Source organism: Haliotis rubra, unplaced genomic scaffold (genome assembly GCF_003918875.1).
Source record: "Haliotis rubra isolate DU_JTF1 unplaced genomic scaffold, ASM391887v1 Scf276, whole genome shotgun sequence".
NCBI lineage: Eukaryota > Metazoa > Mollusca > Gastropoda > Lepetellida > Haliotidae > Haliotis > Haliotis rubra.
The window spans coordinates 207,656-279,744 of NW_025766847.1; the positions used below are offsets into that span (position 1 = coordinate 207,656).

Consider the following 72,089-nt stretch of genomic DNA (forward strand, 5'->3'; position numbering starts at 1 on the left):
GCGGCGTTAAACAACAAACAAACAAACAAAACTAAACATTTGTTCTGCACTCTATTTTGCCCTTTCACTCCCCCAAAGCATGTATATTTCGATAAACAAACCTGACATACGACAATGATAAATAGACGGGGAATATCCTGCAACTGACTTTCCGAGTTTTATGTAATGTCGGAATCGTACAATAGACATATTGTTTAATTGTGAAAATATTTTGGTCGTATTTATATTGACTTATTTGTGTACTAAGTCAGTTTTCTCCCTGTTAGTCATTTCATTAACGTTTGCTACAATTGTTGAACAGACAAAGTGGGGAAAACATACCAGAAACAATAGCATGACCCCACCTATAATCCCACACCCACACCCACACCCACACCCACGCCCACGCCCACGCCCACAACCACAGCCACACCCACACCCACACCCACGCCCACGCCCACGCCCACAACCACAGCCACACCCACACCCACACCCACACCCACACCCACACACCCACACCCACACCCACACCCACGCCCACCCCCACCCACACCCACAGCCACACCAACACCCTAACACCCACACACGAACCCACCCCAACACATGTGACCTTTGTTGACTAACGTATGTCGCAGAGTCACACCAGATATTATGGACAAGAGTTAGTGATCGGACATCCACAAAAATCGGGCATCAACAAAAATGTTTCCAATTGAGTCTAACAACATTTCAAAATCATAGATAGATAGATTATCTTTATTTCCTCCAAAAAATATGAAGATTGTTTCATGTTACAACAAAGTGTCAAGTTGAATATACAATGACTCAGTAGACAGTTAATTGTGCAGATATTTTAGAATGACAGACTGACATAAACTCAAGCCACTAATAACATAACTTCCGCCCATTCTGTTATATTTAAGTTACCAAGTGTTTGTACAAGATCCACCAAGTAAATCAGCAATTATTACATCGTCATCATTTTCCCAAAAGTCAACAAAATCAGATATTGATATAATATCACAAAATCCTTTCAAACATTTCATTTCTCAAATCATTAAGATGTGTACGGGACATAATAACATGTTTAACAATATCAGAAGCTACTATTCCACATATACACTCTCTGGATTCAATCTTTTTACAGCCAATGTGAATAATATGAGAGAGTTTGTAAAATTTAGGCTAATCAAGGCTAGTTCCCACAGTCTACTTGGATTAAAGGCTCTCGGATAAGAACAATATCTTGAGGAGATCCTCTCTCACTGCTATCTGATGACACAACAGACTCTCGTAAGCATCACAGATTCTGGATTTAACAATATCATTTCATTTTTGCTTTTAGTACATATAACCCCCTGTTGTGATGTATGTATTAACAGCGTCAAACAAGCCATACTTGTTTACGAGCTTAACCATGTACAGGATAGGTGACGAGGGATTTACCAATGGTAGTCATACATCTGGATTCAAATAGACGATGAAGAAGTAATCCACTAGAAATCCTTCTAATCTAGAAGAGAAAGTTGTGTGGAATGACATACACGAACAAACCCCAACACATGTGACCTTTGTTGACTAACGTATGTTGCAGAGTCACACCAGATATTATTGACAAGAGTTAGTGATCGGGCATCCACAATAATCGGGCATCAACAACATGTTTCAACAATTGAGTCTAACAACATTTCAAAATCTTATGATTAGCATATTCAAAATGGTTACAAAAAATAAACATGTTAACCTTCTACTTATGAATAATACTTTAACTACGAGGGTTATTTTTACCCTGTTCCCTTAAATACACATTTCGTTCATTACCTTTTTATTCGTGCTTCCTATTTCACTTTCTGGATATTATATCACATACACTGCCATGGCGCCGTGGTTAACAGAGGTGTTTTAGTCTGATCCATGTACTGTTATCTGGCGGTGTTAAAGGGAACTAACACTGGCATTTTACTTAACCAGGCGCCTCTTTCAGTTGAGATGGGCGGAACAGTCTAACTAGAATTGAAATGACGTATAATGAACTCAAGTAACTTTCTCTTATCCCAGGTTAATTGATATTTCTAATTTATAATAATATTTTGCACATTATCACATTTACTAATTTTGTTGTAATTAGATTGTGCATGTCCAGTGATAATAATGGAGGTAAACCAACAGTGTTTCACATAGCATGTCCAGCGTCTCACAGCTCCTGTCCAGTGATAATGGAGGTAAACCAACAGTGTTTCACATAGCATGTCCAGCGTCTCACAGCTCCTGTCCAGTGATAATAATGGAGGCAAACCAACAGTGTTTCACATAGCATGTCCAGCGTCTCACAGCTCCTGTCCAGTGATAATAATGGAGGTAAACCAACAGTGTTTCACATAGCATGTCCAGCGTCTCACAGCTCCTGTCCAGTGATAATAATGGAGGCAAACCAACAGTGTTTCACATAGCATGTCCAGCGTCTCACAGCTCCTGTCCAGTGATAATAATGGAGGCAAACCAACAGTGTTTCACATAGCATGTCCAGCGTCTCACAGCTCCTGTCCAGTGATAATAATGGAGGCAAACCAACAGTGTTTCACATAGCATGTCCAGCGTCTCACAGCTCCTGTCCAGTGATAATAATGGAGGCAAACCAACAGTGTTTCACATAGCATGTCCAGCGTCTCACAGCTCCTGTCCAGTGATAATAATGGAGGTAAACCAACAGTGTTTCACATAGCATGTCCAGCGTCTCACAGCTCCTGTCCAGTGATAATAATGGAGGTAAACCAACAGTGTTTCACATAGCATGTCCAGCGTCTCACAGCTCCTGTCCAGTGATAATAATGGAGGTAAACCAACAGTGTTTCACATAGCATGTCCAGCGTCTCACAGCTCCTGTCCTGTCCAGTGATAAATAATGGATGTCAAACCAACAGTGTTTCACATAGCATCAGCGTCTCACAGCTCCTGTCCAGTGATAATAATGGAGGCAAACCAACAGTGTTTCACATAGCATGTCCAGCGTCTCACAGCTCCTGTCCAGTGATAATGGAATAAACCAACAGTGTTTCACATAGCATGTCCAGCGTCTCACAGCTCCTGTCCAGTGATAATAATGGATGTAAAAACCAACAGCGTTTCACATAGCATGTCCAGCGTCTCACAGCTCCTGTCCAGTGATAATAATGGAGGCAAACCAACAGTGTTTCACATAGCATGTCCAGCGTCTCACAGCTCCTGTCCAGTGATAATAATGGAGGGTAAACCAACAGTGTTTCACATAGCATGTCCAGCGTCTCACAGCTCCTGTCCAGTGATAATAATGGAGGCAAACCAACAGTGTTTCACATAGCATGTCCAGCGTCTCACAGCTCCTGTCCAGTGATAATAATGGAGGTAAACCAACAGTGTTTCACATAGCATGTCCAGCGTCTCACAGCTCCTGTCCAGTGATAATAATGGAGGTAAACCAACAGTGTTTCACATAGCATGTCCAGCGTCTCACAGCTCCTGTCCAGTGATAATAATGGAGGTAAACCAACAGTGTTTCACATAGCATGTCCAGCGTCTCACAGCTCCTGTCCAGTGATAATAATGGAGGCAAACCAACAGTGTTTCACATAGCATGTCCAGCGTCTCACAGCTCCTGTCCAGTGATAATAATGGAGGTAAACCAACAGTGTTTCACATAGCATGTCCAGCGTCTCACAGCTCCTGTCCAGTGATAATAATGGAGGCAAACCAACAGTGTTTCACATAGCATGTCCAGCGTCTCACAGCTCCTGTCCAGTGATAATAATGGAGGTAAACCAACAGTGTTTCACATAGCATGTCCAGCGTCTCACAGCTCCTGTCCAGTGATAATAATGGAGGTAAACCAACAGTGTTTCACATAGCATGTCCAGCGTCTCACAGCTCCTGTCCAGTGATAATAATGGAGGTAAACCAACAGTGTTTCACATAGCATGTCCAGCGTCTCACAGCTCCTGTCCAGTGATAATAATGGAGGCAAACCAACAGTGTTTCACATAGCATGTCCAGCGTTCTCACAGCTCCTGTCCAGTGATAATAATGGAGGTAAACCAACAGTGTTTCACATAGCATGTCCAGCGTCTCACAGCTCCTGTCCAGTGATAATAATGGAGGTAAACCAACAGTGTTTCACATAGCATGTCCAGCGTCTCACAGCTCCTGTCCAGTGATAATAATGGAGGTAAACCAACAGTGTTTCACATAGCATGTCCAGCGTCTCACAGCTCCTGTCCAGTGATAATAATGGAGGCAAACCAACAGTGTTTCACATAGCATGTCCAGCGTCTCACAGCTCCTGTCCAGTGATAATAATGGAGGTAAACCAACAGTGTTTCACATAGCATGTCCAGCGTCTCACAGCTCCTGTCCAGTGATAATAATGGAGGTAAACCAACAGTGTTTCACATAGCATGTCCAGCGTCTCACAGCTCCTGTCCAGTGATAATAATGGAGGTAAACCAACAGTGTTTCACATAGCATGTCCAGCGTCTCACAGCTCCTGTCCAGTGATAATAATGGAGGTAAACCAACAGTGTTTCACATAGCATGTCCAGCGTCTCACAGCTCCTGTCCAGTGATAATAATGGAGGTAAACCAACAGTGTTTCACATAGCATGTCCAGCGTCTCACAGCTCCTGTCCAGTGATAATAATGGAGGTAAACCAACAGTGTTTCACATAGCATGTCCAGCGTCTCACAGCTCCTGTCCAGTGATAGATAATGGAGGTAAACCAACAGTGTTTCACATAGCATGTCCAGCGTCTCACAGCTCCTGTCCAGTGATAATAATGGAGGTAAACCAACAGTGTTTCACATAGCATGTCCAGCATCTCACAGCTCCTGTCCAGTATTTACACGTAACTGTTCTATACGCATCATTAAACTGAGGGCATTCAGCTAATTCTGACGAAACATGTCAACGGGTCTTTGACCAAATTCGTTCATATAAAGCCACTCGTTACCAACACCTTGGAAAAGCCACACCAAATGCCCATGTTATATAACCAGGATTGTCTAGATTTAACAAGATGTTGTAGGAATTCTTCGGTAGACGCTGTACATGCATTCTCAGTATTTTGAATAAATAGTTTATGCATCGAAGGTGAGAGTTTATGTAAAGTCTTTCACATTCCCCATACACCATATAGCTTGGTGTTGTAATGTAAACATTAAGCAACTTCTTACATGCCAATAAGTATATTTTTAATCGGTTCCAAAGTCTGAAAACCCCTCATTTCTGCACCATACAAAACATTGGTTGAATCGTTTAAAAAGTTTAAAAAACATCTTGGGCGATGTTGGTACTAATGGGTAGAGGGATGAAAATGTATAGACGAGAGTTTCTTTTGCTTTTGCTGATAAGGCAACAGCAGTTTCACCCAGATATAATGTATAATTTAAAAAGTACTTTGCATTGAAATGCCATTATAATACCACTTTTTGCAATTATCGAGTTGTCCACCCCTTCTATATACAACAATATTTAACTTATCATCCTTGCTTGAGTCAAAGGTTTTCTTTAAGTCCGATGATAAATGCTACATATAATTTACGTTTTATTCTCATTAAGTATTTCTTGCCAATTGCATACGATGTAAAGTATAATCAGCAGTAGAATAGCCTATCCTGAAGCCAGCTTGTGTTTCAGGAATATAGCCTCTAATATTTGCCCACATGATTAGTCGTTTGTTGAGGACTTAAGTGAACAATTTATCAATACTACTTAACAAAAATATGCCTCTATAATTATCTGGGTTATTGATGTCACCATTCTTATGTAATGGTACTATCATAGACTGCGCCCAGGTTCTTGGACAAATTCCATTGATACAAAAACAGTAAAGTGCGGTCTTTGGAAGTTATCATCATCTCTACTAACATCTTGTCCAGACCAGGTGATTTTCCGGTTTTTAAGAAACTATGACATCGAGAATTTCGGTTTCTGTTATTATTGAACCAAGGACATGGTGGCGCACAAGCTCATTCATAGATCGGGGTCAAAGTCGAATTTTGCATTGTGCAATAACACTACCAATACAGGGTAAAAGCAACTCTGATGCGCAGACGTGCCTACATCCTTGGACATATGCTGTTGATGAATCGAGCAATGTCTTCTTCACTCATATTGTTGCATTAATCAGCAAGAGCAGCACCATGTACATTGACAGTGGAACACGGATTTTGACGTACACCTCCGTCATTAATATCCCAGGCGCGTACACTAGAGTGGTGGTGGGGGTGTAAAGGGGTATGACGACCATTGGCATTATTGATAGGTGAAGCGTCACCGTTCATGTCACCTCAAGTGATCAAACGACGTTGTCCCGACAGCAGTGGCCTTTGACAATATGGATTGCAGTTTGGCAAGTCATTGAGACACCATCCCAAAACATTATCGATTCACCCACTATAAATCGATCACATGCTCTACGAAGTTGAGGTACATACAATCTCATCTCCCAAATCGACTCATGGTCTTGGAAGTCGAGTGTGAACGTTGATTCGTCGGAAAACAGTACTTAAGTCCAACGCCAATTACCCCACAGCTGACAATTCCTACATCACTGATGCCCCTGATTCAAATGACGTGAGTTACTTTGTGGGATGACTTTTGGAGGGCACATGCAAATGCAATCTGTGCAAACAATTTGGCACCGTCTGGGCATGTACTTCTACATCAGTTACAACATTTCTGACTTTCAGTTTGCCATGATTTCTTGATGCCATCGTTGTGGCTAATCTGTCGTGAGCAGGAGCCATTACCCTTGGGCCACAGGAGCAGGGTCGATCATCAACGCTGTGTGTCTGTTGGTATAGACCCACAATCTGCTGATGTCAGATTTGAGACACAAGCAGCAATCGGGCAACACCATCCTGCTTGTACTGAAGCATACGTTGCCCTGTAACGTACACCTGTTGGTATAGACCCACAATCTGCTGATGTCAGATTTGAGACACAAGCAGCAATAGGGCAACACCATCCTGCTTGTGCAGAAGCATATGTTGCCCTCTGAGGTACACCTGTGGTATCAGTGTGAAGCTGGAGACTTCACCCTTTAACATGAAATATAAGTTCAAAACGCTTTCTTGATGCATTTATTCACAAAAACTTCTTCAGCAAAAGATGATTATCACAATAACAAAGAGTAATCAGCATATAAACTTGCTGTTTCTCCATGAGTATGGTGACATTATACTACATTAACAGTTCCTCATTATAAGACCACACACTGACACACGCCACTATTTCGTGATTCATTGGTGTAATGCTTTAACCAGTTTCTAAAATAAGGAAGTTGATCAATCTTATTAATTTTGAAAAATCTTTAAATAAATGTTCAAAACAAATACAAAACCAAATAAAAGCTGTATTTAATTAAAATCAATTAAAATCACAATGATGATCCATAAAAGTTTACTTAGAATATTAGCATATACAGATAACATGTAGTCTCCATCTTCTGTAGACGCTAAGATTTACATCCGAACCAGAAGTCACACTGAAACTTGAGCAGCTTGTTGCTGAGCATGAGCCACAGCAGTAATACAATAGACCGGAGTGTAAACACTTAAGAAGATATATTCAAAGAATGACAAAAACATTATTTTAATTATATGTGAAAATTGTTTCCAAGGAAAAAAGGTGGGCAGCATATATACATACACAATAAGCAAACGGCATTAAGACAGAAAAGAATATAAAAAATGCGTTCTTTTCTAAGTCTAGTTCTACAAGTCCAGACATATACAACAGATAACAATATAACATTTCTTATAAACAATAGCTATGAACAATTGTCAATGACTCATACATGTGAAGGATGCATCCATATATACTGACAGAAACAAATAAGGGAGCACATGAAAGTACAAGTATTCCTTTATTTAGTCCCAGATTTTTACCTACACTGCAATACAACACAAGCATAGAAACCCGAACAGGACATAGGAACACTTGTAATATCATGTGTTCCCTTATCAGTTTTCTTCAGTATATTAGAAAAGGATGTATAAGAACCAGGACGTTCCTGTGTGATCTTTATCCAACACAATACATGTAAAGCAGTGTAGTTTATACCCTTGTTATAACTGTCTTCTAATGTACCTTCAGCTGCTTCTATATCAGTTCTGTTAAAGAGGAGACAAAAGAAACATACCATATACACAGAAGCAAAAACATTAAGGGTCATGAACTTTTCGGAGATATGTTTATGAATGAGAGTCCCTTCACTACAACAAATAAGGGAGAGGCACTTTATTGGATGACAACCTCTTTATTACATATGATGCAATATATGTATTTAAGAACTTCTTTAATGACAACAAAGAGATCTCTCACTATGAAAACATGTGTAAACATATTGAACTTGAACTTGTTTTGTCCAGCATCCCTCCCCTTATCTGTACTGGTTCAGCAAATATCAGCATATGTTAAAACACAGCTTAAAACTATAACACTATCACCATGTAAATACATAATGAGAAAGATATGTCCAGTAGCAATATGATCACAAAATAGTTGATGGAATGTAAGGAAGTACTGCATACGTAGAAGTAAATATACAAATTTAACAAGGAAGAGTTTCAAACACTAGTCATCAATAAGAAATTAATCAATAATATATCACATACATAAAAGAACTCATATTGAATTCCTGATTAGGGGTGAAACAGTATACCATGGTATTAGTATTTTGCCTTCGGTTCGGTATACCATCATGCAATCCAAAAATTCGGTATTTTCGGTTTTCTTATTATCTTTTTGTTATCCATGTTAAACCTTTTCTAAAATGTCTAGAAATCAAATGATTTTGTCAAGATCTATGCATTTCTTTCCTAGATGATAATTTACTGTATTATGATCATATCTCATATACCAAACAGAAACGAACCGTACTAAAGGTCTTGTACTGCAATATGTACCGTACCGTTTCACCCCTATTCTTGATATTTGATATTCCTGCCGAAACAGGTTATGTTTGAAATTGGTTCCACCACAATGTTAATGTAATCATATTTTCATGTATAGATAGGACTAAAATGGAACTCCACCTTTCTACAGATTGAAAGATGACTGTGCCCATGTCAGAGCTGAACCAGAGTGGAATGTACAAGAAACTTGGAATGGGACACAGAACAGTAAAACAGGTCCATGTAAATGTCTGACATGGAAAGAGACACTGAGCATGAAAAACTGATGGAATTAGAGCTACAGTGAAAAGTGTGAACATACAATCTCATCATGGTACATTCTACAGTTCACTTTCACTAACAGTATAAACGAAGAGGAAACTATGTAATTGCTGTATGATTCAGGCCCCTGCATATTTAACTCAGCTTAATTCAGCAAGCAGTCCTGACAAGAGAATTCAAGAAATGGTGACAGCAGCTGATTTCACATAACATTGGTTCATCTGTGCCATGAGCCATTCATGAGTGAGTGAGTGTGAGAGTTGGATTTAATTCTGTTTTCAACAGTATTCCAGATACAGGTCGTAAATTAAACCATGTCAGCTTAGAATGAGAGTAACACACAAAGGGATTATTAGAACCTAGAATCATATACTGGTGTTGTCTAAGAGAAGCACCTCTGGGTGGCCCCATCTACTAAGTTATATAAACTAAGAGTCAGGTATTGAAATGATTCATCTATGATTGGTTCACAGAGTATATGCAAGAAACACAAAAGGTTTGTTTGCAACTAAATATAAATCTCAGTTTTGGATATGAAAGAATGCACCATTAGACTATTGCTAGAAGATGTATATATCTCTTTCCGCTTTGGTAATGCCATACAATCAGTCTTAAACAAACATGAATATGAATACATGACACGTTTTTATGGATAACAACTTCTTTTTATTCTTTACATGAGGTTTCAGATCTAATTTTTCCTCTGTCATCAGGTAAATGGCGTTTAAGAGCAAATTCTTGCTGCTTCAGCAGATGAATGAAGGAGATTCACCTGATGGAGCATGAATTAGCTCTGAAACATCGTGCAGAGAATAAAAATAAGTTGTAATCCATAAAAACGTGTCATGTATTCATGTTCGTTCAATTTCTAAATGCCTTTACAAAGAATCATCCATGTTTTAGAACTAATTACTTATAGATTGCCTCAGTGATACTGCTTCAGTCAGAGGAAGAGATTACCAGCACAGTATTGCAGACAACAAGAAAGAAATCAACCAAAACAATATAAATTATATCACCTTACCACTGTAACAATCCAAGATTTTGCCATTAATCATGAGACACAATTCAATAGACATATTAGACATAGAGTACTTACTTCACTTAATTACCAATGGCATAAGCAATAAATGGAGAGGTTCTACATTTGGATCCTACTTGTATTCTCATGGAGAAAAAATGCCCATAGCGGCTTCACTGTGGAGCGAAGATTGACAAGGAGCATGTGATCACTTGGCAATGACAGGATGGCCTAAAACAGAATATAGTCACAAACCAGGAAGTGTCACGTACACCCCATGATGCTTATCGCACACACAAACACCTACTTGGATAACAGGAAGGAAACACAAATACGACATATCAAGTATGGCTACATTTACACTGATGAAGGCCTAACACAAACAAGGACAATATTCCCTCCAGAGCAGACAGTGTAATTAAGGACACAATGTATCAGTGTACACCATTTTACAAGATAAAGTATACACCATTTTACATTTAAATGTTCTTTTTTTTCTGTAGAAAAGAATGCTTATTCTTCATGGGAAAAAAGTATCTGGAGTGATATAGCAACTAAAAGTATAAATTATATAACACAATTATTTACCCATATCTGTTAAGTGTTAAGAACATGAAATCTGATCTCTTTGCCTACAACAAATAGCAGCACTGGTCAGTGCCATCAGCATCTGCTTTATCAGCTGTAGAAGTAGAGGTTTATTGCTGGATTCTCCTCAGCCTGCTTAGAACACCGTCACATACACGCTCAAGATTACAAGCATGCTCGCCAGCACATACATACTCAGTTTTCTGCATTATGATCATATACACACACACCATTACATACACACTCACCATCACATACACACACACCATTACATACATACTCACCATCACATACACACACACCATTACATACACACTCACCGTCACATACACACACACCATTACATACACACTCACCGTCACATACACACACACCATTACATACACACTCACCGTCACATACACACTCACCATCACATACACACACACCATTACATACACACTTACCATCACATACACACACCATTACATACACACTCACCGTCACATACACACACACCATTACATACACACTCACCATCACATACACACACACCATTACATACACACTCACCATCACATACACACACACCATTACATACACACTCACCATCACATACACACCTCATGCACATGCAACATGCAAACTTACACATGTATACTCCCATACGCACAGCTACAGCAGTTTAGAGTATACAGTCCCTTGGCACACGATTACTATGTAGCACTCTGTTTAAACATGATAGCACTACATCATAACTATGTTGATCTGATATACTGCGGTGATCTGGTATACCATGTTACATAACATATTTAGCTACATAAACATGTTTATATAGAGTCAAAAGGACATTACTAGCAATAAAGTCATGGCGTACCTTAGAATATGATACAGTCTAATTAACTATTACATTACATTATCCTAACAATATCATATCAGCATAAAATACAAGTGATATACGAGTATACCATAACAATGTTATACCAGTATACTAAAACAATTATATAACCAGTGCTATACCAGCATATCATAGCAGTGATGTACCAGTATACCAAAACAGTTATATTATAGTATACCATGACAGTTTTATACCAGCATACCATAACAGTTTTATACCAGCATACCATAAGTTTTATACCAGCATACCATAACAGTGTTATACCAGCATATCATAGCAGTGACGTACCAGTATACCCAAACAGTGTTATACCAGTATACCCAAACAGTTATATAATAGTATATCATAACAGTGTTATACCAGCGTACCATAACAGTGTTATACCAGCATATCATAGCAGTGATGTACCAGTATACCAAAACACTTACATAATAGCATATCATAGCAGTGATATACCAGTATACCACAACAGTGTTGTACCAGTATACCAAAAAGGTTATGTTACCAGTACCCCATAACAGTGCTATACCAGCATATCACAGCAGTGATGTACCAGCATATCATAGCAGTGATGTACCAGTATACCAAAACAGTTATATTATAGTATACCATAACAGTGCTATACCAGCACATCATAGCAGTGATATACCAGCATACCACAACAGTTTTATACCAGCATACCAAAACAGTTATACAATAGTATATCATAAAAGTGTTTATACCAGCATATCATAGGAGTGTTATACGAGCAAACCATAACACTATTATACCATTATACTATAACATTGTTATAACAGTATTATTCTATATACCATACCAGTGCATAAATACATCAACAGTATAAAATAAAGAATCAATTGTATTTTACATCATCACTGCATGTTAGGATATATATCATGTACTTCAAACAAGTACCTGTATATCAAAATGTAACATATGCCATAATATTTTAGATCACATCATATGAGTATGTCAGGAATTATGACATACTATTGTTACATACAATGTGTAATACAATATGCTAAGGCAGTATGTTACACATATGCATATCCTGACTGACTGACTGAGTGAGTTTGGTTTTACGCTGCTTTTAGCAATATTCCAGCAACATCACGGCGGGGGACACCAGAAATGGGATTCACACATTGTACCCAGTATATCCTGAAGGAAGATGTGAACGTTTGTTGTAAGCCAGTGTTTCCTGATGACTGTTTGACCAGTGTATTGCAGTGTTAAGACAGTGAAAGTGATAACAACAAAAACAGTTTCCAACAGTGTATCTAGCAGACATATCACACTTTGTTGATTGTAGACCTTGTTACTGTATGTCTTCAGACTTCATTAAGCAAAGATTGCAGGCCAGTCAGGTTGATGGGAGACAAAGCCCGTCTTAAACATCCAGGCTGACAGTGATCAACTGCTGACTTCACGTACACTCCCTTACTCTAAACTTATCAATCGTCACATACAAATCTCTCACAGTACATATCATATAGGCATCTACTTACAAACAATACAAACTGGAAGAGTCAGAACATCAGGATAAAGTTCCATCGTGTAGCTAAAATACAGTTAATATTTTGAGAGCTTGCAGACACTTGACCTCAGTTATCCAGTGTACTATATCTCCATTGTATGATCATATAGACCTTTGATCAAATTCCTGCCAGATTCCGGGATCAGTTATAATAACAGGATGCAATAAATTTTTAACCATATACAACTGTTCTTCCATGATGTAAAAAGCCAATAATAGACTTGCTTTGTTCTGAGGTACATCTGGGAACATCTTGAAGTATTTGGACTACCCTTCCCTTGTCCAGATAATCATGCAAAAATTCTCTCCAACTACAAGTTCAGGATAAACAGCCTTCTGACTGTGTTTAATCTATCAACGACTCACTCATACAAATGAATGTTAAGAAAGGGCATTTGGATTGGTTGTTAATTTCAACCTCTGGGAACTTCACATCTGGAACAAAAGCTTTGGTGATGAATGAAATCCAGGTATTTATCATAATCTAATAAACATACAGTATGCTGCAGAACCATGGTAATGGAGTGTAGCAGACTTGTGTCGCCATGGTAACATATATAGCCATAAAGCCCACAACCATGCTTCAAGGTGAAGGAGAGGTCACAGTTGACCAGCAGCTCCCTCCCTTGTATGAGCAGATGACTAGCTGACGATGCTGTCTCACAACAAAGTCCACTCATGCAGTCAGCCATTCCTTGAAACCTGCACCTCTCATGTCCGTGGTTTCTGGAATCAAGAACAATTTAGTTATGTAGACAAAACATATCATCAACAAAGGACAAGATGGTGATGGTACAGAACTACAACGAGAGACAAGAGACACATTCAAAGATGGAGGTGATGGTACAGAACTACATCTAATGACGAGGGATACATTCAAAGATAGAGGTGATGGTACAGAGCTACATCGAGGGACAAGAGATACATTCAAAGATGGAGGTGATGGTACAGAACTACATCTAGTGACGAGGGATACATTCAAAGATAGAGCGGATTGTACAGAACTACATCAAGAGAGAGACACTTACAAGCCTCCAGTTGATCACTTTCATCCATTCGTTCATCTCCTGCTCTGATGTGGCATAAATGTAGAATGTCCGCCAGTCAAACTTCAACCTGGACAACAAGAAAAGAAGCTTTAAGTACTGACTGAAGATCACCAAAACTCGTCAACACAAGTAATCCTCTTCTTAAGAAGATTTCTAAGCATATGTATAAAATGGAAGAATGTCATTGTAATACATGCAGTGGGCATCCTCTGCTAGCCTCCACTTGAACGTATAGGTCTTTGAGCTGATCCATGGATAGTTAAAGTAAGCATCTCTTAGTAAGTGAGTGAGTTTGTGTTTTATCACTGCACTCAACAGTACTCCTTTTCAAGTTCAAACTGTCTGTCAGTTAAATGTGAGAGTAAAGACCAAAGTGAAGTTTGGATTTACAACACCTTCGAGGTCTAGGCCAGCTGCAGGGGAGGTGAGGTAGCCTAGAGCTTAAAGTGTTTGCTCCTTACTCCATTTCTGGTGTCCCCGCCGTGATATTGCTGGAATATTGCTAAAAGCGGCGTAAAACTAAACTCACTCACTCACTTACTTGGCCAGCTGTGCACCCCATCTTTCAGTAGTTATAACAGTAAGATGTCAGCTGTATAGGGGCAACTCAACAGTCAGCTGTTCCTGATGATAACAGGATAGTAATACATGTACATGTGTAGGCTGAATGAAGCTCACCTGAACACATATTGCTTGTCTTTGTGGGAGAAATCACGGCTACATTCTGTGCAATGCTTGAGGTCAAGCGTTCGTATGGGGTGTTTGTCTGTATTCTGCTTGTAATACTTCAACTCGTGTTTCTGCAGTACAAACCACCGTGTCCTCCACGTCTGACAAAAACACAAGAATATTGAATTTTGATAACTTTTAGAATTCTAGTACTTGTATTTAAGGCACGAATATTTAAAATAGAAATTGTCAGTACTTTAACTTGTTCCAATCACCACAGTTTTTATCTGGTTACACAATATTAGGGATTTTTTGTCACTATCTTGTAGACTCATGCATGATTCTCTGAAAGGTATACAGAGGGACACCATGAAACCCTTACAATACCACCCGGAATGAGCTCTGAACCCTATTCCTCAGACTGACTGGTGGGTGCACATCTGATGTGCTAGTCATCTGACTGTATCCTCTGGTATTTGTGACTTTCGAAACAAGTTTTACATCTTTTACTGGAATTTCATTATCAATAAACTTAAGCTACACTTGTAAATTCATAAAACAAAAGGTTAAGAACTTTTCCTTGTCATGTCGTATATCCGCACCTTGAAGTGAGCTCCTATCTTGGTGAGGAAACCTTCCTTTGAGTTGATCTACAAATGATAGACAGGTGTAAGGCAAAACAGATAATACAAACTGTACAATATCAAGGCTTCATGAGAAGATGGTCACACTATTGCTTGCTTTATGGATCTGTCAGCCTTTAAAATGCAAAATTTAGAAGAAAAAAGGAAAATGACAATGGCTGTTTTGACCAGCAACAGTAAATATCACAAAGTCAGTAAAAAAATGCTATAGATCATCACATGACAAAAACAGAAATTTAATAGCCATTACACGAAACAAAACTACTGATATCTAAACATAATAATTCAAGGCTACTTATCTCTAAGATTATTAAAAACATTATGTACAATGCATTTCATTGTAATTATATATCTCTGATCTACGAAATAAAATCCTATGAAAATCCATGAGCAAGGGCCCAACTTACCGAGAAATCTGACTTTCGATCATTGGTATCGGCAGATGAGAGTTCAGCATGTACGGTGACATATTCGTACATCTGGGGCTCCTCGATGTCTCGTGGGTACGGCTGAGTCAGGAGCACCAACTGACCTACAACCCGAAATATCCACTGTCAGCGGAAAGATATGCTTGTCCAAAATAACATCAACTCATCAAGAAGGTTTTCTTCATCTGAAAGTGTAGGAACTGTTGTTGTCAAGCATTTGGTACAAAACTTTGAGGGTATGAGGCGCTTGCCTCACAGGCACCTTGGGTTGGGTACTGAGCATAAAGATGAAGTTTACACTGATCCACTGACTGGGATAATAAGAATGGATATGAGTAAGGATTTGGCACCTTATAAATAATCAAAATATTGTTGTTGTTGTTGTTGTTGTTGTTGCAATGATTAGGCATGTTGTTCAGTAAAAATGTAGATATCTCATTACTAAATACACTAAATAACTGAGGTCTCCATGAAGCCCTAACACCCACCAGACTCTCCCCCTATCAGGGGTTTGTTGTCAAAGTGAAACAGCAGGTCCTTTATTGTCTTGAATGTCCCGTGGCCAAACTTGAACTCTGTGCCATTCCATGTGAGATTGAAGTGTTTCACAGACTGGTCACATCTGAATACATGCAACACATGCAACACTTACACACACAGCTAAAACAGCAACTTAACAATACACAAAACTGAACTGTTCACAAAAAGTCTAGGCTATTTCTCTAATATTTTTAATAAGGGTACAATACAAAGCTTAATTGAGTAATTTCTTAGAAGTACAAGCACATGTGCACTTTAGCAATTTTGAATATGGTTAGGTCAGATGAACCATTAATCAGTCCCTCCTGGATTCTGAGATTGCAGAATAAATCGCAGAAATCATCTTTTGATGCAGAAATACTAATGGTCCGCGGAAAACGCATTTTCATGCAGAATACCTGCAGAATTTGCCATATTTCTGCCACGGATTTTACTTATTTTGAAAGTTGAATTAAGATTGACTATCAACCGAAATGAAACATAGGTGTTACTTTGACTGGTGATTTTTATTTTTTTCCCTCCTGCCTTTAGGTTTTCTGAGGACAAAAATTCGTAAAACAAGAAATAAAATTGGTCTGGCCGGAGTGAGTGAGTTTAGTTTTAAGCCGCTTTTAGCAATATTCAAGCAATATCATGGCGGGGGACACCAGACATGGGCATCACACATTGTACCCATGTGGGGACTCGAACCCGGGCCTTCAGCGTGACGAGCAAACTCTTTAACCACTAGGCTACCCCACCGCTGCTGGTCTGGCCTGAAGAATGACTTGTTTTAGTGGCATTCTAGAAGTTGGTGGTATAAGAAGAATGTTTTGCAGAATTTTGAAAAACAGGATACAGTATTTACTTCAATTTGCTGCGGAATTCTTAAAAATTTGCCGTGGAATCCAGGATGGACTGATTAACACATCAATGTGCTCCTGTTCTGAGATATGATACAAAGTCATCCATTGGTCATGATGGCCCAAGTTCTGAAGACAAGTCGGCCCTTAGTGAAGTCTATCTGTTGAGTATCACACCATATTGTTCCTTTTCCCTCTTATAATGTCAATGAGTAATACAGTGCATTTGAAATGGTCTCTTCAGAATCAAAGATTATCTCTCCCTCTCTACAACTCATTCAGTCTGGACAAGTAATCCATAATTTATATTACACCCCAGAAAAATCTATGAAGTTGATGAATACAGGTGAATCCATATGAGATACACAAAAAGTGTTTTAAATAGGTGTTATTTCTCGTATTTCTGAAATGATATACCACCTGCTGCAAGTAATAAAACAACATCACCTCCCATAAAGAAAGTACCAACATAAATCAAAGTTACACATACAATAAGGTAGAGCTATATATCTACACATACAATAAGGTAGAGCTACATATCTACACATACAATAAGGTAGAGCTACATATCTACACATACAATAAGGTAGAGCTATATATCTACACATACAATAAGGTAGAGCTATATATCTACACATACAATAAGGTAGAGCTACATATCTACACATACAATAAGGTAGAGCTATATATCTACACATACAACAAGGTAGAGCTATATATCTACACATACAATAAGGTAGAGCTATATATCTACACATACAATAAGGTAGAGCTACATATCTACACATACAATAAGGTAGAGCTATATATCTACACATACAATAAGGTAGAGCTATATATCTACACATACAATAAGGTAGAGCTACATATCTACACATACAATAAGGTAGAGCTACATATCTACACATACAATAAGGTAGAGCTATATATCTACACATACAACAAGGTAGAGCTATATATCTACACATACAATAAGGTAGAGCTATATATCTACACATACAATAAGGTAGAGCTACATATCTACACATACAATAAGGTAGAGCTATATATCTACACATACAATAAGGTAGAGGCTATATATCTACACATACAATAAGGTAGAGCTATATATCTACACATACAATAAGGTAGAGCTACATATCTACACATACAATAAGGTAGAGCTATATATCTACACATACAATAAGGTAGAGCTATATATCTACACATACAATAAGGTAGAGCTACATATCTACACATACAATAAGGTAGAGCTACATATCTACACATACAATAAGGTAGAGCTATATATCTACACATACAATAAGGTAGGGCTATATATCTACACATACAATAAGGTAGGGCTATATATCTACACATACAATAAGGTAGAGCTATATATCTACACATACAATAAGGTAGAGCTATATATCTACACATACAATAAGGTAGAGCTATATATCCCAGTAAAAGCTTTCCCTGAGATGGACAAATAGCCCCCATCACATATATAAATGTTCTACACTAGTCAAAGTCACAGTGTCAGGAGGAAATGTAGAGATTAGCAATGGTAAAACTTGGGTTTAGCAAAATTTGGGAATACAGATGTCAGAGTGAGTGAGTGAGTTATGATTTTAAGTCATCTGCAGTATTTCAGCCATATCGTGATTAAATTGGGTTATACGTTCATAATGCATACAGTTAGATTATAAAAACCTGTCAACAAGGGACAGTAAAAACAACTAGAATATCACAGATCTAGATGTAAATCTAGAATGTGAATCAAAAGTTTGTTAACTATACAATATAAAAAAGGACTAACCAACAGATCACAGATGCCAGGGAAAACAAGCTAAACAACTTAACATAACTGCAATATGGTTTCAAGTCATTATTGGGAATCCTGATGTAGTGCAGTGCATTCTCTTCAAACTTTGGCCCTTTGGTTATTAGTTGGCTTGTTGTTTCACATAGCACTCGGCAATATCCACCTGTGTGAACTTTGTCTTTAAGTAAGGAGTTTAGATCAGACCACCCAGTGCTGGACATGATGACTGACTGACTGAGTTTGGTTTTACACCGCTTTTAGCAATATTCCAGCAACATCACGGCGGGGGACACCAGAAATTCGCTTCACACATTGTACCCATGTGGGGATTCGAACCCGGGTCTTCGGCGTGACGAGCAAATGCTTTAACCACGAGGCTACCCCACCGCCCCGCTGGACATGATGAGCGAACAATAGATACATCATCAAACAAACCAGAAACACCACAACCTCTTGACCATCATGTCGTCCGTAAAACAACATGGACAAGCACTGGTTGCTGGGGATAACCACTGCATCCTTTGCCGAGCCATGATTGCAGCTGAAGGATCTGCTGCAGAGGCAAGTACAGTTACTAATTGGTACCACAAGATCGTTGTTCAGTACTTGTGATGCTGAAATGTACATCCTGTGATTTGTGAACTCACAAAACATGCGGGGCGGTGAGGTAGCCTCGTGGTTAAAGCATTCACTCGTCACGCTGAAGCCCAGGTTCGATTCCCCACAAGGGCATAATATGTGAAGCCCATTTCTGGTGTCCCCCACCTTGATATTGCTGGAATGTTGCTAAAAGCAGTGTAAAACCCAACTCACTCACTCACTAAACATCACTGACTTTAAGTGAACAGTAGTATACACCCGTCATGCAAACTGATACAATACCAGCTTGGACAACAGCACAATATTCAAATAAATAAGATAATATTGTGATAATAGCAGCAGGTTTCAGTCCTAACATGTTGTATCAGAGTTAAAAATACTTGAAGACGTGTGAATATTAGTCTTGAGGACAGATTGTAGAACTTACCACTTTTGTAACACAGGCTGAGCATTATCTGGGATTTGGTACCTTGTAACCCCTGGGACCCATTAAATAACACGTCAGACAAAACACAATACGGTGCAGGTTATCACAACAACATTCTTACAAAGCAACAGATACATTCACAGAGGTAGCCACGTTTCTCACCTGACTGAAATGGCATACTCCCCAACCTTGGAGCTTGCACGGAGCAGGTAGATACCATTGTTCGCATTCTGCATCAGCATACTTTCAGCAGTGTGACGATTGAGGTTGGGATGGAACCAGCTTCAATACAGAAATAACAGTGTTCTAAAGTTAAAAGCAAAGTCAACGGGACAAAGTTTTTGTGGTTTGTGATACAAGTCGATTTGACCATTATATCTGTCAACAAAACATGTGGTGTTAAGTTGAAAACAAAGTAGGTGACAAGTTTCTAACTGACAAAATGTAGGTGACGAGTTTCTAACTGACAAAAAGTAGGTGACAAGTTTTTAACTGACAAAAAGTAAGTGATGAGTTCTCAACTGACAAAATGTAGGTGACAAGTTTTAATTGACAAAAAGTAAGTGATGGGTTCTCAACTGACAAAATGTAGGTGAGAAGTTTTTAACTGACAAAAGTAGGTGACAAGGTTTTAACTGACAAAAAGTAAGTGATGAGTTCTCAATTGACAAATGTAGGTGAGAAGTTTTTAATTGACAAAAAGTAAGTAATGAGTTCTCAAACATGTTGTGTTAAGTTGAAAACAAAGTAGGTGACAAGTTTTTAACTGACAAAAAGTAGGTGACGAGTTTTTAACTGACAAAAGTAGGTGATGAGTTTTTAACTGACAAAAGTAGGTGATGAGTTTTTAACTGACAAAAGTAGGTGACGAGTTTTTAACTGACAACAAAGACATAATCAGGGCAAATTGGGGTCAACACATGATTACAGGATTCTTGCAGCAAATTTGACGAGAACATTTTGGCCACACAGAGACTTCTTATTACATTATGATTGTTGAAGAAACAGATGACTAACCCCAAAGCTGAAGTAACAGACTTGGAATTTTTTCAAAATTCAGGAAATCAGTGCAAATACAATATTACTTTTTTTTCGTAATTGCACCTAGAAATGGCTGACAAACAGAAAAAAATTAATACAACCCAATAGACAATGTTAGTATACTCATCAAACAATACATCTTTTAACATTACACTAAGTAGCATCACTAAGTAGTGCCTGTGTTCTGTAACAAATACATTACCTTATAAAGAATGTTTCATTACAACTACATATATTGGATAACATGTATACATGTATAGCACAGATTGGGGATCCCTAGACCATATACAAGATTTAAACATGAAAAATTAGGCAAACTTCTATTTCTATTTCAATGTGTTATACATAGTTTATATGTTGCAAACTATGTATATATTTGAAGCAAATGGAATTTATTAGCCTGTTGGTGGAATCTTTTACTGACTGCATTCAGAACCTGCTGCTAATAAAGTTTGGCTGCAGAAATCAAATTTAACATTTGTGCATTATGAACATTCCACCCACAGTTGTAGCAACTGGCCAGTCCCAGGGACAAGCTTGTCTTGCCTAACATATCCTTGTGTCAAGTCTTCCATAATGCATATATAATCGTTGTGTAATTTGATCAGACCCTTATCTTTCTAATAGGAAGTGTTATCTTTTGTTAACATTCTGTAATCTGATAAATCTGGTTACAAAGTGACGATTTTATTTATATAAACCTTTGACCTTAAGATGTTGGAACACTAGAGAAATTTAAAGGCAATTAACTAATCGTAGCCATCCTGAGTCCCCATCATGAAACTAATCATTTATCATGTTTATTGGACAATGCTTACATGAGAAATATTTGAGATTACAACTTCTGTGATACATATACATTTCAAGGCTACTTATAGCCTCTACATCAGGTGATGATGAGTCAAGAGTGAGTGAGTGAGTTTAGTTTTACGCCGCACTCAGCAATATTCCAGCTATATGGCGGCGGTCTGTAAATAATCGAGTCTGGACCAAACAATCCAGTGATCAACAGCATGAGCATCGATCTGCGCAATTGGGAACCAATGACATGTGTCAACTAAGTCAGCGAGGCTGACCACCCGATCCCATTAGTCGCCTCTTACGACAAGCATGGGTTACTGAAGATCAATATTCTAACCCGGATCTTCACGGGTATGACGAGTCAAGAACAGTCATCACCTGACGTAGAGGCTATAAGTAGCCCTGAAATGTAATGCTTAACCTCTGGTTCATAAACATACAGATTCAACGTTTTAACCAAATAGAAACAGATTAAGATATTGTTGACTGAGTAAAGTGCTACAATACACCCAGCATACTTACCCACCCGGTACATCATTAAATACAGGGCTAAAACTTCTGATATGTGAAATATCCCCAGAAAAGATTTATGTAAAAACTTGTCACCATGATGACTTACCTGAGTTTCTCCAGCTCATCAATCCGCTGACCCATGTTGACTTAAAGCCAGTCCCACTGAATATACCTGAAACAAAGCCAGCACACTATCATCTTTTTTGATGATATACATCTTGGTTTAAGCTAGTCCTACTGTTACACGAGTGAAACAGCAGCCACATCGCTATACCACCTTGTATACACTTTAATACCTTGCTGACTACATATATACAAAATGTACAGTGGAATCTGTCTATTACGGACTGGCCTGGAACCGACTCATTTGTCCAGATTGTAAAGCAGTCCGGATTTGACAACTTTTGTCCGTTACCATGTTCACTGCCAAGATGATTTACCTCCCTTTGTTAAGGACAACCAGCAACTTGAGTTCTTTTTTTGTTTTCTTTTTATACTCAATATATTATTTATACTTTCATTGGAAAAAGTCTGTTAACGTGAACTGCTTCTGCCTCTGTAAAGTTCCATGTAATACAATGTTTTCAGTCATTAACCATTGTGAACAGAAGTAACAGAGATGTTTATGCAATGGGCTGCTATTTTAGTCAGCTACATCTGGATTGCAAAGCATTGTTCTCATAGCAAGTTGATTGTCGGGACAGTTATTTTAGTCAGCTGCGACCGGATTACAAAGCATTGTTCTCATAGCAAGTTGATTGTCGAAACTGTTATTTTAGTCTGCAATCCGTAATTGAGGAGGGCCCGGAGTATAAAGCAGGCCTTAACGATAAATAAAGAACAATTTTGCGGTAACTCAGATAGTAGTCCGGATTATGGAGAAAAACGGATTCCACAGATTCCACTGTACCTGCATACAAAGAAGCTGCAATACCAACTACCAACGCTACACTGGTTATTTCTCCACTGACAGGGTAAACAATGCAGTATATATCTTGTATTATCTGCTGTTAATGGCCCATACATTAACATTAAAATCTGCAGAAAAAAGAAGGCAGAAGGCATACACCTTTTTGGCAGACAGGTGTTTCTTGTCTATGATAATTAATGAAAAATGTTTGTGTACCGGTACTTTCATAACTATCAGACAAATTATGTTCCTGTGACATGCTGAAATATTGGTATTCTAGACAAAACAAATGTTGTACAATGTAAGAATATAAAAATGCTGTATAAAGTTTAATACTTGAGTTAGATTGCTGCTGTTGTGAGAACATGGCTGTATTGTCCAGGTGCAAAGCAGGAACACTTGATCTCAATATTCACTTCCTTATTTTAATCTTTGTAACACAATGCTCCTTCATTTCCAAGTCAGCAAACAGAAATCACAGAAACCCAAATAAGGAAAACATAATCAGAAATGAAATTCTGACTGGTGCCAAATTTTGTCCCTGGTCAGTGGGTTGGCAACATAACCATTAACTTAAAAGTAGCATTTTTCATATCTTTAGAAGTAATGTAATGTTATGTAAATTTATTGTCACAAATTAACATATGTCTGCTTCTCCAAAACTAGTCTAACAAATAGTCCCTGAAATAATATCATTCACAGGGATTGGGAAAGGCAGGGGCCATGGGCCATTTTGCACATTAGAATAAAAAATGTCCCATTAAAATTTTGAAGTTTACTATTGATACAAGGGCAGTGGCCTATTCTAAATTCAGAAAATGGCTAGTGATCCTGAAAATGGCCCATTGTCAAAGTTCTCTATCCCAATCCCTGCATTCATATCTTAAATAAAACAACTATGCAAGGAAACCTATAAGTATTAAAGGAACCCTCAAGTTGGGGAAAGGGGTAAGGGGGTCCTTGTAATCTACATGGGACTGAAGGCGGGACAAATCAAACAAAGCATAACAGGACAACAGGATAACAGCACAAGTTAACATTGTAAATGCTCTAAATAATTAATGTGATAGACGTTACAATTCCCACTCTGCTGTACCTAAACAAGACTGAAAAGTACAACAGCACTATTTCCTTCCTCATGCTAAACAAAGAACATCACAACCATCCGACAATTGATTGATGGTAAATGTTAACAGGCCTCATGAGCTTTTCCCAATGATATATATAGCACTGTTGAAAATCTACATCCAGTGGATCGCTACTGTCAAAGCAGTAAAACTTCAAATGTTCTAACCTCATCTAACACCATCTGTTACTCCCCAGGTGTGTAAGCAGCACACAAAAGAATGTTTATACTAGATCTATGGTGGTAACAATGAAGACAATACCATGCCTGACAATGATGACAATACCATGCCTGACAATACTGACAATACCATGCCTGACAATGATGACAATACCATGCCTGACAATACTGACAATACCATGCCTGACAATGATGACAATACCATGCCTGACAATGATGACAATACCATGCCTGACAATGATGACAATACCATGCCTGACAATACTGACAATACCATGCCTGACAATACTGACAATACCATGCCTGACAATGATGCCAATACCATGTGTGACAATACCATGCCTGACAATGACAATACCATGCCTGACAATGACAATACCATGCCTGACAATAATGACAATGCCATCTCTGACAATGATGAGAATACTATGCCTGACAATGACAACAATACTATGCCTGACAACGATGACAATGCCATGCCAGACACAACAAATTCATGGCAGCTTCTGACATTATAAAACAGAAGGTGGCATAAGGTTACTTATACATCATGGACATAGCTTATAATATATTTTGTAAAACCAGCTTAAGTCTGGGCTAGTACAAGCAGCTGCACATACACATACACATGCATGCATGTCATCATATGAGCGAAATATTCTCAAGCACGACGTTAAACCCAATTTCACCTCACCTATAACATATTTTGACATAGTTACAAGATTGTTAACATATCTTCTACAAGCTAATGGCGACCACACTCTTGAGGTTATACAGACTATGACTGGCTACAAATCATGAAGAAATAATATCTGAACAAGGATATAAGATTAAAATCAAGCAAAGCGACTGTGATGACTAGATGGGGCAGGAGAGATTGACATTACAGCAGGATATCTAGATCTGCGTGCATCATATAATGGTCTCTATTCACCAAATTTCTTATATTTTATATAAGTAAGAAACAGAAAATCTTGTATAAACAACGACAGTCTTGTTGAAAGAATGTACCATTCAAATGTACATATTTTATAAAAATTGATAGCTTAATAGTTGAGGTAATATACACGCAATGGCTACAATGTCATTAATAATGTACCATGAGTATGTCTACGTTGAACTTAATTTAAGCACGTCAGTGGAACACTTCCTTTAAGTTTTGATACACATATACAAATGTACTGGTGCTGCTCTTAAAATACACTTACTGAAACTACACTTACTTAAGGTAGATAATCATACCAATTCAATATCTATGGCATTGAATACAGAACTAAATCATGGACATGTCGAGAGGCATCGCTGCATAGGGGTCACGGTCACTCATGTCAAATGGGGATTCCATTTTTTCATGAATGCGAAAGTTCGTGACTCACCCTGAGACACATTTAGGCAATCGGACAGTCACGTACCACAGTTTAGTGAAGTCACTAAACCACATCGAAAAGCGACAAAAATAAGACCACATAGACAACAGAACGTGAGTAAGATACACACATAATGAAGTAGCTAAACAAGATCTTGTAAGAAATCAATCTGTTTACCCTTACTGTTCCGCTCCTAGTCTCTGAGTCTGTGTTGATCTTTCCGGAGTGTCTTGGTGTTCTAAGGGAGATAACAGGGGAAGAAAAGTTGAATACCACTATAGGCAAACCCGTCAACTTGCTAGTAGCACCTTCCAAAACATTAATACATCCTGGTTGGACACAGTCGGCAACTTTTTAGCTAGGCCCAGACTAGTGAAAATTCTGAGGTACTTGGTTTTCTAGCTATTTTGCAAAAGACAGTACTCCGAATGGTCGAGCTCCGGACTATTTGGATCTGCAATGGTGCATGTACTTCCTCATTATAAATACTTTAAATGAACATAAGGTTTTGGTTTGGGTTGTTGTTTTCACTCAAATCCTGTTTCTTTGAGTTCACTGGTCAATGTTCATCTAAGCATGAGTTCCCTCATGAGATTCTGTTTGACAGGAATCACCAGACACAGTGAGAGATTCAAAGGGATTTTGGGTTGTGTGACGTCGAACACAAGGGTGAGTGAGTGAGTTGGTTTCACTGCGCTTTTGACCCCAGAAATGGGCTTCACACAATGTGCCCATGTGTTTAATCAAACATGACGACCGGGGGCACGCTTTAACCACTAGGCCCCACCACCCACCACACAGGACTAACCCCGTTATAGAACGGCGGTTTACACAGAAGAATGGGGAAATTGTAATGCAAGTTCAGATGAATATGCACTGAGGAAACACCAAAAGATTACATTCGATTATTTATAAAGATATTAATGGTGATTCGATTATGAACCCCTAACTCAATACATAACGTATGCATGGCCGTAGCGTTGCAGCATTGTTACCCTGCCTGTGGAGCAGTGCGCGCTCGATTTCCTATTTTCAGGTCAACACAAATCGTATAATTTAATCTGTTTTCATGCCACGTTCAACTATAACTAACTGTATAAATGTGCATAATACTAGACTGTGTGAGGAACGATCGACCACTCTTAGAAATAATTCAGGAAAGTTACGTACATGTTTTTATGTTTATGAATGGTGTTCATTTTTATGTCCTTTTAGTAACATTTTTCAGTTTGTATTTTAGAATATCTCCTACAGTCTTTCATGATTCTATAAAGAATCAGGGCCGTAGCTACCATTATAAAAAAAGCCCGGACTTTCACATGCTTGTTGCTAAAAAAGATGGGCAAGCCCTCAATACTGTCTAAATATAAAGTTTTGCAATATATCGGGCTTACACGAAAAAACATGGCTTGCTACGCTCGGGTATTGTTACTGTCGTTTAACTCACATCATGTGTATCATATTGTGTACCCTTTTTGAGACTTTAAATAAACTGTCTGTCCCAGGGCAAATTCTGTACTAAAAGCTTGTAAATACATCTCAACCTTATAACCGGGTGCCTGTTGAGTGAACAGAGGTATATTTCGGATAAAAGTTACTTGCCCAGGGAGAGGCCACATGTGCTATTTGTGCTTCTGTGTATGAAACTCTCAGGTGACCTCCCGACCACTGTCACCTGACTGTGACGCACGCGTCCACTGGACCACACGCACCACGGGTGACGACTGTTTCCTGCCTCTATGATACATATATATATACATATACATGTACGCGATTTGGCGTGGGAGTGTTGAAACAAAACTGACATAGGTGGAGGATACGTATTTCAGTAGTCACCGTGAGAAATCATCATGAGAACAACAGTTGATAATAATTTCTCAGATTCTGCATGGAAAACATTACTGGTATAGATCTCTGTATATCACAACTGTCAGTTGGAAGAACTATACAAGATGAAAACTGAACATCCGTGTAATAAGAAACCAGCCACGTGCGTTTGTTTTGACTATCACGCAAAAACATGACAGCTGTGATCGAATGCTGACCACAGGCTGAGAGGTAAACCCAAGCTGATTGATTGGCATTTTACAAGGTCGTCTAACTTTCGATATCAACAACTTCCGCGCCCAACGGACTGATGAGGAATCACGATAACGAACCACGCGGTTTCATTGAAAGGCTTGCTGGTTACAACCCTCAGTATCATTACAATGCTCCCTAACACCCATCAGTATCAATACAAGGTTACCTGGTTACAACCATCAGTATCATTACAAGGCTCCCTAACACCCATCAGTGTCAATACAAGCCTCCCTAACACCTATCAGTATCAATACAAGGCTCCTTGGTAACACCCATCAGTATCAATACAAGGCTCCTTGGTCACACCCATTAGTATCAATACAAGGCTCCTTGGTCACACCCATTAGTATCAATACAAGGCTACCTGGTTACAACCCTCAGTATCAATATGTACACAGCTCCCCGGTTACAACCCTCAGTGTCAATACAAGGCTACCTGGATACAACCATCAGTATCATTACAAGGCTCCCTAACACCCATCAGTATCAATACAAGCCTCCCTAACACCTATCAGTATCAATACAAGGCTCCTTGGTAACACCCATTAGTATCAATACAAGGCTCCTTGGTAACACCCATTAGTATCAATACAAGGCTCCTTGGTCACACCCATTAGTATCAATACAAGGCTACCTGGTTACAACCTTCAGTGTCAATACGTACACAGCCCCCGGTTACAACCCTCAGTGTCAATACAAGGCTACCTGGTTACAACCTTCAGTATCATTACAAGGCTCCCTAACACCCATCAGTATCAATACAAGCCTCCCTCACACCCATCAGTATCAATACAAGGCTACCTGGTTACAACCCTCAGTGTCAATACGTACACAGCTCCCCGGTTACAACCCTCAGTGTCAATACAAGGCTACCTGGTTACAACCTTCAGTATCATTACAAGGCTCCCTAACACCCATCAGTATCAATACAAGGCTCCTTGGTCGCACCCTTTAGTATCAATACAAGGCTACCTGGTTACAACCCTCAGTGTCAATACGTACACAACTCCCCGGTTACAACCCTCAGTGTCAATACAAGGCTACCTGGTTACAACCATCAGTATCATTACAAGGCTCCCTAACATCCATCAGTATCAATACAAGCCTCCCTCACACCTATCAGTATCAATACAAGGCCCCTTGGTAACACCCATCAGTATCAATACAAAGCTCCCCGGTTACAACCCTCAGTGTCAATACAAGGCTACCTGGTTACAACCCTCAGTGTCAATACGTACACAGCTCCCCTGTTACAACCCTCAGTGTCAATACAAGACTACCTGGTTACAACCCGCAGTATCAATACGTACACAGCTCCCCGGTTACAACCCTCAGTGTCAATACGTACACAGCTCCCCGGTTACAACCCTCAGTATTAATACAAGGTTACCTGGTTACAACCCTCAGTATCAATACAAGGCTACCTGGTTACAACCCTCAGTATCATTACAAGGCTCCCTAACTCATATCAGTATCAATACAAGGCTCCTTGGTAACATCCATCAGTATCAATACAAGGCTACCTAGTTACAACCCTCAGTATCATTACAAGGCTCCCTAACACCTATCAGTATCAATACAAGGCTCCTTGGTAACATCCATCAGCATCAATACAAGGCTACCTGGTTACAACCCTCAGTATCAATACCTACAAAGCTCACTGGTTACAACCCTCAGTGCCAATACAAGGCTACCTGGTTACAACTCTCAGTATCCACCCGTGAAGGTCCGGGTTAGAATGTGCCTTCAGTAACCCATGCTTGTCGTAAGAGGCGACTAACGGGATCGGGTTGTCAGGCTCGCTGACGTGGTTGACAACTTGTCACATGTCATCGGTTCAAAATTGCGCAGATCGATGCTCACGCTGTTGATCACTGGATTGTCTGGTCCAGACTCGATTATTTACAGACCGCCGCCATATAGCTGGAATATTGCTGAGTGCGGCGTAAAGCTAAACTCACTCGCTCACTCACTCACCCATCAGTATCAATACAAGGCTCCCTGGTAACGCCCACCAGTATCAAAAGACACCTACCTGCTTACATCCCGCAGTGTCAGTGTCATTAGTTGTATCGAGGAATGTGTTCATACTGCATGGGTCGTATCAAGATAAGTGTTCATACTGTATGAGTCGTGTCAAAGTACGTGTTCATATTGCATGGGTCGTATCAAGATACGTGTTCATACTGCATGAGTTGTATCAAGGTACATAGAGAATACTACACTCGGTCTCATTACATACGAATTATATTAAACGAGTGTCCTTCCTATGGCATCTGACCTCGTCTTAGATGCATTAAATTGACAAAATAGCGTATGTTTTGTTATTTTTATGGTTTCAAACCGAAACCGGTTTCATAAGAGGTTGCGGAAGAGTTTTGTACTGTAGTACAATATTTCCATGACGTCACACTGTAATGACGTCACTGCCTTGGTAACAGACGTCAGGATGCATGTCAGTTGCCATCGCCTCGTACAGCCTCCTTCAGTAAACTACTCCGTAGCACCCCGTTTCTTGGTTTGCAGTTGCTTCATTCGGCTAACATCACTGGTGGAAACATTGCGTTTATGTTTTTCGACGGATATAATGTCTCAGTTCGACTCATAATTAAACAGCGACACGGCAACGTTCGCAATGTTTACATTCCCACAATGCATTTAAGTTATAGAATGAATGAATTCACGTGTTCGTTATGAATGAAAAAATAGTTACGTCAGAATGTGACCTAATTGAGAGGTCATCGGTTATCCAATCAAATCGTTAGAATCTCAGGTCAAGTCGTTACGACACAGGTCAACGCGATACGACACTAGTGTGACGTACGAGATTAGCATGCAACTACCCATACGTTGACCACGTGGGTAATAAGTGTTCATACTGCATGGGTTGTATCAAGGTAGTACGTGTTCATACTGGATGGGTTGTATCAAGGTACGTGTTCATACTGCATGGGTCGTATCAAGGTACGTGTTCATACTGTATGGGTCGTATCGAGGTATGTGTTCATGAATACTGTATGGGTCGTATCGAGGTATGTGTTCATACTGTATGGGTCGTATCGAGGTACGTGTTCATATTGCATGGGTCGTATCAAGATACGTGTTCATACTGTATTAGTTGTATCAAGGTACGTGTTCATACTGCATGGGTCGTATCAAGATACGTGTTCATACTGTATTAGTTGTATCAAGGTACGTGATCACACTGCATGGGTCGTATCAAGGTACGTGTTCATACTGCATGGGTTCTATCAAGGTACATGTTCAAACTTCATGGATTGTATCGAGGTATATGTGCTCATACTGCGTGGGTGTATCACACTGCCACATAATTGTTGTAACTGCGTCCGGGCGTCAGTGTACCCTACAACAGTTATACCTACTCGATTTGCCGGTCCATGTTGTCCTAGGGAGTGGAAGGCTGGACTCTACACTCACCTGGTCCGTTGAGGGTTGTTAAGTCAAGGAGTGAGGCGGTGTGGGGCGACCGCGAATCCTAACTGTCCACATCTCAATCATGCACTGGCGCACATTCAACTCACATAGGTTTACTTTGTCTCGGTCCACCTCTCTTGCTACAACTTCATCGTTTTGCTTCGTTACACGGTACATTTGACCATGAACTCATGTGTGTCGATGAATCATCCCTTTACAACTGTTCTTGATTGTTTTAACGTAAGCTTAATCTGTTCTGTCTCTCATGACGAATGTGTTCTCCTCTTACCATCTAATTAAATGGCAATGATCACGCAATACACACATCTCTATCGATTTCTTGCATTCTGTCTTCCAATGAACAAACATCGGCGACATTGAATAACCGCAAATAAAAAGAAATTGTTATCTTCTAACGTTTTAGGGATGCATTTCTTCCTTATAACATTAATGATGGACGATGTCTGCTGCACATATATCGATGGGATCTAAACCCTTCTCCTCCCGCACGTACTGATAGCTTACGGTACAGACTTTCTGGTTCTTCATCATCTTGTTCTTCTAAAGAGTGTAATACTGTATTTCTTCTTCACGGACTTAATTAACTGTTGACGTGTTGACATTAATCAAGGAATATTTTATTCAGTGTTAAGGTCATAGGCCCAAACACAGAATCCTAACACTTTACTATATTCATTTTTCTAAACATTGTAACAAACATTGTATTGTAACATATGTTATATTTGGGATTACACTTTCTTTGTAAAGTACAGATTCTAGTACTTTTGTTGGATTGAGTCCCATCCGGGATTCGAACCCACACCCTCAGAGTCAGGCACCTAATCGCCAGCACACAAAGTCAGAACTTCAGAAACATTGTATTCATTAATAAAACAAATCGTTGGTAAATATTTAATTATGATAGGATCATAAGCAGCAATAATGATAAATCTGACACGCCACGATATGTTATCATATTTCGTTTTAGCTGGTTATGGTATATTCCCTTTTCGAATTCCAATTCCACTTTCGTCACTCCCCAAACAAAATGGCGGCCCGGGCAGTACAACAGGGAGTGAAACAAGTGAAACCTATATTATCAACCGATCGTACAGAAGCTAAAAGGAGAGTGCTTAACCTGTACAAAGCATGGTACAGGCAAATCCCGGCCATCAGTAAGTAGTGGCACCTCGCTTCTTGGCATATGAAACCAGCGATTGATACGGTTCATCCAACGTCTTTCTCTTCAAGACCAAACTAAATCTGTGTACGTTTAAAAATGATACTTCGCAAAGAACTAGTCCGAAAGTCAATACACGTCACTATTTGAAGTATTATCTTCAGAAAATGGTCAGGCAAGTTCAAGACATTTAGCTAGCACATTTGTCGCTTCCCTGAAGTAGCAAACTGATTCAAGGGAGATAACTACGAGGAAGGTCAAATGAGTCAAAATATGTATGACTGGGCCTAGACCTAACAGATATTCATCATTTACTAAAGTATTTATCCATGACATGATCCTGTGACATAAACATGCATTTCATACGTCAGTGATAGAAGGATGCAGGTTACAGTAGCAAAGCAAATTTATACTGGTGCACGGAACTTGTGTTTATGCAAACAACAGGGATTCCTTTGATCATGTTGATGTTTAAATTGATAAATAGGTAGGTTACAATATTATTAATATTGTGAAATTGCTATTGAAGGTAACAAGATAGTTACAGAGCAATGACTTCAGAGTTGACTGCCACTGATAATGTCTCGAAGGCTCCATCTCAAGACAACATGCTGAAGACCAATTTCTTGACAAATAATGAAGAGCTGATTTACATTGGCACACATGGTCTGCATGGCTAAAAGCTGTAGAAGTTTGTGTGTCATAAATCATATTGACAATGGTTAACCATCCACTGTCATGAAAAATGTGCAAAGTAAGCTCTATATAACATTTTGTCCCACATGTAAGGTTTTCACATGGAAAGTGAAACATGCTAAAATGTACTGTTGTGGTTTGATAGTTATTTCTAAACAAATGCATTTTCCGAAAGGAAATTATAGTGTTCTACATAATATACCATAAGATTCTACAAATGTTAAAGTGAATATGGTGCATAGAATACACAACAATATTTGAGGTAGTCTTTGTAGGGATATCAACAGACTCTTAGTTAACCAATTAACAGGACAAAAAGCACTTAAGATGGATAATGAGTTTATGTAGGTTATGATGGATGTCAAATATGGTTTAGAAAAAGTGAGCTTCATCAAGTCAAAGACCCAGGTCAGTTGTCCACATGGATTCACCATTTCTGGTGTCCTTTGCCATAACATTGATGAAATAATTACTGCTAAAAACAGCATTATACAACACTCATCCTCACTAACACTCACACACACCCTCACTCAAACTCACATGCACCCTCACACTCAGACACACCCTCTCTCACTATTATTAAAACTCAGTGTTTTATTTATGGGAACTATGAGATGGCTTTAAACGATATTACTAATGTACATACTAAGGCTGTTAATGTACATACCCTATCATTTCAGTTATTACCGTGGTCACTAGCGAATATTCTACAGTGTTTTTAAATTATTTTTATTTCGACATAATGAATCAGGGTTAGGTAGGTAGTCACTACTCCTTTAGAGGTCATTACCTAGTTATTTTGTTTTAGTTACCTAATATTAGTGATACATATCATATTAAGCAACATTTGTTTTTTCAAACATATTGTGAATTGTTTGTTTCTTTGTACACCAACTGGATTTGTTTTTACTTAAAATGATATTGCATTGCACAAGTTTACCATGATAATAGTTCTTTATCTATCTTTATCCTGTTTTTGTAATCATGGTAACATCTCATTTCTTTCAGTGAAACAGTTCGACATCCCAGTGAGTGTGGCACAAGGGAGGGAAAAGCTGAAGGAGGAATTCCTCAGGAACCGACATGTTAATGACGTCAGAGTCATAGATCTTCTTGTCATCAAAGTGAGTTGTTCTTGGTGCATATAGTATTTTCTCACAAGCAATAACATTGCTCTTACAACTTTAACATTAATAATGATTGCAGGGCAGATTGGATCCACAGTACCTCATTATTGTGGTCACCAGATGACTATAGAAATGATTTGGTAGTTACAATGTGTGATGGATTGTTTCTCGTTTCTCATGTCTTCCACTGGTTTGCCTGGCCCCTGCTATAGCTGGATGAAGCTGACCATAATGCATAACAGTAATAACTACTGCTATCTTAAAGTCGATCAGCTCAGTCACAGTAGTGAGCACTAATAATGTAGGTGTTCAGTGTTTGTTTCCTATAGCAGCAGTAGATGAGTTATTAGCTCACCTAAAACAAAGGTTTGTGTGAACATTTTGTGTGGCATTCTCTTTTATTATAAACATTTACATTTTTTCTGCTTCTCCTCAGAGCACAAGTATTGAAGCCCATTTCATTTACTGTCATCACAGAATCTTAATGTGAAAAGAAAGTCCATGTTACTCAGCAATTGCCTGTCTTAATGTATCCTTAATGTATGGCTATGATAAGTAATGTTTCAGAAAACGAGAGCGACTACTGCCCACGGACATGTAATACAATTCTCTGCTTTCTTTGTAGGGTCAAATGGATCTAGTGGAAACTACTGAAGTGTGGAAGCAGAGAACTCACATTATGAAATATTTCAAGGACACAGAGGAACCAAGACCAACAGACTTCATGTCCAAATTTTATGATGGTCATGAATAACACTGATCATATTAGTGCGTGTGAGACTTTTCAATTTCAATGTGTAGAGCATGGAGCCACAATGGAGTGCTGAGATAGTGTTGTTTGTAAATACAGACTGCATTCATGGATGTAAATTAATAAAACTGTTCACATACCTCTCTGAATTATGGTAATTTCATACAGTGTATGGAGTACCAGTTGTGTAGGAAAGGTGGCTGAAATGATCAAGCAATGAAGGATGTACAGAGCACCCATATTTATATGCAAGCATGTATGTAATTATTATTAAGTACAATTCTTTTTAAGCCAAAAGGCAGTCTTTCAACAAAATATTTAATCAGGCAACATTTATTTGCAGGCCTCAAATGCTAGCTTGTATCTGATGATGAAAATTAAAATATTGGCCACAATGCTGTCATCTAGTAAATCCAACAGCCATCCATGTGGACATAGTGTCTAGTTTAGGGGAAGCTACTCCTTCCCTTGCCACTGATAAAGGAGTTCTAAGGAATGACCACTGCATGCAAGGGTTTCACCATGCTGAATCCTGAACAGAAACACTTTTATTACATTGTCTCTCTTACAAATTTACATTGTTTTCAATCAGAACCAGCTGTGTTTGTTGAGCAATTGGTAACCATGGATTGTTCTTGGGTTCACCACGACTAACCAGAGACAAAACTGAAAGCAGTGGAAACACCTAATGTCTCCTTCAACAAAGAAGGCACAAACTGTTCCCTCAGATGGCAAGAGGATGGTTTCGTTTCTCTTGAATTCGAAAGAAATCCAACTTGTGGAAGCCCCCCTGAAAAGTGTAACCATTAAAAGCATATATTGTACTAAACTGCTCAGGCAGCTGCATATATAATTTGTTACACAATTTTTCACGACACATCACATTTGGTCTACTAGTTCAGGCAGCTGCATGAGAATATTGTCTGAATGTGGAAAGATGGAGGTGTGTAGTTCAACATGGACAGTGGACGTGTTCACAGGTCTGATGTCACCATGGCAGAAATATGGCTTTGAACACCTTGAATATCATCCGTATTCACCAAGTTCAGTACTATCCAACTTCCATTTGTTTAAAACAAAATGATCTGGCCAGCACTATGCAAATGATGCAGTTTCTGCTGTGGAGGGCAATAAACACCACGTGGGAGGAAGCCCAAACCAGTTGGATCCAGGTACGCGGAAGTGTTGGCCAGAGTATGTGCATGAAAGATGGAATAATATTTGAAAATAATTAGCTACCAAAACGTTCAAAGTTAGTCTTGGAACATGTAAGCCACACCAATGATCATTGGTATGTTAGCATTTCATCTATGCTTATTATCTCTCAAAGAAATATTGCAAGTCTGTATCTTGTGGCAGAATGGGCTCCAGTGTGTCTCGTGTTTGTCACAACCTGATAGGGATTGGATGGTTGTTGTATGAGCTTGCTAAATGTGTCATCAGGAAGGACTGTTGCTCATGCTTTCATCAACGGACTTGCTTTGTGAATACTTAATTATATCCAGGCTGACATCGTACTGATAACTTACATGTCAGTTCCCAGATAACAATGGTACTGGGGTACATGAAACACACTTGTGATTCTTATAATGAAGGTTGAATACTGAGCTCTTTGTTGACTATACATCTGTGCATAAAATAAGCACCACCCTGCATTTTTACCAATTAATTTTGTCTGAAATGAAATTCTAAACCCTTTCCAAAAAATCACCTTTATAATTTTATAGAGCAAGCATTTAACATTTCAAAAGCGAAAACATCATTGAAATTACCATGTATTTTAATTAGGATAATTGCCTATATTTAAAACGGGGTTTTCTGTCCTAAAAGAACTAACCTTATTTTGAAAAGTAAAAGTAATAATTGATTGTTGTGTGGCCTATAAATTCGTTATTTATTATGAATGGATGAAAGTTTGTAAACTAAGATTTAGGAAAAGTACAGTAAAGCTAAAAAAAAGTAAAATTTTAAAATGCAGTAAAAGTTGCTTTACAAACAAAACAAATGGATTTCAGCTGTAATTAACAGTATCCAGCAAGGAGACGTGTGTATTCATTACAATAAACTCAAGATCATAAAAAAGTTTATTCCAAAATCTTATTAATGTGGCCTTTTAAAGTTTTTGTCAATTAGCAATTTGAATTGTTGGAAACATTCGGGTTCTTCCTGATTATGCATAATTAAAGCTTACTTGATGTGTAAATGTCATCTTGGTATAAAACAGAATTGTTATTTTTAGTCAATACTTAATTCAATTGTGTAGTTTGAGCAGGAGAGCAATAGTTATTTTGGGTAAAACTTCAGTCCCATCACATTTTCATCAACATATTCTTTCATTAAGAATAGAAAAGGTTATGGTATTTGTAAAACTGTCAGTGGCTAAAACTTCTTTAACTACAGGTTGATTAGATTGATGGCAATACCCTAAGTTTTCACATCTTATTTTCAAATTAGGGTGGTGCTTATGCACGGGTGTATATGTCACAGAATACCTCCGTAAACTGAAGTCTCAGTCATTGGCCAGTTTCTTGTTCGGTCGAAGTGCCCAGCCTATCGATCGGTTTCGCTGATGTTTCGTACTACAGTGAAACGACAATACCGGGAAGCTTGTTATTAATATCCTGACTCGTGATATGGGGCTATGAAATATCTCCCGATATGCTGTGTTCAGTGTGAAAGGCAGTTGTTTTTTGCATGTAGTATAGTCTGTCTTCTCATAGTTTGCATTACCATGAAAACAATCTGATGCATTAAAATCTAAGTGGAAAAAAGTCATTGTCATCTGGCAGTGTGAATCATGGCTCATGCTTTCAATCATTTGTGTGTTTGGCCAATACTACCATTATATACACTGCTAAAACGGAAATGCAAAGGTAGAAAAAAATGGAAATATACGAATATCAGCAAAACTCTGTATGCAAAAAGAATGCTTGAATTGGAAGTGATTTGCAAGGGTAGAATGAAATATGCCCCCAAAAATACCAAAGTGGTGAAAAGGCAACCACCACATTAATATGAAATGAACATGCAACATGAACTGACAATGGGTTTTAAATTTGTCTCTCATCACAATTGTACTGGAAGTGAAAAGTGAAGACATGACCCAACAGCAGCTCAACGCAACATCAACCAACTGCAGATAGGCTACTCGGCTTCGCTAAGGACCATTACATTTGCGCGAGTTAGTTTTACGCCACTTTTAACAATATTACAGCAATATCATGGCGGGAAACACCAGAAATGGGCACCATGTGGGGAATCGAACCCGTTCTTTGGCGTGACGAATGAACACTTTAACCACTCGGCTATCCCATCACCCACAATTACATTGGAACAATGATCAGACTCAGGGATCAACACTTGACCTACCAAGATTCAGTTGACCAGGTGTTAACGTCAGTGCAGGGAGTGATCACAACAGCAACAGCCACAGAATCTCCGAGAGTTAGCACTAGAACTGCAGGAATAGTGGGGGAACATTCCCCCAGCCAGTATTCATAATCTGGTTCTAGACTCTCATGGGGTTGGGGGCCATCCAAGACATTGAATACAGATGACCTTGACATTCGATTGTTTAATGTGTGCATGATGAACCTTGGTAAATGACAATGACTTGTGCAAGATTTGATTTATTACTTTATTATGAACTGTTGATAATTAATGTCATTTATATATATAATACATAAAGTATACATCTGAAAACCATTTTTTAAGTTCTTATAGCTGTAGACTGAGTATATATACTGATTTGTATATGTGGCTGAAATATTGCTGACTCAGTGACTGCAACAGAAACAATGCATTCAGTCCTATTTGGCACGGTACAACTTGGCTGTTACTAATCCATGGAAATGGAACAATGTTGTTACACATCACATATCACAACATTGTGGCAAAATGAAGTTGACTTATAATGAAAGTGTCTGAACAAATGTTGTCCATGCCATCGGAATATGATGATACAGTCCACTAAACCACCTCTTAACTCTCCTCTTCCAACCAGGATCAGTCCAATTTTAACATGGAATACAGACAGGTATACCATATACAATAGTAAGAGTGAATGTGTTCTGAGGCAATACACAGACAGTTTCTGCACATCTGTCTCATGTATTAATTCACAGCCTCAGCTTGGTTTACAAATGTTGATGGCAAAATTGTTAATTCCTGTCAATGTAGCTTCCGGTATTTTATTATGTTGTGACATGTATGATCTCTTCAGCATCTGATTGAGAAGATTGTGCCTGTGTGCATGCCTATTGATCAAGTTGCTTATTATGACCCAGCAACGGTTGCTAAGGGCCACTTTTTCACCCAGCTACTAACTGGGTTTACATGAGCTCTACATGGACCTACATCTCAACAGGGTAACAAACCTTGTACACATCTGCCATGTAACACACACACATATACTATCAAATAAAACAAAAGGTCGACATGTCAATTAAACCTGGTTTATTTAAAATAGTCACTTATCATAATGCAATATTGCCATAGAAGTTAATTTGTAGGCCTTAACTGGCCTCACAAATACGAACACTTACATGCTTGAAAGAGACCATCTAATGTGGTACAAAATGACTGGTTTACTCTGCACCATTGTGCACTGGACATACATCATAAATATTCTTTTTAACTACAATCCAAGATTTGAAAAAAACAAATTGAATTACACACAACTTTATCTGATGCATCATAATATAGTGAGAATTCATACTTCAACATTTTGATTTCAGCTGTGCAAACTTGAAAAGACCACATAAAGACTACTTCAGTCTTAATACCAAAAAAAATCAATACTGTCAAGTAGACTTATTTAGTTAACTCAAGCAGCTTCAGATGGAAAGTCTTTCTTGATATATTTGGGGAGTTCAACTACTTAAAATAATCGACTAAAACCCAGATAAAAAGATTTTTTACAACCAAGTCAACTTAGTCGAAAATGAATATAATAGTTGAAACAGTAATGTCAATACAAATTTGCAAAAAATGAAGAGTTACTTTAGGTGACAAAAATGAATAAACAATAAGCTCATGCATACAGTCTTTCAACAAAATTGCATATGTACAATATTAAGCAAAATGTTTTGCCCCAAATGCCTGACATTAATGCTTTTACAGTTATCACTGATAGCTTGAAAATAATCCACCAGGAAATGGTAACATCAAATTTAAAACTGACCTATGGGGACACTTCAGTGGGAAAACACTGCAGTCGGGAAGGGGCTTCTGCACGGACCAAATACTAATAAGGTTGAAAAAGTATGTTACATTCATTTCAATCTAAAACAACTTAAACCTCGATCTGTTTTCTAAGTTTGCACATCAGATCTTAAAATTGCTATTTCATATACATCACACAAATAAAAGCAGTTTGTACATGTTTCACAAGTATTCCCAAAATGGAGGTCATTATGACAAATTCATTACAGGGTTTATTCTGACATTTACACTGAGACGGAGCCAATGTGTAGCATCTTAACAGGTGTCCAGTTATGCTAGACATCTACTTGTCAGCTTCACCCTCAGAACCATTATCTTCCTTCTTCTTCTTACTACACCTGAATCATAAGATCACTACATCATCATCAACTATTTCAAACACAAAAACAGTAGCACAACTTACATAATGTTTCATGACATTTCTGTCAACATAGAGCAGTTCTATGCTCCATATGCTCTTGTTTGATATTCATTTTTTCATTTGACATAGGCGTAGCATACCACATATCTGATTTACATTTAATATCATGGGCACTCAGGTTTCAGTTTATACCTTCGAAGTAGGGCAACTGATCCAGATCAAATAATCCCTTACAAACAACTGCCAAACTTTAAAGACGTTGCTATTCAACATTGCTACTAAATGTTCTGCATGTCAAAGGAACATGGATATTTGATAAATTATAAAATGACTCAAACTTTTAAAAACTGATATCTTTCTGTGTACTTTGAAATTATCTCAGTATGGTATCATAATAACACAATATCAATCAGTTTGTATCAAGATAAAGAGATTTGAAAGCAAGAGGACACTTTTGTGTGTTTTCCTTTGTATCAAGTGTCAGTGTGAAAGTTGTCAAATAGATACTTAAAAAACTTAATGCAAATGTGAAAATAGTATGGCATTGCATATCACACAGCGATGAGCTTACATCTGTACAGTAATGTCCGTGTAAATAATCAACATAGCAACCATTGCTATTAACATTTCAAATAAATCTTAGTATCAACCCTTGGACTTCACAGTCTCCTAAATCAACATGAACAAACTCACTCATCGTTATCACTGCCCCCAGAAACTGATACTGATCGTCTTTTCCTATCTTCACTTCTACTCCTCTTCGACCTGCTCCTAGACCTTGACCTCGAACGAGACCTTCGTCTGTGCTTCCGACTTGACCTACTTCGAGACCTTGACCTTCTTGACTTACTTCTGGACCTGGATCTTCTTCTGGACCTGGATCTTCGAGACCGACTGTGGGAACGTCTCGATCGTGATCTTGACCTGTGTCTCCTATGAACAGATCAGAAGTGTAACAAAAATAAAATAAAACAGTCCTAACTACCAGCATTCCATAAGCTGCCTACTGAACAAAAGAAACCAAAAGTACAGTGAAACCTTTTGAACATTTTATCATATGGTATACCAATCAGTGCAATACATACACCCAAGATAATAAATATAGCTTTAATGTATTTTGAGGCTTCAGATCGGTAGATGAATTTGACAAACATGTGGACAAAATTCTGTTGGGACCACACCCTGAAGGGTTGGCCAGTTGATACCTAAGGTTAATGAATCAATCATTTTCTGAAAAAAAGAAAAAATCTTTTAGTTGAGTAAACTGTTACAACCTTTCAGATAATAATTCCTCCCCATCCCATCCCAGAAAACAATGCCTCACATAAGTGAAAGAAAGGAAAATAAAGACCGACCTGGATTTTGACCTTGACCTCCTGGAGCGCGCGATCTTGATCGAGATCGCCTTGATCTCTTTTTAGAACGTCTGTCACGAGACCTTGATCTTGATCTACAAATAAAAAGTAACTTCCTTAACCAGTAAGCTTGCACAAGTGAAATATCGAGAAGCTTTTATGTAGTTTAAGTTTAAAAGTAACATCAGATATCACATAAAATGATGAATTTATATCAAAGATGCGGTTCTGCATTACCTCTTGCTGCGACTCCTGGAGCGACGCCTCTTTTCTCGGCTCCGGCTGCGACTTCTACTCCTGCTCCTTGTGCGACGACGACGAGTTCTCTCCTCTTCTTCGCGAAGTTCCCGATTCTTTCTCATCTCTTCCCGCTCTTTCTCACGTTGTGTGCGACGGTCAGCAACCATTTGCTATGAAATACACAAATATTATAAAGAAACAATTTAAAGGTCACATGCAACGTAAAACACAACTTTTCAGATTCTGATACCTTTCAGTATGGACTTAGAGTAACAAATTATCAAAAAATGCCAATTCAACTTATAAAGTAGAAAAATAACGCTGGGGTGAAAAGTGGTTTCCACAGCTGTGCTGCGCTGCACTGCAGCATGGTGCATGTGCAGTGAATAGGTTTGCGCAGCTTGAAGCGGGGATTCCCAGATTATAAGGTCATCAGCAGGAGTAGTCTGATCTTAGTTGTGTACACAAACAACAAATAGTAAATCATCTACTCGTTACATAAAAGAACCTTGTTAAGGATCTAGATCTACTCAGCTATGTGACAACCAGTGAAGCGTTCGACATTTCAGGACGAAAAACCTTCGCTGGCGGTGAGTACTCGGAGTGGGCTTTGATGTGAGCTCTTTTTCTAATGTTTTGCCTTTTTGTTGATGTTTCACAGCCGCAAGCTTTTTAATGATATGACGATAGATTACCGATTTAACTGTTTATACTATTTCACCACACGTTCTTCTTACGGAGTCATTTTCTCAGTTCGATACTTAAAAACGTCATTATTTAGCATTGTCAGAATTTCTTACTGTGATATAGATATGCCTCTGTCCCTGACAAAACTCAATGTCTGCTTTATTGACACCTATGTGTCTGCCTGCCTGTCTGCTAATGACAATATGCAATACACAACTTCGATCACTGACCACATGCAATTAGAACTTTACACCTATCAGGCTATACACCATAAACAAAACGCATTGATTTATGGCTCCTGCACGGGAGTTCTGTCTCTGTCACATTATGTAACTACACAGACAGGCAGGTGTGATACTTGTATACATGACATGTTAAGATGTCTGTTGATTGCTAAACGTTATACACAAAAAATGAGCATGTATTTACAAAACCCAACATCTCTATACACACAAAGAGCCCTGAGCGTATCGGCAAATGAACCAGCCAATGAAAGTTTTCGTTACACTTAAGTGCATGCCCACCCTCTCTGACTGGGTTCAGTATCTCGGGTGCTTCGTTTCGAGGGAAGTAAACACAAGTACAAAATATTGCACTTTTGACTTGTAATAATACGCTTATAATTTTGTTTATTTGTTTTTTCATAATCAGCAATGTATATTATATGTCATGAATAAGTGATAATTGTGTTGTAATTATGCTTGTTTTTTTTTGGTTGCATGTGACCTTTAAAGTAAATTGACACTTCCAGTCTTACACAATATTACTTGTATTGCCAATAACAGTAAACTTTATTGGCCATCTTTCTTTGTTCTACTAACCTTGAGTTCATCCAGTTTCTCTCTGATGGTAATAAACCCAAGATGAAGTTTTCCACCAAAATGATCAGCAAGACGTCTGTCGTTGTCATGGATACCAAGGTATGCTCCACACACCTCACACACTCTCAGTTTCTGTTGCTGATAGCTTGATGCAGGCATAGAGTTTCGGAACTCAATCTGAAATATGGGATGGTCATGTTACCAAACTGAAAAAAGAAACCTACAAGGAAATCAGTACCTGACATTTGAGTTACCAATCATCAGCGTGATAGATTTAGAGATTTCAAAGAGACTTGAACATTCCAGTTATCCTTTACTCACCTCAGCCTGACTCTTTTTCTTCTTCAGCTCTTCAACTTCCTCCATGAGTTGGAGAGACTCCTCAACCTTTCCCTCATTGCCTATGTTCTCTGCTTGGGCTAGCTTTGTTCCAATCTGCTCTCCCAATTGATGGATCATCTCAGCCTGCACAAACCATACATCATCACAACTAGGCCTTACACATCATAGATCATACTCACCAAAGAAAGACTTACAAACATTTTTCTGGGATGCCACAACTTAAAGTGTGGTTTCAAATATGGATACTGTTCAAAAAGTTCATAACATAACACAATTACTCTTAATTTCTCAGAGTACAGACAGGAAGTGATGCAAAAATGAATGACTCTATAATTTTTAATATCTGTTCTCTGAAAGATTCATATAAATCATACAGTTTCTAAAAACGTCAAAATGAAAGTAACCTGTTCATAGGTGCAATAAGTATGTGATACATACCTTTTGATTGGCCTCCTCACTCAGTTCCTCTTGAGTGTCCTTCAGTCTTCGTTTGGCCAATTCAGTCTTGCGATCCACCTCACTGATGAAGCTTGACAGGTGCTCCATTGCCTGAAATACCATACTCATTAAAAATACAGCCACTAAACAAGGTTAATGTTATTATTATATGATATTTATATAGCGCACATATCCAGGCACAATTATATCTTTTAAATAGATTTAACTAGGTATCTGCATACAAAATAAAAGAAAGATTAACAGCTTGCAGGATCATAATATACATAATAATAGTACAGTCAACTCTCGTTAATCCGACACTCGTGGTTGCAGAGAAATATGTCGGATTAACGAAAATGTCGGATTAATGTATTTGTGTTAAAATATCTATGTTTTCTAAATGTCATGACCGTCCTACTGTTGCATGCATATCAGAAATGGCAGATCTAGTTATCTTCATCGTATGTAAGAATATTCACAGAAATGAAAAATAACAACAATACATCCTTGTTATCATTTATTAACATTCACAGATGGCATAACATACATATATAACTCACATAATCAATCAGTTTCATATCTATTTCATAACCACATTGGCACAAAACTCACGTTTGTTTTTACCGCATATCAGCAGCCATTATGACCCGGATATTGAATATGTTACAGTTTCCATACAACTAATTCCATACTGACATGGGGACGTCTAGTGAACAACAAGAAGACAAAGTCATCAATATCCCCTGCAATGGCAAAATACTCTTCATGATTATGTCTACGAGTTATGATTATGTCAAATATTTAGGTGTGTATATAGAAAAGTGGAAGGAGAGTATTGAAAGGGTTTTAAAGGTTCTGCTCCAGAAAGGAGCACTATCACCAATTTCAGTCTAAATCAAACTTGTTTCCATTGAAATGCCAAAAATATTTTATTAAGAATTCCAAAACTACCAAAAGGCACCAGTACACCACCAGATCTATCTATGGTGAAGTTTGGTGAAGAAACATTGAACGGTTTTAGAGTACTGCTCCGGAAAAGAGCCCTACCACTAATTTCAGTTTTAGTCAAACTTGTTGCCATGGAAATGACAAAAATATTTAAATCAGAATTCCAAATCTACCAAAAGGCACCAGTACACCACCAGGCCAATCTATGTGCCAAGTTTGGTGAAGAAATCGAGAACAGTTTTAGAGTTCAGCTCTGCAAAAGAGCACTACCACAATTTCAGGCTAAGTCAAACTTGTTTCCATGGAAACGCCAAAAATATTTAATTCAGAATTCTAAAACTACCAAAAGGCACCAGTACACCATCAGATCCATGTATGTGCCAAGTTTGGTGAAGAAATATTGAACGGTTTTAGAGTTCTGCTCCGGAAAAGACAAATGTGCACGGACTGACTCCATTTTAATACCCCCCGAAAAACGCTTTGGGGATAATAAGGCATTTATCATAACATTTATCATTTTTAACTTGAAAAAGTCTTTGATGGTCATTAACATCAAACATGTCTAAGTGGTGTGTCAGAACAGTTTGCAAACAAGGCTGTTTTGGCCTCAGATAGCTTGAAGCATTGGAATCTGTCGTAGAGACGCTCAACCACTAAGCAGACTGCTTCAGGATGTCAGATATGGTTGATCATCCAATCTTCACATCAAACTTCTGCTCGGCAAAAGTGATGACTTGTTGTGTTGTCTGGGGTTTGTCTTTCTTCAAAAGGAGCTTTCTTTCTTGATCAATGGCGTAACTTCTACTCGGGCTCGTTAGCAGGTGGTGTACTCATGACAGACATCTTGTGATGAAAACTCATGTCGGTGTAAACATTTTATACAGCTCACTCTGTTATTTCTTGATTAAATCGTCTCATTGAATTATCCTGTGTTTCTAATTAACAAGTGTGATGTTCACCAACGTCAGTGTCAAGCAGCCAGTAAGGAACACGCTAATTACCACTCACGTGTGATTATTTGTATACGGTCGGATGATCCGACCGGCTGTGCTGATTGTCAGATTAACGAATGTTTTACAGTGTATGTACAATAATCAGTTGCTAGATTGGTGTGTCGAAGTCGGAATGCGAGAATGTCGGATTAACAAGAGTAATTATCACTGTTTTAAATGGTTCCGTAATTTTTTGTCCGATGAACGTGATTGTCGGATAAATGAGTGTCGGATTAACGAGAGCTGACTGTATGGCATATTTGTACTGCGCATTATAGGTTATCAATCAAATAAATGGCTTATTGATAGTTTGACAATCAAAATTTGATTATCGATTTAAAAACAATCCAATCGATAATACTGTATACTATCTTCAAGAATAACAAATGATTGGTGTACATGCAAGACTTGTAAATGCTTCCAGGTAGGCTTGCAATCGGAGCATCAAATAACTACTGTAATACATTACAACTGTAACTGGCTGACAAGACTGTCCACAAAATGCCTGCTTCTCCACACGTGATCACTTCAAGAAAATATTTTGCATTTGCGAACGGCTGAATTACTGCGGAATTAGCGAACAAGTTTGGAAATACAGTAGAATACTTTTATAACGAACACAGATATAACAAACTGACGGCTATAGCGAACTGTTTCAAAAGTCCCAAATAAACCTTGTATTATCATATAAAAAAGTGAATAGCGAACTATGGATATAAGGAACTAATTTCAGTGGTCCCTTGAGTTCGTTATAAAGGTATTTTGCTGTAGATAGATATATTAATATTTATCATTGGTCACATCTACTTAGATCTATAGCCATTCTATTCTGATTTCTGCATCTAAGTCAAGAGCATTCAAGAGTTCTACTTTCTCACTTTTCACACACACAAATATCTTGACGTACATATCTTTTAGCTGTAAAAAGTGTGATCTAAATTCATATTTATTGTCAAATACTCCACGATTTTCAACATCCTTTTGTTAAAAAGTGGAGTTTTTTAATCCATAGAAGAATGGGTTATGATCTCGTGTCATATGACATATCTTTATCACAAGCAATCTTGTAGCAGTCGTCAAATCCAGCTGGTCTTGTGTTCATAAATCCATACTTGTAGTCGATCGTTTATCAATAACTGATCGACAGATGAATCAAAACCTTGATTATGGTTTTAGAGGTCGATTCCCAACACGACCATGCATATACCCATGCCTACGCATCAATCTGACTATTATTATCCCAGATAACCAAGCTTCCCGTGAAGCACTAGAAGGTAATAGTCACATGACTTATCCCATTGGGTACCCATTTTCTCCTGGGTGAACAGAGGCAATTTTGAACAAACTCACTTTCCTAAAGTGAGACCACATGTGTCACATGTGCTCCGTTTTGGGGCAGGACTAATGTCCTCGAAACTCTCAGCAGTCAAGCTGCCAAACATGGTGACCCATCCAAGGACTCTCCGCCCTCAACATTGCTTAACTTCAACTGATTTGTGACCTGAGCTCTATACATAGGACCATACCCACCACCACATCTCAGTGAAATATAGAATCTTCAAACACACTCACATCAATGTCATAGTAGTAGTCCTTCCCCTTGGCTGCCTGTTCATAGTCAGCTCGCAGGGCCAAATCGTGAATCTTGGGGCACTCACCCAGATCCATTCTCTGCAAAATCATTACATAATATATACTACGGAAAAAAATGATCTGTCACCACTGACCTATACAAAACAATACATTTATCTGAATACATACACATCTTTGGTTTAATGGAAAAAAAAAGAAAAGAAAATTCAAAGCAGCTTTAAGTTCAAAATGACAGTCTATTCCTCAATCTTAAATCCTAAAAATCAAGCTTATCTCCCTTTATTTCTGCATCACATACATCTAACATGTGGTTTTCCTGAAAATGTACAATCACAAAGAATTGTGTAGAATTTCCAAAGATTCACTATTTTTTGTTCATGATATAAAGAAAAAACACTGAAAGAGAGACAAGCTATGACCTACTACGTACCCAACCTTCAAAAGGAAGTAGACGAGAATTGCAGGAGGTACAGTTTGGGTTTGTTACCAAGGTCAACTTACCGTGCTGGCCAGAATATCATGAGGACAGCAGGCGAGGAGGAAGCTCTTACATACCCGCGGGTCATCAAACTTCACCCGGTACCTGTCATTGTTGCCTAAAATAGTCAAGCAAGTATATCATTGAATGTCTTTTAGTCACTTTGAACACAAAAATACTCAACCAGATTCAGATCTGGCAAGAACCCATGAGTTAACCATAGCATACAGATATGCTAGTTATCCAATATACATGAAATCTGAAGAAAAACAGATACAACCAATTTACTGTTTTCAAATAACACTGATGAAGATATCAAAGGACAAAAGCCATATTTTCATTATAGGGCATGTAGACAAAAAACACAATCATCAAAATGGTTGTATCTGCTTTGACACATGAAGTAAAAAGCCTCAAATCGATTTTTGAAAACATTCACCATGAAGCCTATTTCCGAACTTATTTCTTACAAAAAACTGATTACATGCCATGTTATATGGAGTATGCACTCTCATCAACTTTTCATTTCTACAAAAAGGATTTTTGTTCAAACATCTGATTTGAGACTAAATACTTCAATCAAACAAATAATAAAACATAACATCAATATATCATATACTGCAGCTTTTGCAGGGGACAGTCCATTTTTCTCGTCCATTTTCTGTACATACATATGATGAAATTCACATTGTGGGGAAATACACACTGCGGATATATACACACTGCGTAAGCCAGATTGATTTCTCTTGCTTCTACATGCAGCCTGACAGTGGACTTATGATTCAAGGGCTTGCTGCATGTCACACCCCCACCTGGAAATAGACTAGTCCGCGTTCGCTCCCAACTTGGGGACAGACAGGTCATAGCTTCCACACATAAAGCACACTCATAGTCCATTACATTTAAACCTCAGTGGATTAAAATCTAAAAACCTTTTCTTAACATCACAATGTATAATGATGGCATACTGTAGCACAACTGTGCTTTAATCACTTACCACTGTAAGTGCAATAAGAATGCACTTTAAAGTTCTATAATATACGAATATAAAAAAACACTACAATCAAATTAACTTTACAGGTAGCATGCAGTAAAATGTATGACATGTTATTTTGATATTCTCAATGGTACAAATTATAGAAAGGAAGCATATCGATTGTGATGTACTAATAACTGGAACATTACATGTAATGGGTATTCAACTCACGGCTTGGCCAATCACCTCTTTGCAATATTGTCAGGGTAAGCCCACATAACAATGTCCCCTTGAAAACAGGGAGATTGAAAGAATCAATTACAGTTTGCACAAACCAGAGGAAGATGTTTTAGTCCAACACATAACACACAAATCAAAAATGATAATTACAATGTGATCATGTAAAATCAAACAATTATAAAATATTATGAAATGGAAACTATAGAATGTATTTATACAAACATTTTATGGATAAGATTTCATAATGATTTCTTTACAGTATCTTAAAACTACAATTCTTTTATCTTATTAATACACATGTTAAATAATGTCTGTTCATAAAATGTCTACCATCATACTGTTGATAATGTAACCATCACCTGATAATGGCAATAGATGAGCATGTGTGTTATACAAAGAATTAAAACATCTCGGGCAACAAGAAGTGCAATAATGTACATATGAAAACATATGGAGACATGGCACATAGTCACACAAGTCTCACATGATGCAAGCCCCCAAATGAACAGAAAAGCCTATTTCAGATCTGTAAACTCAAGAACTCATAGTTCCTTAAGTTTCAGACTGAACCACCTTATCAGCATCAAATATGATGAAATTCTTTGGTCTTTTTCATATGTCCTGATTCATGCTGTAACTACTTTTAGTTCAAGTGCAAATATATTGATGAAAAAGAAATATCCACAGCTTACATAAGGATCTTAATCTTTTCATAAAGAATACTGGAAACAGCACATGTACTTACACCATATATTATAAATTTGAGTCCCACCACTCCGTTTTAAGAAAAAGGTCAGGACTATGTTATCGTACAGTAACAATCTATTTGCAGCGATTGATGTAGCCAATACTAACCATAATGCAATTTTCCATTTAGGCAGGCCTATTTGCATTCCATACATAATTGTACACATCATATAAACTGATAATGATCATCCACTTTCTCAAGCATATCATGTTAATGTTACATGCATATATTTATGTTGAAAAAATTAATTTGACATTCACCAAACATAATAGTAATAACCTTGTCTACATTAAAATTATCCATACGAAGAAATCCTTCGAAAATAAGCAGGTATAGCTTGCAAATCACAGTCCAGTAGGTTTGATCACATAAAATTTGGTGCAACTGCAGTATCAGTGGTAGTGACTAATTAACTCTAACCTGCTACAATGTTTACGATTTGATAAGTTTTGTACCAGCATGATCAGTTGTCTTTGAACTAAATGTTGAATTTATTTGCCATTTTGAAATCATGAGCATTCCAAATTCAAGGTAATGTTTTCCCAGGAAAGACAATTAAACAGAGCTTCATCTTAATAACAATGATAATATCAGTGTTTCCATTCTCCGGTATATACCTGAAAATCGTCGGTAAAATTCATTGGGGACCGGTAAATTGAAAGCCAGCAGGACACTGTGTCCGGTAAATAATCATGTATTAAAATAAAAAATCATGGGTAAGCAAAATGACAGTCTTGGCTGTGCTTTCATGGTCGCAAAAATTGTTATGTTTCAGAATTACCCAGGCTAAAAATAACTTTAAAATGAGTAATTACAGTATGGTAATAGGATATGACGGGCAAATTTCATTCATGACCGGTATAAGTTTAGGTCGCCAGACACAGTGTCCGATAAATAATTAAATCAGTGGAAACACTGAATATACAAGTACAGAAATGTTTCCCTCGAGATTGTCCTTCATAAGCTGACAGCAAACATTGGCCACATTCCTAATATTGCATCAGTATACTGGGTTCAGGCTAAAATGTCACCACAGAAAAACTGCACCTGGCGAAAACAGCACCATTTGGACATAACGGAACTTCGACTTGGTGAAAACTGCTACAAATCTTATGGTGAAAATGGCACCAACTAAAATCTTATGGGGAAAACTAGTTTGTTATAAGATAATAGTATTGCAGAATGTTTAGATAGTAAATACATCTACATTATGTAGACTATAGACTATCAAAATTTAAGAACAAGGATGTATTTTTATATTCAAGGATACGATGTGAAAACTGCTTTATACGGTAATGGCACATTGAATAACTCAACTAATAGTGATATTCTGACCTCATTACACCAGTTTATTTCTAAAAGTAACCGCTTCCAGTAATTATCAAATCTACGTATATATTCAATGTCAGGCAAGTTTTATGTAACTTTTATTTTCTGCGGCTGTTCATTTCGTTGCTAGGCATAACCAACACCATATAGAACATATTTATTATTCATTCATTTATCTGTTATTTTGTCACAGTATTTTTCATTTATTATCAAACTATTTCAATTATGTATCCAGCTATTGGAACAATGTACTGGAGCGGCGTTTATATATCTACTGTGCCGCATCCCAATTTAGCATGAAAACATCGCAACCTTTGATGTTTTAAGTACATTTACTTAACTGAAATCGACCAGTGTCAAACTCAGTGTCAAAATGAAATTGTATTTAAAACGCACAAATGTACCCATTGTTTACCGTCGCCGAAATACCTTAGTTATACGTGCGACGTTAAAATAAAGCAAATAACAACAACCCATTGTTTGTTAGTTTTTTTGTGTTTGGGGATTTTTTTCTCTTTTGGGTATGCATAACATAATATTTTTTGAATATACATAACAAATTATGCAAGCTTAATGATTTTACTATTTTTATTAGAAATTTCCTGAAATTGTGTCACTTCCCTTATGAAATTTTAGCATCATTTTGAAAAGAAAAAATCCAAAGATAATATTTATTTAATGTACATATATATAGAGAGATTATTAACGGAATCGATTCGTCGTCTGTATTGTGATCGATAGATCGAAATCCTTGGTTGGTACCTTCTTTAGACGATTGCCTTTCAGTGGTGCCTCATGATTCGTACCTTCAATTTGAACGAAGTACTCCGTTTCATGTTTTCCGAAGTCAATTGCTGCAGTAACGACTCCAGAACCTCTGTCATCAATTCTTACAGAATCACCAATTTTGAGAATGACTCATATGTTGATATAATCTTGCTAATGTTATAATGAAATGAAATAAAACATAAGTCAACGTCATACTTTATTTTATATATGGTGCCGTTTTAGCCCAGAGATCAGTAGCCATTTTCGCCAATATGGTGCCGTTTTCGCCAAACAAATTTGGTGCCGTTCTGCTGTGGTGCCGTTTTAGCTATAACCCAGTATACTATATCATTTTAAGACAATAAACATTGTCTAGTACTGAAGAATAGAGTTAACTTCCCAAGTTGTGAATGAAACCATTGTTAATGCAGCTTCACTGTCATTTCTGACAGCCATTAATTGTTGGCAAATGTGTTGTTTCTGAAATAATTTTGACTGAATCTACATGGTCTGTTGGGCTTTAAAGCATGAGAAAACGGGTGCTTAACAAAGTAAAAAACGTGGTCAGTTCCAGCACTTCCTCCTTCAAATTGATTGTTTCTTTCATCATCACAATATTCAAGTTATGGCTGGAACGTAGAGGCCATTGACAATGTCCTGGCAGATTAACCTCTCAAGTAATCATAAGCGTTAAAATGTGCGTCGCTCGCTAATTCTCATAATACGCGCAAGGTTGGTGCATATTCCTGGTCTATATTTAGATTCGACTGTTTTCACCACTGATATGGTAGCTGCCGTGTCAGCCTGATGTAGTTTTTTCCCCGACCCCACGTAGGTAATAAGAAAAAGATAATGTAACCTTGTTCCTGAAATGAGTTATCCGCATTAGTATTACCCCGACACCCTACTTTGGAATCGATGATTCGTGGTCTCAAACCGTGATGTAGAACAGTTATCGAAAATTACAGTTGCAATACAATACAAAACGCTGCATCAACGTTCTGAGCGCCTCATAAAATATGGACACGATATTGTAAAAGTCTACTAGTATTTAATTTCTTCCAACTTACCATCCCTGGATGTTCCCATGAGTTCATCCAGCATGGCGCGAATTTGATCTTGAGCAGACATTCTTAAGAAAACGTGTCAAAAATGCTTAAATCTGGATAATGATTACACTGTTCTCTCGCTATATGTCTGCAAAGCTCACAACCAAAATGGCTGCAACGCGATCTGGGCATGTGACGTCATGTAAAGGGGAGTAAGCACGAATAGGATTCGTGTCCTGGCCTACCACTACGAAATTGCTACATATGACCACACGGTACCGATGGATACACATATTAATGCAACATATAGCATACTTTATGTCGCCGTGAAATAAAGACATGAAATACAAGTACATGTACAACATAATGAGCCTTATCATTAAAAGATGGTACAGCTAAGGAAAGTCAATCAATAGGAAGATCATATCGATTGCTCTGGTAGATAAAGGGGAAACATGTAGGGCAGGATTAAATACAGTACAACTAGAAATTATTGAGAATTTAAGATTGTATTTTTTATTTTATTTTCACTCATTACTCACGTATTAAATGTGAATATTAGCAGAAGATAACTCCAGATTCAAAGACAGGTGAACAGTTATTTTGTCAAGTCAACATGGGCAGCAATGCAGGCTTCAATGCGGCGGGGCATACTACTGATCAAAGAAGTTAAAAAGTCGTGGTCCATGCTGTCCCAATATCGGACCACCTCTTCTTTCATTTCAGCAATATTTGTCAGATTTTTCTTATTGACACTTTCCTTCATAAGTCCCCAAACATTTTCTATTGGATTTAGGTCAGGGCTATAGCTTGGCCAATCTAATAATGTCCTATTTTGGGTCCGAAACCACCTAGGCCTGTGAATGCTTTGAACGATTTTTGGGTCGTTGTCCTGCTGAAAATCCAAACATTTCCATAGAACACGTGAGCAGATGGAAGTAAATGTCCCTCGAGAATATCTGTGTACCGCTCACTGTTCATATTCCCTTCAAATACACAGAGGGGCGTTGCCCCTAACACAGATATGCCACCCCACACGTTATATTTCGAACTGTACTTTGGGTGCTGATACAAAGGTTTTTCAGTTTGTTTGGTCCAGAATTTCAGTGTATTAGGAAACAGCCACACAGAACTTTCATCTGAGAAAATCACATTGTCCCAGTTAAAATTTCTATGCTGTAAGCACCAGTTCAACCTTCGCTCCTTTTGTTCAGGTTTCGGTGATCGGTGATGGAATTCCTCGACTTTTCTGCCAACCCTTTGCATGCAGCTCAGTTCTAATTGTCTCCTTACAGACAGCCACAGTTCCTCTATCAATCATATCCAGCCTTAAGTTTTCTAAACTTCCTTCGTTTGTTGCCGATTGAGTTAAAAACAACTCACTCACTCACTAAACTCCTTCGTTTGTTTCAGAAACAAGAATACCAAGCCGCCTCCTGTCACCGACAGTCAATTTTATGGGCCTACCGGCGCCTCCCTGGTGCTCAATGCCATATCCATTTGCAATATTTTTCAAAACACGATAAAGAGTGGACAAAGGGATGCCTGTTCTACTTGAAATCACTTTAGCTGATCAGATGTCCTTGTTATAATACTCTAAAATCAACTTCCTCTTCTCTAAATCATCCATACTGAAGATCACTGAAAATGTCGTCTGCTAGCAAGTAAACAAAGGGGAAAACTCTTCACAAACTAATGAAAAAGGATTAACGGAGTTGTCTCTCTTGAATGAAACCAAGCACTTGATAGCTGGTCAAGGTTGTTTCTACTAGAAATCCAATTAAACATATTCCTAAAATTCTCAATAATTTCTGGTCATACTATAGGAATCCAATAACGTTTGAACGAGTTTCATAAAACCTACTAGTGAGAGAAATGTAGTGTTTGTTAGTTGATGATCATACACTTATCGCATAATGAGTCTCATTACATACGACATACTTAATTTTCATTAGAAAACAGTTATTTGGCTAATATTACACTGAGCCTTATGCACACACGGGTTTGAATGGTGACGCTATCAGTTACAGTCATATTATGCGCATTAAACTACAAAATATTATTTCAGAGTAACAGTAAACAAACAGGTGATCGAGGCCACTGAGGTACATTGCCTCTTGGAATGATGATCTACCGTTTGTGTTGTATTTTCTGGTCTATAAGACATTGTTTAATACGCAGTAAATTAGATTACCGTGTGGCGGACTTGTACCCAAATACATGTCAAGCCGTACCCATGCGTACCTAAATAATTGGGTGACCCCATTAAGCAACTCCGTACCCAATGACAGTATATTTGATTTTAAGTGAATTTATGTACTCTAACCTGCATCAGAGAAGTAGTGAGGATATAAGCAATGATTTCTCTTCCTGTTTTCATTTTTATTACATAGAAATACCCGTAGCCATGCCTAAACATATGAGATAGATAGATATTTCAGCGTGGCCCTTATTCAACGTAAAATATATATTTCATTTGTTTGAATACTGGTCATAATGGGCGACTTTCATCCGTCTGGTCAGGGATAACCGAACTTTGTCATAAGACGGCTGAATTGTAATCTGCCCTTCCATCTACCGTTGAACTCAACAGCCAGACTTTAGCATCAGCCAAACTTCTCATCATACTATGGTAATGTTTCGATGGCGTTTTTCTGCAAATGAACGATGACGTTCTATATATTGCGACAAGACGCCCCAACGTCAGGCATGCCAACAACTTGCCATCATGTATTTTGTGAAAGTTTACGTTTAGCTATATGTACATTTTTAGTAGCATGGTCTTATAAACTGCAAAATTAATAAAACTGCAATTTTGTCATTTATAAACCAACGTGCTTGGCGCCTTATAGCACGTGAACATGCGACCCATAGCTTTTGAAATATTGCGTGAAGCACGTACATTACATGTACGTTCCTCTATTCCAAGGTATGATTGTCTGTTGGGTCCAATATGTACTCATGGGTACAGGTGGTGTGTAGTCAGCGGTCACGTGTATATTTCCAGTGTTGCATGTACTTATTGTTCCTGTATATCCGGGCGGTGGGGTAGCCTAGTGGTTAAAGCGTTGGCTCGTCACGCCGAAGACCCAGGTTCGAATCCCCACATGGGTACAATGAGTGAAGCCCATTTCTGGTGTCCCCCGCCGTGATATTGCTGGAATATTGCTAAAAGCGGCGTAAAACCAAACTCAGTCAGTCAGTCCTGTATATCCGCAGTCAAGTAGTTGTATTTGTGTAAAGGATGAGGCATGATACAATGTCATCGTCCACGCTGTTTCCAGTGCCCTAACATTAACAAAGGTTCGAGCCACACCCTTGCTGGGAATACATACACTAGGAATGACAAGTGTTTATGGATGATCAACTTCTTTATTGTACAACTGCGACGTTTCGGTATAGATGCTTATACCGTTTTCAAGTATGATATGGGGAATGAGTATAGCCGGATATATATAGGGTACAGATAGGTCTGCCGACATGCCAACCGGCGAAGGCGACCTCAAAAGCACCAAACATTGGATGATAACAAAGACAGGATGATAAAAACAAGATGATTAACAATGAACACAAGCATAAACATACATAGATAAGCCGAATAACAACATGTTGAATAGGAGGTGTCCTCCCATTAGTCATACGTTCCACTAGTCATACGGGTTAAAACAACATATGGTATGGTTGACTGCACCAACAACTACCTTTGTAGTACCTTTGTAAAAATAAAGTGGAATGATCCAAGAAACAAAAATACAGCTTCACATTAGTGAACTTTAATATTTGTCGCTAGCATAGCATACATGCATAATCTGTCTCCAGCATAGTATACATGCATAATCTGTCTCCAGCATAGCATACATGCATAATCTGTCTCCAGCATAGCATACATGCATAATCTGTCTCCAGCATAGTATACATGCATAATCTGATCTCCAGCATAGTATAGCATGCATAATCTGTCTCCAGCATAGCATAGTATACATGCATAATCTGTCTCCAGCATAGTATACATGCATAATCTGATCTCCAGCATAGTATAGCATGCATAATCTGTCTCCAGCATAGTATACATGCATAATCTGTCTCCAGCATAGTATACATGCATAATCTGATCTTGAGCATAGTAAGCATACATAATCTGTCTCCAGCATAGTATACATGCATAATCTGTCTCCAGCATAGTATACATGCATAATCTGTCTCCAGCATAGCATACATGCATAATCTGTCTCCAGCATAGTATACATGCATAATCTGTCTCCAGCATAGTATACATGCATAATCTGTCTCCAGCATAGTATACATGCATAATCTGTCTCCAGCATAGCATACATGCATAATCTGTCTCCAGCATAGCATACATGCATAATCTGTCTCCAGCATAGCATACATGCATAATCTGTCTCCAGCATAGCATACATGCATAATCTGTCTCCAGCATAGCATACATGCATAATCTGTCTCCAGCATAGCACACATGCATAATCTGTCTCCAGCATAGCATACATGCATAATCTGTCTCCAGCATAGCATACATGCATAATCTGTCTCCAGGATAGCATACATGCATAATCTGATTTTGAGCATACTAGTAGTAAACATACATAATCTGTACACTTAAACTGTATCACTAACACATTATTCTTTATTTAAAAAACTTCAATAACTTATATAACTTAAAGTCACAGTACCGCCTGTTGTATACCTCGCCTAGAGGTATGTATTCCACGTCAATCAATCCTGCCATGATAACAAGAGTGATATGCTAGATTTTAAGTAGCCATTTTGATGTAATAGAAAAAAGTTCATTTATATGTTAGTAACAGATTTCTTGGCGTCAAGACAAGTACGTCTAGTGTTACGGTTTATGGTGAATGTGGTAGATTCCCGATGCACATATTTTCTCAAGGTAAGGCTATCACATACTGGTTAGGATTGTTGAACATGCCTACACATAGATTTCCCAAAATGTGTTCCAATATGATGATAGTTTATGACAATAATGTAAAAAATAATTGGGTAAAGAATATATAAACATTGCTGTTTTAAACTGGTTTTGGTAACGCATTGTATGAGCAAAACGTTAGATGCTACCCCAATTTTATCATGTCACTCTATCAAACAAATGTTTCTATTACAAACCTTTTAAAGCTCAAATAAGTTTCGAGTGGCACCTCTCTAAGATAACAGTAAAGACGTTCCGAGTTGCATAATCACGTTTTCGATGTTCATCTGATGATTTATTTATAGAAACTGAACGCTATACTAATATTAATCGACAAGAGAGACTATGCCAACTATGTGATTTAAATGCTGTCGAGGATGAGTACCATTTCCTTCTTGTTTGTCCGCTGTACTCAGATCTTAGAAGAAAATATATATTTACCAAATCATTTTTATAGATACTAGTATCCTACGTTATTAAATTTATATCATTACTAACAAGTGCAAACATTTTTATACTTCAGAATTTATCAGTGTTTATATTCTATGCAACATTAAAGAAAGAAAAATAATAATATTTGAAAAAATATGAAAGTTACTACTAGGGCGAATATAAATGTATGTATGTTTTATGTACTATAGGCCTGTGGCCTCTTCAGTACGGAATAAAGGTTGATTGAAGATATCCTAGAGTCTATAACATGGAAAGTTTATGCACTAGTTTATGTTTTTACGAGATTGAGTAAACTCAATCAAACTCAGTAGAGTTAAACATTGATATAAATGTTTTGATTATCAACCAACGGTTGTGGTGTATTATATTCATATAACTTCAATGTAATTTACTTTAATAAAATTCGTGTATATGTTTTCATTACCAAAGACTGTGGCATTCTCAGTGTTAGAGATTAAACTAACCTCCAGCTCTCTAATTAGCGGGCTAGTCCATTTTGCGCAAAGGGTATATGCCTGTTGTTGTTTTAATTACTCCCTCATTTGCTGTATGACTAGTGGGAGTAGGACTAATGGGCGTATGACTAATGGGAGTAGGACTACTGGGCGTATGACTAGTGGGCAGTAGGACTAGTGGGAGTAGGACTAATGGGACATGACCCAATAGGATACCAGTGGGAGTGGGGATAACTAATTAGGCAAGGGGATTGGTTCACACCCAAAAGACAGACCTCCCATAAGCCAGACTCAGTGAGGACAATAATTAGCTGAGCCATGCTGTCCACCCCTATTTAATTAATGAGCTGGCCTAAGAAGAGCAGAGTATGTCCCACCCCAGAAAGGTGCGCCCCAGGTACTTCTAGAGGTTGTAGGAAAATAAGTCATAGGAAAAAAGTCATTGATTTTGGGGAGGAAAATAAGTCATAAACTCAAAAAAATCAGTATTGATAATGTATTTATTCAACAAGTCATAACAATATTATCATCAATTTCTCTGAACCACATTTGAAGATACCAGGGGATTAGTTAGAGAAGCCAGAGAGGGGTGGGGGATTGGATTGGGTTAATTAGTTTAGGATTAGGTGGTTGTAGGCTGTTGGGATGAAATAGCCCTGGTCCCTGTTAAGTTTGGGGCGGTGTCTTTTTATGTGTAGTGCTTCAGTCAATTTCCTTGTTGTGTAATCATGTTTGTTGTTTGCTCGTGTTTTGACGGTGTCCCAGTTGATGTTGTGCTGAGGAAATTTGATGATGTGTTCCGAAACGGCTGATTTGGTGTCTGAGTTGTTTGTGGATGTCTTGTGTTCTTTAATGGGAATGTTGATTGGTCTAGATGTTTCCCCCGATGTAGTTGCTGCCACAGTCGCAGCTGATGTTGTAGACCACACCTTTAGGCTGTTGTTGTGTTTAGGCCTTTAGGCTGCCCTAATGGTGGTTTTGAGTGGTGTGGCAGTAGGAAGTAAGTGTGGATACCTGCTTGCTGCTTTAATAAACGACTGATGTGATGTGATGTGATGTTTTGCCTATCTATGGTAGTGGGATGCGGATAGGTGCTGATTCGGGCTTGTTAGTGGTGGGTTTAGGTGGTGGTGGAATTGGGTTTAACGTCGTGCTTGACAATATTTCGCTCATATGACGACGTGCATGCGTGTGTATGTCTATGTGCGGCTGCTTGTACTAGCCCATACTGAAGCTGGTTTTATAGTGCTAGCCCACGGAGATACCATGCCGCAGTGAAGCATGAATACCCCACTCAGACACATTATACTGACTCCGAGCCAACCAGTCCTTGTTGTACCCATTAATGCCGAGCGCCAGGCCGGGACCAACAAGTACCATATTTTAACGTCTTTTGGTATGACGCAGTCGGGGATCGAACCCGCGACCGTCCGCACTCCGGGCGGACGCTCTGACCACTACACCACGGAGGCGGTCCTGTGGGTTTAGGTGATGGGTTGAGGGTGGATTTGATGACTCGGGTCAACAAGTTTAGTGGGGTAATTGTTGAGTTGGGTGAAAACGTGGCGAAGGTGTTGGAGTTGGGTCCAGGTGAGGCAGAGGATAGATTGTGGGCACGGCAGGTGAGGGTAGAGAATATATGCCGGTTTTAGTTCTGAGAAGGTGGTTAGAGTCAAATTGGATGTATTGGTCAGCGTGTGTGGGTTTGCGATAGACAGAGGTTTGAATAGTGTTGTCAGCAGTGCGGGTGACTAGAACGCCAAGGTGAGGAAGATAAGATAAGATAATGCTTTAATGCCCGGAAGGGAATTTTGTGTACATCAGAGTTAAGAACATAAGAAAACAACGTTTAAGACATGAGCAGCAACAATGACATTGAATGCATAGTAAACAACAGTATTTATGAGAAAAACATCTAACAATAAATATACTGAGAGAATAATGTTTAAGACTTGTTTAAAAAGGATATGCTAACTGGTATAAAAGAGTGTTTACTTCTAAGGCCGGGTGGGACAACTTGGGAATGGCCAGCGAGTCCTAACTTGACACATAGAAGGAAGCGAGCTACAAAGACATATTTTATATCATTGGAAAGATCTCGAGGAGATGAACTCAAAAAGTTCATGTGCCAGTGCGCGCACGTGTTCATAAGCTCACAAATGGGCTCTGAAAATGCATTTCTGCAGAAATTACTGGCAGAATTATTTTTTTCCGCAGAAATTTCTGGCGGATTTTTTTTTTCCCGCAGAAATTTCTGGCAGAATTTTTTATTTCACTACCAGAATTATCTTAATTGAAAAATATTAGACACCATTTTAGGATAATTCAATATGGACTTTATTTAAATGATGTTACTTTCTCCTGTAAACAACTTCAAGTTGGAGGGGATAATGATTCCCAGAAGTAGATCGCCGCACAAATCTTACAAGGCATATTTTAACATCTTATCAAGACGAAATGAAAATAAAAATAATATGGTGATTTTTTTTATACATCTTTTATTCACGTTCTGTATAACATGAGTTTCACTGGACGAAGTTACAGTCATTTCATGTTAGACATGAGCCCTGTTGCCAAATGTTTCAGAGATAGATCCTCTCGGAGAAATATGTGTCCTATATATATATATAAATATTTGTCAGGGTTGAGATTGCGATCTGATCGGAGATTCTACCAGTAGAGACTTCGCAGTCTTTACCAGTATCCTACTAGTAGAGATTGAAATCGGATCCTACCTGTCAGATCCGATTCTACCAGTACAATTTCCAATTCCACTGGTAGAAACCCTGATTGTTCTGTAGGCAAACAACACTTTATTTGCTGAACAATAATATTCATTTGTTATGCATGTTATTTTAATATGTGAAAAATGTAAAGAAATTCAAATAATTCCATATCAATGTATCTCACTTTAATACAAATTGCATTAATTGATAAAGTCCTAATCATGACCATTTTGTTGATACAAACTATGGTTTCACATATGAAAAAATCATATGTAGGATCAGAATGGAGCTTCCACTGGTAGAGATTGCAATTGCATAGGTTATTCTATATAATAAGTTTCTACCAGTACAGACTCCGCTTGCAATCTCTACCCTGGCATATATATCATCTCTCTATATATACATTGTATATAGTTTAGGTGAATTAATTCATGTATTCAAATCATTGAACGCTTATTACTAGCATATATTCTGAACAACATGAAAACCCTCAGTCTTTTCCTATAAATATAAATGCATTCAATATGTTTGGACACATACTAGATACATACTAACAATATTTGATCATTTACATATTCCTAGAAATGCCTCCATCAACACGCTCAACATGACCAGCGTACCGAACTGAGATGATAAACAATACCTAAGCGACAATGTATCACTGTTCAAAGTGACAATACCCGAGAAAATCTAATTGTTTTCACACCTGATAATTTGTTGTTTATGGGGCTGTCCCTACAAGCGGCCACCGTCCCGGTTCGGTTAATTGTTAATTAACAATTGCGTAATCCAGAGAGCGGCCACTCAGGGGAAAACACCAAAACAATGTCGGGTGGTGCCGCATGGACAATACACGTCTTTTGGGTTCTATCCAGTAGGTTTTATCGGTTCAGTTAAACACCAGATGATGATATTTTGTTGATTGTAGGAAGACATTAACAGAGAACTTTGTAATGAAACATACATTGGGTCCGCACAATTAAATTTCACAAGATATAACTTTATAAATATTCTCTTTCATGTATTCAAAATACTTTTTTTCTAAACGATGCATAGTTTAATAGTTTATGCATGTATATTGTGGTATTACACAAATATGATATTAAGCAGCATGCGCAAACATATTTAAGTCATATGTCTGCACCCCCAAGTACTTACAATGTCGTATCGGAAATATTCATTGTCCTGCAGCAACAACAGGTGTGCATTGTCTGCCGATTTCAAATAACAATATCAACCGGCATACCATGCAGATTTTATGTGGTACAGGAAAAGGTAGGCAACGGCTCAGTGTCCAAGCAAACATATGTTGCTGTGTAATCTACGATAAGGGTTACTATAATTCATTGCAAATGACAAAACTCTATTAGAGAGGGGGTAATCATAATTATCAAAAGGAGCAGGTGCCCACTCTTTGCACAGATCAGACTTTACAGGGAATAAGTAAAACAACATGTACGCGTGCATCAAAGGGATTAACAGCAACAACTATAGGATAGTGGTAATAAAGCAGTGACAACAGGGGGAAGTCAAATGTCCAAGAGGTAGAAAATATACATGGCTGGAATGCTCTGCTAAGTTGTTGCTATCAGTTCATTGTATGCAGATGGGACGAGATATCCTTCATCTCTGTTGATGGAGGGCTTGTGTCCGAGGATTTGAACTGCTTAATCCATGTTGATGTATATATAAGTCTGCTACAGCACCTCAGTCTCGCTTGACAACGGTATAATAATCTATACTGAAACGCCGCATCCTATATAATATAGACGTTGTCATCCATGAAGCGAAAATGTGTATAAGGAATGATATGAATGTAAGTCACTAACGTGAGGCTCTAACATCATATGGTGGTGTGCAAATCATATGCGTTTAATTCGTGATTGGTATATTTTCTCATGATATTATTGTATGAATAATCGTTTCCTTTCACACTCGTATTACAACACAAATCATAAAATAGATAAGATCTATATATTATGATCTCGGTAGCAACAGCATGGAGCGTGTTGTTCAGTGACAAAACAATGTGAAAATTCATCGAGGAGATACTTTGTCCTTAACCACCTCAGCATATATACTATACTTCACGGCAATGACGATTTATCTCCTTTAGACAATGAAAACCTTATAAAATCCGTTCAGAATTATATAACTGAAACTAACCGCTTTACGGAATTCAAGTAACAACCTATAAACATAAAATGCACTTGGTGTCTTGTTCTTTATTTTCTTTTCTTTATTTTCTTTTGTTTTGATTCATTCATTAATGTCCTAGTGTCTGCTCCATAGAATTAAGTCAAGATAATAACGAACTATATGCGGAGAAGCATTGACATAGGCCATATGGCCTGTTTGCTAATCCTATTTTCATTTTGTTATGTCGTGTACTATGAAAAATGTAAACATTAATGGAAATTTTAAAAAATACTGTTTAAATCACAATACTGTATAAATCTCGAACAACCTCTGCGTTTTGCAGGTATATATCGTAGCTCTTTCCAAACGTATTCATCAAGTTTCATTCACCATTTTATCCAAGAAAATTTTGATACCTTTCGATAGAACGTAGACATTATAGTTTGTTGGACCACTGACTTCAAAATACTGACTTTATGCATTTCATTTGTGCAATGGTACATTATGTTTAGCACTATCTATGTGCACAAACCAGCCGTTTCAACACATTACCTGAAGAGATATTTTCATAAGCAAGTTTTGCTCTTTTACTGATCCAATGTATAGGTTGTTTATTGCAACGGCAGTGTTAGGTAAACAAGAGATGTGGATGAATGAATCATTAGGACTGGTATATTTTCAAACAATTTAACACGATATTTTGTAGGAATCCTGGGTGACTAACATCATTTCAAAAAATCAGTGGTGACTCGACATTCACAATTGTCTCTAATTTCCCAGGAATGCGACAGCAAAATTTCTAATAAAAGCATACGGTCTTTTGATAGCAACTTCTTGTTAATTGCATAGAGCAACGTTTCTGTGTAGGTTCTCACACCATGTTCAAGCTAACGGTGACAAAAACCAAGTGATTAGAATGATCGAATGCTGTGACAAACATCGTGTACTTGAATAGCAAGGGGTAGATAATTGGACGAGGCCAGGTGGGAAGTAAGAACAATAAATAGCACAGCCATGAAGCCGATAAGCAGGACGGATTAAGTTGTAAAAACAGTCATAAAAAACGGGTGCTGATTGAAGTCTATAGCTTGGTCAGCTCTTCGTAGGCTATCGTATGTAGTACCCTTCGTCAGTCACTACATTCACAGCGCTCGTTACACGTTGCTTTATGCAAAGAACAAGAAGTTGCTATTAAGAAGCCGCATGCTAGAATGCCAATGAAACATACAATCATAATTGCTTTTCATGACGTTGTTGTATAATTTGTATATATATATACAACCTACTTTATCTGACCTCGTACACCTGAAACATAGTGTATCGAATAGGTCCAACACAGAACTGAACCAAAACATCTAATGTCATGATGATATGAATTGCTTAAATTCCTCAAACCGGTCTTTGAAGTAATAACAGAAGTGTATATAGTTTTAGTTTCCTGATCATGAATCAGTTATTGTCATTCTGATGCAAATACCCCAAACCCAACAAGATCAGATCCAGATCAGTTGATCACACTGATTGCTAATTACCTAGAATAAACAAGAAGTGGCCCACACGCAGGTGTCTCATAAATTATCTGATACAGGTGAAAGGACGGTCAAATACACACTCTCCCAAATAATTAGCCATTACGAGTATTTACTTCTGGGAACCATTTCCCTCCCACTTGAAGTTGTTTACAGGAGAAAACAACATCATTTGAAGAAAGTCCATATTGAATTATCCAAAGATGGTGTCTAATCATTTTCAATTAAGACATTTCTGGTAGTGAAATGAAAATTTCTGCCAGAAATTTCTGCGGGAAAAAAAAAAATTCTGCCAGAAATTTCTGCGGAAAAAAAAAATCTGCCAGAAATTTCTGCGGAAAAAATTAATTCTGCCAGTAATTTCTGCAAAATGCATTTTCAGAGCCCATTTGTGAGCTTATGAACACGTGAGCGCACTGGCACATGAACTTTTGAGTTCATCTCCTCGAGATCTTTCAATGATATAAATTATGTCGTTGTAGCTCGCTTCCTTCTGTGTGTCAAGTTAGGACTCGCTGGCTCGCTGGCCATTCCTAAGTTGTCCCACCCGAATCTCTTTGACTTTACATTGGTAAAAGATACCTACGGCCAGATGGTAAAAGTGTATAACAAGGGTTTAAAACATGGGTTGGGTCTTGTAAGATTGTGCAGGGTGTCTAAACTGTCAAAATTACAACAAGCAATTTGTACTGCAACTTTAACAATCCTCTTTAATTTGTTCTTATTTTGAAGCGACAGAGGTCCACACCAACACTGCACTGAAAATGTTAAAATGGATTGAATACATGATTTGTAAAACAAAGACATAAACGTGGAATCAACGTTGAATGAGCGTAGCTTTCTCAGGAAGTGGAGGCGAGACTGACATTTGTTGTAGACTGCACTGGTATTTTGAGTGAAAGTCAGTTTGTTATCAATGATTGTCCCTAGGTACTTGTCCTCCTCTACAACCTCAACTGTTTGGTCGTTGATGATGACGGGTGTAATAGTCGATTTCTTCCTGCGAAAGTCGATACTGAGTTCTTTGGTCTTCTTCACATTTAGTTCAAGGAAGTTATCTCTGCACCACTCCGTAAATCCAGACACTTCTTCTTTGTATGAGTCCTTGTTGTCGAAAAGTAGGCTGCCTATGGCTGTGTCGTCTGCAAACTTCACTCTTTCACAGTTGGGTATAGTACTGACACAGTCATTGGTGTAGAGCGTCAATAACATAGGCGATAGTACACAGCCCTGGGGAGCCCTGTGTTAGTGATGGTCGACTTAGAGTGCAGCTGTTAATTTTTACATATTGTTCTCTGTGCAGTAGAAACGATGCTCTCCATCTTATGAGTTGTGGGCATATATCCAGATCGGTTAGCTTCTTGATGAGTATATGAGGTTTGATAGTATTGAAGGCCGAGGAAACGTCTGCGAATAAAATGTGTGCATAAGCTCGTGTAGTTTCATGATGTTGATTGATGTTGTGTAACAGGGTGATTGTAGCGTCTTCAACTCTTCGCCTGGCTCGGTAGGCAAACTGTAGAGGGTCGAGCTTGTTACTGACTTGATTGATGAGGATACAATTCAATTCAATTCAATTCTTTATTTACCTTTAGCTGTGCAGCTAATCGGTTGTGATCATGAAAATATACATTCTTAGTACAGACAGGGTGGATGGTTTGGTACAATATATAAACACAAGGAGAACATACAAACACATTTTACAGTAAAGTTAGTCTTAACTGTGAAGCATTGAATAGGATTTTACCCAAATTACAGAGTTGCTTAACATTTTGGATACTCAAGAGCTGGACAAGTTTGAAAACTGATGGATTTTTCCAATAGTAAGGTTTAATGTACAATGTCCTTAAACCTTGATAAACAGGACATTTTAATACAAAATGGAATTCATCCTCTGTATCATTGGGACATGACAGACATGTTCTATTGTTCATGTGGATATTATTATACCTTTCTGTTTCAATATATAAGTTATGTGAAGATAGTCGAAATGTAGTCAAATATGTTTGTGTAAATTGGAGGACTTGATTTTTGAAGATAATATAGCAAAGTGAAAGTATCAATAATATGTTTATAATATCTACACTTAGTAAAACTAGACAGTTGACTTCCAATATACTGGAAAGCATGATCAATGAGTCTTTGTTTAATGACAGGCAGATAGGATACATTCAGTTCTTGTTTATACAACATATCACCAAAACCAAGGGTTGTCAACATATTCTTAACCTGAAAGGCCCAGTTCTGAACATTATTTGTTTCTACCTCATCATATAGATATTCATAACACCCACGTAGAATATAGTTATCAGTTCCTAGCAGCTTACTCCAGTACTGGACAATATTGAACATCCGTTTGTAGCGCAAAGGATAACGACCAAGTTCGGCATAAACCATACAATTACAAGTTGATTTTTTGACACCCAATAACCGTTTACAATAATCCAAATGTAATCTTTCGATATTTCCAGCCTTATGAGACCCCCATGCTTCAGACGCATAGCACAAAACGCTACCAACATAGCAATCGAAAACAGACAACATCGTTTGAGGATAAAGATACAAGGACCGTGTATTATTATTAAGAGCAAATGAGGCCTTTCTACCTTGACAAGATAACTGTTTTTGTGCATTTGTAAACTTATTGCTATAATTAAATACGATACCTAAATATGTAAAACTATCTTGGACGTCAATAACGTCATGATTATACTTCCATATCTCACCAGTCCGAACTCTGCCACCGTGTCGGGAAACAACAATCTTGGTCTTCTGAGTGTTAGCCGGCATTTCCCATTTCTCGGAGTAAGTTGATAGGGTATTAAGCATCTGTTGGAGACCATCGACTGACTCAGAAAATAAAACGAGATCGTCAGCGTACATCAACAAGAATAGGCTAAGAGTTTTGCACTCATATGGAACGCAATTATCTTGCAGAAAAGCCTCTTCAAGGTCATTAATGAACAGAGAGAATAAAATGGGTGACAACACTCCCCCTTGCATTAAGCCTAAATATTTTCGAAAATATCGACTACATAAACCATTGACATTGACACACGACCTTACATTGAGGTACATTGAGTGGATAACTGAAAGGAGCTTACCTCTGATTCCAAGTTTAGACAATTTATACCACAACTTATATCTATCTACAGAGTCGAAAGCCCTCCCATAGTCAATGAAGGCGCAATATAGACGTTTCTTAGCACCTAAAGATTTACTGATAAGTGAGTGTAATGCAAAAATGGCGTCCACTGTTCCCAAATTCGGGTGGAACCCAAATTGAGCATCTGTAACAACATTTCGATCTGAGGACCATGGCAGAAGCCTCTGGTTGATTATGGATGTAAATGGAAGTCGAAGACGAGTTCCACTTCACGCTCGTATGCCCAAAATATGCTGAACTAAGAACTATCTATTTTAAGAATTATTACACCACTAGACCAACGTACTATAAATTCTTTTTATTAATGCAAACAAAAAATGTTAACGAAATGAAAATGCTAGCTAAATATTGTTTTCAAGCTTTTAAAGCCCGTTAATAATTCCTTTCTGTTTGTCAGTACATCCTCGCCAAGCCTCCTGTACTTAATTTCATAATGTATATGTAAATGGCCAGGGGCCAACATGGCCTGTGCTAATAACAGTATCTGTCTGTCTGTCTGTCTGTCTGTCTGTAAATAACTTCCCCAAACAACTAACGAGACTGATACAGAGAACAATGCGCTGGAAGCACTTCATGACTACTGACGTAAGAGCGACAGGTCTGAAGTCGTGGTTAACAGTTGGCTTGGGTTTCTTTTGTACTGGTATTACCTCAGACAGTTTCCATGCTTTAGGAATGATCTGCTTATCCAGTGAAAGTTGAAATATCTTGCAAAACACAGGACTAAGTTGATCTTTATACTATTTTAATAGCATGCCGCTCAGACCGTCTGACCCTGAAGACTTCCGTATATTTAATTGTCCAAATTGAAATTTTACGCCCACTTCTGTCAGAGAAAGACTGTTGTCTCTGTCACACAAATTAGATAAAAATGTTGTGAGTTGTTTCCAGTTTCGATTGTAAACTGAATTCGGGGATGCTGTTGGTTAAGGTGTTGAAGAAGGACAGTGGGGTCGTGATTTTGCGAGAGGATGACAAAGGTGTCATCAACCTTCCTGAACCAGCGGGTTGGTTTGATTGGTGTCGTGCGGAGTATTTTGTTGCTCGAAAGAGGTCATATAGATTTCAGAAAGGATAGGAGAGAGAGGTGAGCCCATTGGTAGTCCATGGATCTGCTCAAAGATGTCATCACCCCAGGTAAAGTAGGTGGAAGTGATGGAGTTAGAAATGAGTTGAATGATGGAGTTAGTGGAGAGGTTAGTGTCAAGGGGACTTTCAAGGTTATCAAGGCGGTGCCGGAGGACGAGGAGGGTTTCGTTAATGGGTACACTGGTTGATAGGTCCACAACATCATAACTTAGTGTGTTACCAGGGTAGGTGATAGACTTCAGTTTGTCACAAAACTGGACTGAATCTGCAATATAAGATTCTGCACTTTTGCCGAGGGGAGCAAGAAGTTTGGCCAGGTATTGAGCAGTATTATAATATACAGTGTCTCTTGAACAAACTAAAAGTCTAGTTTTAGGGTTTTTTTTGGTGAATATTCACTGTGGCATATTGAGACTGAGACTGAAGTGTTGAGGACCACGATTGCCTTGCCTTTGTCAGCGGGTACTATGGTTATGCTATTGTCTCTGGGAGGTCGATAATGGCCTGTTTTTCTGTTTTTGGAGATGTTGGGTCGCTCTGGCTTGGACTTCTCTAGGATGTCGGCAATCTGGTGGCGGAGGAAGTCGATCTTATCACCAGGTGCCAGCTGCTTGAGGCCCTTCTCGATGTTGACAATGAAGTCGTCGTGGTTGCATGGTGGTTGGTGACGAACCTCAATCCTCTGGACAGTACGTTGACCTGATCCTTGGTGAGGTTCTTGTCACTGAGGTTGACAACAGTCGTTCCTGCACACACACACCACACCTTCTGGATCCGACTATGCAGTTTTAAATCAAAACTTCGTCAAACTTTTACAACTTTACAACAATCATTCTGCTGGCCAATGTGGCATTGTCATTTGCTGGTTACGAAGTTGAGCAGACATTGCAGGTAACACGAAAGCGATGCTACAGCTAAAACAGCTCTCGACAAACTGTGATTTCAAACCCACTATCACATGTTATACTCGGGATCTTGTGCAAATAATTTGGACACAAAGGTAAGAAGAACTAAGCCTCATGAATTGAAACTAGCAATCGGTTATACCTGCTTTGGTTTTCAGTCAAGACATGATGAGACCATACACGATATTGTATTGGCCACAGTCGGTTTACTCATGACTACCAGCAGATGGGGCGAACCTCCTTTGTGTGTATCTTGAGATGAAGCGTTGACCATCAACCATATTCTGCTTGACCGTTGTTCTTCCATATTTAATTACATTTATATACTGAGTCAAAAAAGAAACTTCACATTCTTTCTTCAGGGCACTATAAAAGAACAAGAGATGGTAAGATTGTTAAATTGTTATTATTTCATTGCTGAGATCTGTGTGATGTACTCGATACACTGACAGTGCCATAATCAGTTCCATTAGGCTACATCGCCGTTCCAAAACATGGGTATACAGAATGTCAAGTCACAAGAATAAAAATGCGAAATTTCTCAGTTCAATATCGTGTATGACCGCCCCGCGCATTCACCACTGCCAAACACCGTCTCCTCATCGACTGCCTGATGCTTGTGAACACGTGGTTGGAGATTCTGCGCCATTGCTCTTGCAAGGCAGCG

The 72,089-nt window shown here is 38.2% G+C and overlaps 3 protein-coding genes across 6 annotated transcripts; 1 reads left to right on the plus strand and 2 right to left on the minus strand.

The window, feature by feature from the left end:
- Window positions 1-13,530: 13,530 nt before the first annotated feature.
- LOC124280898 (dual adapter for phosphotyrosine and 3-phosphotyrosine and 3-phosphoinositide-like) lies at window positions 13,531-26,403 on the minus strand. 2 transcript variants are annotated; one of them, XM_046716878.1, is made up of 9 exons: window positions 26,334-26,403; window positions 22,680-22,745; window positions 20,381-20,500; window positions 16,491-16,624; window positions 15,982-16,106; window positions 15,533-15,580; window positions 14,940-15,091; window positions 14,241-14,328; window positions 13,531-13,938 (listed from the first exon to the last, which is right to left on the minus strand). In XM_046716878.1, the coding sequence occupies exons 2-9, from the start codon at window positions 22,712-22,714 to the stop codon at window positions 13,924-13,926; spliced, it is 717 nt and encodes a 238-aa protein (XP_046572834.1). In that variant the 5' UTR covers window positions 22,715-22,745; window positions 26,334-26,403; the 3' UTR covers window positions 13,531-13,923. The 2 variants fall into 2 exon arrangements, with proteins under 2 accessions (XP_046572834.1, XP_046572835.1); XM_046716879.1 differs by having other exon boundaries at window positions 26,340-26,383.
- Window positions 26,404-32,686: 6,283 nt separating this feature from the next.
- On the plus strand, window positions 32,687-35,568 carry LOC124280899 (NADH dehydrogenase [ubiquinone] 1 alpha subcomplex subunit 6-like). Its single transcript, XM_046716880.1, has 3 exons — window positions 32,687-32,848; window positions 34,558-34,673; window positions 35,302-35,568. The coding sequence occupies exons 1-3, from the start codon at window positions 32,722-32,724 to the stop codon at window positions 35,428-35,430; spliced, it is 372 nt and encodes a 123-aa protein (XP_046572836.1). The 5' UTR covers window positions 32,687-32,721; the 3' UTR covers window positions 35,431-35,568.
- Window positions 35,569-39,867: 4,299 nt separating this feature from the next.
- LOC124280900 (putative RNA-binding protein Luc7-like 1) lies at window positions 39,868-54,206 on the minus strand. Of its 3 annotated transcripts, XM_046716882.1 has the most exons (11): window positions 54,037-54,206; window positions 50,113-50,170; window positions 48,929-49,023; window positions 48,407-48,505; window positions 44,895-45,005; window positions 44,436-44,579; window positions 44,115-44,291; window positions 42,604-42,776; window positions 42,367-42,461; window positions 41,705-41,944; window positions 39,868-40,988 (listed from the first exon to the last, which is right to left on the minus strand). In XM_046716882.1, exons 1-11 carry the CDS (start codon window positions 54,061-54,063, stop codon window positions 40,921-40,923), a joined length of 1,287 nt encoding a protein of 428 aa, XP_046572838.1. In that variant the 5' UTR covers window positions 54,064-54,206; the 3' UTR covers window positions 39,868-40,920. The 3 variants fall into 3 exon arrangements, with proteins under 3 accessions (XP_046572838.1, XP_046572839.1, XP_046572840.1); XM_046716883.1 differs by lacking the exon at window positions 50,113-50,170; XM_046716884.1 differs by lacking the exon at window positions 54,037-54,206 and having other exon boundaries at window positions 49,629-50,169.
- Between the last annotated feature and the right edge of the window lie 17,883 nt (window positions 54,207-72,089).

Bases quoted from the DNA above. Each gene is read 5' to 3' on its own strand.
- LOC124280898 (XM_046716878.1), bottom strand. From the start codon at position 22,714: ATGGGTCAGCGGATTGATGAGCTGGAGAAACTCAG. The intron at 15,581-15,981 runs GTAAGTTGGGCC...TATCATTTGTAG, and splicing joins ATCGAAAGTCAGATTTCTCG to ATCAACTCAAAGGAAGGTTT. The intron at 14,329-14,939 runs GTGAGCTTCATT...CTTGTTGTCCAG, and splicing joins GACAAGCAATATGTGTTCAG to GTTGAAGTTTGACTGGCGGA.
- LOC124280899 (XM_046716880.1), top strand. From the start codon at position 32,722: ATGGCGGCCCGGGCAGTACAACAGGGAGTGAAACAAGTGAAACCTATA. The intron at 32,849-34,557 runs GTAAGTAGTGGC...CATTTCTTTCAG, and splicing joins CAGGCAAATCCCGGCCATCA to TGAAACAGTTCGACATCCCA. The intron at 34,674-35,301 runs GTGAGTTGTTCT...CTTTCTTTGTAG, and splicing joins TAGATCTTCTTGTCATCAAA to GGTCAAATGGATCTAGTGGA.
- LOC124280900 (XM_046716882.1), bottom strand. From the start codon at position 54,063: ATGAACTCATGGGAACATCCAGGGATG. The intron at 50,171-54,036 runs GTAAGTTGGAAG...CCTGTTTTCAAG, and splicing joins CATGGGAACATCCAGGGATG to GGGACATTGTTATGTGGGCT. The intron at 48,506-48,928 runs GTAAGTTGACCT...ATGATTTTGCAG, and splicing joins ATGATATTCTGGCCAGCACG to AGAATGGATCTGGGTGAGTG.